General features: G+C 45.5%; 1 protein-coding gene across 1 annotated transcript; it reads right to left on the bottom strand.

Annotated features, from left to right (window-relative positions):
• Positions 1-682: 682 nt before the first annotated feature.
• PIWIL1 (piwi like RNA-mediated gene silencing 1) lies at positions 683-32,688 on the bottom strand. Its single transcript, XM_036094837.2, has 20 exons — positions 32,611-32,688; positions 32,009-32,120; positions 27,803-27,928; positions 27,084-27,298; positions 26,613-26,734; positions 26,394-26,474; positions 25,552-25,749; positions 25,011-25,122; positions 18,787-18,913; positions 18,487-18,604; positions 17,863-17,977; positions 16,585-16,772; positions 16,140-16,212; positions 14,555-14,755; positions 14,337-14,440; positions 13,368-13,438; positions 13,056-13,209; positions 4,352-4,477; positions 2,066-2,213; positions 683-1,919 (listed from the first exon to the last, which is right to left on the bottom strand). The coding sequence occupies exons 1-20, from the start codon at positions 32,686-32,688 to the stop codon at positions 1,803-1,805; spliced, it is 2,586 nt and encodes an 861-aa protein (XP_035950730.1). The 3' UTR covers positions 683-1,802.
• Between the last annotated feature and the right edge of the window lie 28,260 nt (positions 32,689-60,948).

Here is a 60,948-nt window from a genome sequence, read left to right as displayed (position 1 = left end):
GTGGGACGTGTCTAAGGGACGGTTCGGCTGCCATCTTCCCGAGAAGTTCTGATTCTGCGTCTGGCACAGGCCCAGAGCTCACGGTTACTACAAAGCAAACGGGGTGATGTTGAACAGATTCAATCTGGGAACGCCGCCTCAGAGGGAAGGAGCAAGTCAATCCATAACCCCTTTGGCTGAAACTAATTTGAGCAGGTTTTCTGTCCCTCACAGCCAAGCCTTTGACTTGAGTGAGGGTCTCTTGACTACTGCAACTTTTCCAGATTACATTTACCAATTCTTCATGGTTTTAAAGACATTAAAACCTTTACACTTTAAGAGCTAGTTAAAACCTGCTAGGAATGGCACTTCAAGGACTTAAAAGTTCCTGACTAACTCTACAAATCTGTACCTACAAAATACCCCAAGCCCATCTTCCACGGCTGCGGTAGACCTCCTCATACCCCTTCCTTCTCAGCGGGATAGCCCCGAGCAACTTCCGTCACGGCATCTGGTCTCTGGTACTCTTCTGTTCCTTTTCTTCTCGTGTTTACAGCCAAGTAGGTTAAGGAACCTGGGCTAATAGCCAACGGCAATGTTAACAAGTTATTAGCTTGAAGAACTAAAAGGAAAATAAAACGGTTTTCATTCATGTTAATGAGTCTAAGTCCAAGAAGCCTTTATTTGATAAGACCCAGTATAATGATGCTAAGATGAGAGGGGTTTATGTTGGAGCACTAATGTGCACACGCATCACATTTACAAGCAATGCTTAAAGAGGTTCTCAAAGTACAGTTTTACTCATTAACTGCAAGCCAGCTCTTTGCAAAATTTCCTGAAAATTCCTACAACTCTGTCCATGTAAATAAGTGCGATCATCAACATCCCGACAACTTACAAACTACGGTCTCCATTCTTGTCCTAAATGCCGCAGCAGGCAGCTCCGGACACTGAACTTCAAAAGTGAGGCCAATTTAGCTTTTATAAATGGAACTGTATCCTTGTGACAGAGTACGCTCTCCAGCATTTAAAAAAATGCATTAAATGGAAAGAAAATGCATACGTTTTCAGTAAAAACAAACTACACTGTTAGTGAATAAGGTGAGAATCCAATTTTATTTTATAACAAGTAGAAGGATGTCCCCGTTGCAAACAAAATAAATAGTAACATTAATATAGATTATTGGCCTCTTTTGTCAAAGAGTCTTAAAATGTTTCTTTGGACAGAAATTTAAAACTTTTCAACCATCTTCTTTTAACCCCCATACCACCTAGCCCCAAAATGAAATAAAAAAATTAGCCTACTTCTCCATAGTCTCCTACCATTCCCGTACCTTGTACAGGTTATTCAATGGCAGCTTTTTATCTTTAAAATAGATCAGATACCCAAATAAAACCCTACCTTACAGCTGCAGTGAGCTTCCCACTTTACGCCTTTCTCTCCTTTAAATTAAAAATATTTCAAAAAGAAGATGAATTAATGTAGGTTTACAAAGTAGGACTTGCTCACTCCTGAACGTACTTTCAAGTAAATTCTCACTTTTCAAATAGTTTATAATACAAAGTACCTTATCCATTTTTTTTCAAAACAAAAAATTCTCAATGTATTTGAGAAGCCAACAAGATAAAATATAAAATTTTAATTTTTACCTATAAGCCAGTCACAGCAGCAATGCTACAAACGAGACTCCAAATCTCCTAATTCCCTTCCCAAGTTTCATATCTAGAAAGATAAACAGCTAAAAAAAAATAAAAGCTTAAAAAAAACCCCGAAGCTATGAGGTCAAACGAAGGAACGGCTGCACATCGTCTCGTCCCGCGGGTCAGAGGTAGTAGAGACGGTTGGACAGGGACAGGTTGGGCTCCCTGTGGATGCTCTGGCCCACGAGGAAAGCCAGCTTGTGGGCGTACTGGCAAGGAGCAGGGACGCGGATGACGCCCTTGAGTGGAAGAAACACAGAGCTGTTACTCTCCTCCATCACTCCCCTCAGTATTCACTAGAAAAGCCTCTGAAAACAGAGCAACTCCTGTTCTGAAAAGCGAAGCTCACAGACGTGAGCCCAGGTCCCCAGGGAGACACACTTACTGGCCAGTTATAGTAGACGTGACACAGCTTGTACGTGAGCCTCTGAATGTGGTCTGGCTTCAGGCCACTGCTGTCGTAGATGACGTTATAGTGCGTGGGAGAAACACTGCCACTTCTCACTGCCTGGCTCACGATAAAAAAATCATACCTGGAATTCCAAGAGAAAAGCCACGTGGAAGGGACGCTTATCTGTCTGAAAGCGGAAGTTCACACGGGTCCCGTTTCTTACAGTGAAAAGATCCCGTATTCTAATGGAAGCTAACCTCTTCAGAATGAAATGTGCTTCCTTCAAGTCCAGAACACTTGCTGCTCATGGACAATTCTGGAATGCCTGTGTGACCGAGGTTTCAGAAACCACTACTCCTTAGATTTTAAATACATGTCACTGATGCCCTAGGGCATTCAATATGTGCTCGGGCTGCCAGTCACAGTGGTATCCTCGAGCCACGCACGGCTGGTGGCCTGCACCCCGTAGGGTACGCTGGGGTGCACAGAGGTCCTGGAGGGCAGCAGCAGCGGGGAAAATTAGAGCAGCTCTTGTTTCAGGCACGGTCGTTCCCAAGATATGCTTTTACCACAGAACCTTCCCCCTCTTGCTGTTCCCACTGTTACTTAACAAAAACATACTTCACTTTAATCATTAAGGATGCAAAGCAGGTTCTCAGAGGACTTGAGAACCTCCAGGACAGAAAGAGAACTAGTGCAGAACCCAAATGGTAAAGCAGACACAAACAGGACTGCAAACAGAGGAACAGGACATCCGTTTTTCCCACTGTCTGGGTAGCAGTGAACACACTGATCCAGAGATACGGTCACCTGACCTAATAAAGCTATAAGGAAATTACCCGTGCAACTTGCTAGGTTCACTGAAACTAGACAAATCAGAACACCACGGTTGATCTACAACAGATTAGTGTTTTAGAAGCAGAAGGGTTTCAGACACACGAAACCACTTGCCCTAAAACTGCAGAGAACTCACAACAGAGTCGGAGTCCGAGTCTCAGCTCCCGGCCCAAGCACACTGGCGTCCAGAGTGCCGGCAGCTAACGGGACCGCAGCCCTGGAGGGGAGCTTCTCCGGACGCAGGGAGAGCCTCGGCAGCTAAGTTCTAAAGAGCATCTGGTAAGAAGTAATGAAATGTCCCCACACTTCATAATTCAACTTGGGTTCTACCCAGTCCGTTTCCATCAGCTGTCTCCAGGTCAATGCGAGCCCTGAGCTGCAGTGAGCAGACCAGGAGGAGTGTTAGTAGGGAGCGCAGTGGGGTCACTCGGACCGGTTAGGTCCTGCAGGAAAGGACTCACTGCATTAGTATCTCAGCCACTCTGTCTCCCTCAGCCGATTTCCCCCCCGAGTAGAATCCTTCCGAAGCACTGCCGTAACTAACACCTGCCTGAGAAAAACACAGAAATCCCAGATAACGCATCTCAACATGGAAATTCCCATTCCCTGTTGCTAACACAACTGATTCAAGAGAACTAAAAATCTGTACTATCGTTTATCTACATAAAGTTAGCGTAGTGAAGCCTCATTCACCCAAGGTCTGTGCAGGAAGGGCGTTCCACATTAGTAGCTTTGCACCGAAGCCCGCACTTTACCGATTAAAGCCGCCTTTTTAAAAGCTCCATCACACTGAAAAAGAGGAATGGTCCTAACAGTGCACTCTCCTGAGGATGGCGTTAACCCAGACTGACCGATGAGCCGCCACGTGCACGATTTACAGCACCTTAGACCTCACACCATAGAAGAGTTTGCGAGGAGCCAGCAAGCTTCAGCACCTGACAGCTGCACCCCTGGGTGCTAACAACATCACCCCGTGGCCCCCCTGTGCCCGTGGATGTCCTAGCTAGCTGGCTTTCCTATGGCAAAATGTAGCTCCGAGTTACATAAAAAGTTTTGTTTACTCAGAAGCCACTTTTCTTATCTGCAATTGTGTTTCAAATGCAACTTTTTGACCTCTGGACGACAACAAAGCATTTCAGATCTAAAAATATTTACTAGGGAACAAGAATCTGAGGATAAGGTTACATGTTAAAAGCAACCTACAGCAGCAGTTCTTACCCTCTGTATGTATAATTAGTGCCACAGACAATAACCCTCTTCCCCCAAAGAACACTGCAGAGAAACCGGTTTACCATTTCAGACATGAACAAATCATAGGCTTTAGTAGTATCATGGGATCAAACTAATTGAAGACTTTAGTATTTATCAGAAAGAGAAGAAAGAATAAATGTGTTGAAGTTGATAAAGCAGAAAACAATCTTCATGTAACTGCACAGAACTTACCATTCTGGTCTGGTAACTTCTACGTCAATAACCGTCCCAGGAAGTGGGTTCTGAAGTCTTCCTCCAGACTGAGCAAAAAATCTGGCGTTCACTCGTTTCTTCACCACAATTACTGTTAGTCTTGGGCTTAAAGGTGATGATGATGATGAATGTAATGACACTGAGTCTGTCATGCTTCCAGGCACCCAAATCATTCAGACATTCACATTCCCATCCTCCATTTAAACAGAAACCCCTCTCCCTCTCGAGGCAGAGTATCTGTCCAAGTTGTGAAAGGACACGCCACAGCTTGTAAGGACCTAGACAAGGACCAGGAGTCACTGGGGGTGGAGTAAAGGACAGCATGTGACGTGGGGTCATGCAAATGTTCCGTCAACAGACAAGCACACTGCTGGCCCGGCACACGGAAATGGTACATTCAGCATGCTTCGAAGCACACAATTTGGAACACTCCTCAGTGGGCATTTTCTACTAGGTGAAAAATAAGATCTGGAGTCTAAAATTGCTGGTAGGGAAGCTCACTTCAGCAGTGTCAAAGTCTAACCCAGCACTACTGGTTCACAAGGTATCAGGGCTCCCTGTCTCCCTCCCGGGGCCTAGTCACCCCTCAGCTCACCAACATGCTGGCAAGGGACGCACCCTTTACATCCCCTCTGCACCCCACCGCCCAATGCCAGCCACTCTCCGGCTGGTTTCCCTATGCCCACATGAAGCTCCCTTCCCCCGAGCGTCCAGCACTGCACCAGAAGCCATCTGCTGGCCCCTAACATGCCTTCTGGCGCTCTGGAGGGCAGCCCTTCAAGTGGCAGCACATGTGGGCTGGAATACGTTTTCACACCTTTTCTACCATCTCTGAAAGGTCCATTTCAAATCCAGTTCTTGAGCACATAGCTGCTCCGGAGTACGGGGACTGGCACACGAAGGCGCTCGCGAACCGTGCTGGTGTAACGTATTGGACATTTGAGAGACAGAGGACCATTACCAATCCCTCCATTTCTCCTGTGCCCTTTTCCCAACCAGAACATTAGTTCTCACAGAGTAGAAATACACTTGATTCCAAACTGTGGGACACAGAGAGCTTTACACGCAATGGGATCTAGAAAGTCTGGCTTGGGAAGGTCGTTCACAGTATGCTATCTGGACAAATGGTCAAAAAGACCTTGAAGTGGGAACTTCCATTTAACAATCAATTTCATTTTGCTCCTTCATGATAGTCAAATAAGCAAATCCAAAAGGGATAAGGGGAGTGATTTTACGTAAACAGAGGGTATTTGTAGAAATATCACCATCTACCCATGGAAGTCTAGTGCTGCCCAGTTTACTGCGGCTCTGGATGTAATAAAGCCAGTCTCAAGAACCAAAAGACAAAGTGGATTTGAGTCTTCTGACATCACAAGAAACTTACCAAATGTCAGGACAGAAAGGTCATAAGTATGAAGTGACGTTTTGATTTGTTCTTATATCAAATATCCTAAATCAGCTAATCCATTATGCATTTTAATAAAAAGTTAACATCAACATTTCAATTAAAAAAATACTGTGGTTCTAAGAATAATTACAAATATTTACATCCAAACTGCATTTCTTCAAAGTGAGAAATCATTCTTGGATATTATTTTACTTTCTACACAACTTTAAGTTTTTTCTAGACAAGTCATCTACCATTTATTGAGTGCTTACTGGGTACTGTATGAAATAATGAGTAGCGCTGGGATGAACCTAGCTCTGCTCCTGGGACGCCCTCCACTTGATCACTAATCTCGGCGGTTACCAAGTACAGCACACTTCACAACGTGAAATCCACTTCCTGGGACAGCTGGTTATGCCTCCAACCATGCCACCACTTGAAAGCCCTTCCCTGCACCAATTTACCCGTTACTTCAATGGGAACCGGGCAGGTAGCCCCAGCAGGCACCCTAGGCTCAGGGCCACACACTGAGTGTGAACAGGGGCCCTGTTCAGATACTCACTAGGGCTATCATCTCCTCTGCGAGAGCAGTTTCTGCCCAGGCTTCTGGGAACCAAACCCAAAGGACTCAACAAAGCAGCAGAGATGTAGGCTCCACCATGGCCACAGGGTGCTTTCCCCATATCCTAAATATTCAGCTCAAGGCTGGAAGATGAATGGACACTATGACCTCTACTCCTCACTTTTTAAAAAAAATTTTTATTTAAAGATTTTTATTTATTTGAGAGAGAGTGCACACAAGTGGTGGGGAGGAGCAGAGGGAGGGAAGAGCAGTGGGAGAGGGAGAAGCAAACTCCCCGCTGAGCAGGGAGCCCGACGCGGGACTCCATCCCAGGACCCTGAGATCATGACCTGAGCTGAAGGCAGACGCTTAATGACTGAGCCACCCAGGCGCCCCTACTCTTTACTTCTCGAAAATTTCCTCTCCTCTAGGTGTGAGGAAAAGGCCACTGAGGCTGGACGATGCTGAGGCTGAAAGTGGTAAAGGAAGAGGAGACAAGCAAGCAGCCGCCGCACTGGACACTCCCTGCCCCTACTGCCAGGCCACAGCCTACAGGGACGGCACTTCCAACTCCGAGAAACACACCCAATAAGGTTTACAAAATTTCAGAGACCAAAAGAAAATTAATACCATTATTTTTTAAAGATTTTATTTATTTATTTGAGAGAGAGAATGAGATAGCATGAGAGGGGGGAGGGTCAGAGGGAGAAGCAGACTCCCTGCTGAGCAGGGAGTCCAATGCGGGACTCGATCCCGGGACTCCAGGACCATGACCTGAGCCGAAGGCAGTCGCTTAACCAACTGAGCCACCCAGGCGCCCCAATACCATTATTTTAGTGAGAAAATACAAGCATTAGGATTTTTAAAGATAGAGGGGCCCCTGGGTGGCTCAGTCGTTAAGCTTCTGCCTTCGGCTCAGGTCATGATCCCAGGGTCCTGGGATCGAGCCCCGCATCGGGCTCCCTGCTCCACGGGAAGCCTGCTTCTCCCTCTCCCACTCCCCCCTGCTTGTGTTCCCTTTCTCGCTGTGTCTCTGTCAAATAAATAAATAAAAATTTTTAAAGATAGTAAAGAGCATTAACTTTCATTTCCAAGACACTAGAAAATGCTTATTAGCATTTTAATCTGAAACACAATTACTTCAAAAGAGATTAAAAAAACATCCCTGACTTCTCTGAGGACTTACTGGCAAAATAAACTCATTTTAAGAAATGTGCAGAATCTCAAAACCAATAAAAAGAGGTCAAACACTTCACATATAATGGTGAAGCTTGCAAATCTCAGACAAAGAGAAAATGCTGAAAGCAGCTCAGGACAGGAAGTTGGTAACCTCCCAGGGTAGACACATTACACTGGCAGCAGACCTATCCACAGAGACCTGGCAGGCCAGAAAGGGCTGGCATGATATATACAGGGTACTAAACGAGAAAAATACGCAGCCAAGAATACTTTATCCAGCAAGGCTGTCATTCAGAATAGAAAGAGAGATAAAGAGCTTCCAGGGCAAACAGAAACTAAAGAATTTGTGATCACTAAACCAGCCCTGCGAGAAATATTAAAGGGGATCCTTTAAGCAAAGAGAGAGCCCCAAAATAACGAAGACCAGAAAGGAACAAAGACCATACACAAAAACAGGGACTTTACAGGTAATAGCAATGGCACTAAATTCCTGTCTTTCAATAGTTACTCTGAACGTAAATGGGCTAAATCAATGCCCCAACCAAAAGACACAGGGTTTCAGATTGGATAAAAAAGAAAGACCCATCAATATGCTGTCTGCAAGAGACTCATTTTAGACCCAAAGACACCTCCACATTGAAAGTGATGGGGTGGAGAACCAATTACCACGTTAATGGACATCAAAAGAAATCTTGGGTAGCAATCCTCATATCAGACAAATTAGATTTTAAACCAAAGACTGTAGTAAGGGATGAAGAGGGACACTATATCCTACTTAAAGGGTCTATCCAATAAGAAGATCTAACAATTACAAATACATATGCCCCCAACATGGGAGCAGCCAATTACATAAACCAATTCATAACCAAATTAAAGAAACACATTGACAATAATACAATAATAGGAGGGGACTTTAACACCCCACTCATGGCAATGGACAGATCATCTAAGCAGAAGATCAATAAGGAAACAAGGGCTCTGAATGACACACTGGACCAGATGGACTTCACAGATATATTCAGAGCATCCCATCCTAAAGCAACAGACTATGCATTCTTCTCGAATGCACATGAAACATTCTCCAGAGCAGATCACATACTTGGTCACAAATCAGGTCTCAACCAGTACCAAAACACTGGGGTTATTCCCTGCATGTTTTCAGATCACAATGCTTTGAAACTGGAACTCAATCACAAGAGGAAATTTGGAAGGAACTCAAATAGTTGAAGGTTAAAGAGCATCCTACTAAAGATGATTGGGTGAACACAGGAAATTAAAAAAGAATTAAAAAGATTCATGGAAACAAATGAGAATGAAAACACAACTGTCCAAAACCTTTGGGATGCAGCAAAGGTGGTCCTAAGAGGGAAGTATATAGCAATACAAGCGTTTCTCAAGAAAATAAAAAAAGTCTCAAATATACAACCTAACCTTACTCCTAAAGGAGCTGGAGAAAGAATAGCAAATAAATCCTAAACCAAGCAGGAGATGAGAAATAATAAAGATTAGAGCAGAAATTAATGAAATAAAAACCAGAAGAACAGTAGAATAGATCAACAAAACTAGGAGTTGGTTCTTTGAAAGAATTAATAAGATTGATTAACCCCTAGCCAGACTTATCAAAAATAAAAGAGAAAGGACCCAAATAAAATCATGAATGAAAGAGATCACAACCAACACCCAAAGAAATACAATTATAAGAACATATCATGAGCAACTATATGCCAACCAATTAGGCAACCTAGAAGAAATAGATGCATTCCTAGCAACATATAAACTATCAAAACTGAACCAGGAAGAAATAGAAAACCTGAACAGACCCATAACCAGCAAGGAAATTCAATCAGTAATCAAAAATCTCCCAACAAACAAGATCCCAGGGCCAGAGGGCTTCCCAGGGGAATTCTACCAAACATTTAAAGAAGAATTAATACCTATTCTTCCAAAGCAGTTTCAAAAAAATAGAAATGAAAGGAAAACTTCCAAATTCTTTCTATGAGGCTAGGACTACCTTGAGCCCAAAACCAGATAAAGATCCCACTGAAAAGGAGAATTACAGACCAATATCTCTGATGAACATGGATGCAAAAATTCTCATTAAGATATTAGCCAATAGGATCCAACAGGACATTAAAAGAATTATTCACCACGACCAAGTGGGATCTATTCCTGAGCTGCAAGGATGGTTCAATATCCACAAATCAATCAAATACACTACATAAATAAAAGAAAGGACAAGAACCGTATGATCCTCTCAATAGATGCAGAAAAAGCATCTGGCAAAGTACAACATTCTTTCTTGATTAAAACTGCACAGTGTAGGGACAGAAGGAACATACCTCAATATCATAAAAGCCATCTACAAAAAAGCACACAGTGAGTATCATTCTCAATGGGGGAAAGCTGAGAGCCTTCTTAACCTTCCCTTAACCCTTCCTTAACCTTCCCTTAAAATCAGGAACACAACAAAGATGTCCACTCTCACCACCATTGTTCAACATAGTACTAGAAGTCCTAGCCTCAGCAATCAGACAATAAAAAGAAATAAAAGGCATCTGAATCGGCAAAGAAGTCCTCAAACTCTCACTCTTCACAGATGACATGATACTCTATGTGGAAAACCCAAAAGACCCCATCCCAAAATTGCTGTAACTCACATAGGAATTCAGCATCAGGATATAAAATCAATGCACAGAAATCAGTTGCATTTCTATCCACTAACAATGAGACAGAAGAAAGAGAAATTAAAGAATTGATCCTGTTTACAACTGCACCAGAAACCATAAGATACCTAGGAATAAACCAAAGAGGCAAAGGATCTGTCCCCAGAAAACTATAGAACACTCATGAAATAAATTGAGGAAGACCCAAAGAAATGGAAAATTGTTCCATGCTCATGGAGTGGAAGAACAAATACTGTGAAGATGTCAATGCTACCTAGAGCAATCTACACATTCAATGCAATCCCTATCAAAATACCATCCACTTTTTTTTCAAAGAAATGGAACAAATAACTCTAAAATTTGTATGGAACCAGAAAAGACCCCGAATAGCCAGAGGAAGGTTGAAAAAGAAAACCTAAGCTGGTGGCATCACAATGCTGGACTTCAAGCTATATTTCAAAGCTGTCATCATCAAGACAGTATGGTACTGGCACAAAAACAGACACACAAATCAATGGAACAGAACAGAGAGCCCAGAAATGGACCCTCAACTCTATGGTCAACTAATCTTCCACAAAGCAGGAAAGAATGTCCAATGGAAAACAGTCTCTTCAATAAATGGTGTTGGGAAAATTGGGACAGCCACATGCAGAAGAATGAAACTGGGCCATTTCCTTACACCATACACAAAAATAGACTCAAAATGGATGAAAGACCTAAATGTGAGACAGGAATCCATCCAAATCCTAGAGGAGAACACAGGCAGCAACCTCTGAGACCTCGGCCACAGCAACTTCTGGCTAGATGTGTCTCCAAAGACAAGGGAAACAACAAAGGCAAAAATGAACTACTGGGACTTCATCAAGATAAAAAGCTTTTGCACAGCAAAGGAGTCTACAAAACTAAAAGGCAATTGACAGAATGGGAGAAGATATTTGCAAATGTCTTATCAGGTAAAGGGCTAGTATCCAAAATCTATAAAGAACTTATCAAACTCAACACCCAAAGAACAAATACTCCAGTCAAGAAATGGGCAGAAGCCATGAAGAGACATTTCTGCAAAGACGACATCCAAATGGCCAACAGACACATGAAGAAATGCTCAACATCACTCGGCATCAGGGAAATCCAAATCAAAACCACAATGAGATACCACCTTACACCACTCAGAATGGCTAAAATTCACCACTCAGAAAAAGACAGATGGTGGTGAGGATGCAGAGAAAGGGGAACCCTCTTACGTTCACTGTTGGTGGGAATGCAAGCTGGTGCAGCCACTCTGGAAAACAGTACGGAGGTTCCTCAAAAAGTTGAAAACAGAGCTACCCGATGACCCAGCAATTGCACTACTGGGTATTTATCCCAAAGATACAGATGTAGTGATCCGAAGGGGCACCTGCACCCCAATGTTCATAGCAGCAATGTCCACAACAGTCAAACTGTAGAAAGAGCCCAGATGTCCATGGACAGATGAATGAATAAAGATGATGTGGTATGTGTGTATATATATATACACACACACATATATATATACATATACATAATGGAATATCACTCAGCCATCAAAAAATGAAATCTTGCCATTTGCAAAGATGTGAATGGAAATAGAAGATACTACGCTAAGCAAAATAAGTCAATAAGAGAAAAACAATTATATGATTTTACTCATGGGGCATTTGAGAAGCAAAATACAGGAGCATGGGGGAAGGGAGGGAAAAATAAGAATCTGGCCACAGAAGACCTGGAAGTGCCCTCCAATTCAGCTAGAAATAAGAAGCAAGATCTTAATGCCTGCCCCACAGGTCAGTAAATCACCCTGAGCCCAAATATAGTCAGTCAATGGGTTTCAAAATAGCTCATTTCTACAACAATACCAAATGCTGGCTAAAAAGGTCTGACAATGATAACCAGTGTTGCAAAATATGCATGTGCTAGCACACAAACAGGCCTCTCGGATTTCCTGAGTATCCTTAAAAATCAGATTCACACATCTTTATGATGCATTAATAAGCTTTTTTTTAAAGATTTTTATTTAATTATTAGAGAGAGACAGCGGGAGAGGGAACACAAGCAGGGGGAGTGGGAGAGGGAGAAGCAGGCTTCCCGCCGAGCAGGGAGCCCGACGCGGGGCTCGATCCCAGGACCCTGGGATCATGACCTGAGCCGAAGGCAGATGCTTAACCGACTGAGCCACCCAGGCACCCCGCATTAATAAGCTCTTAATACAACAGTCCCTGATCTCAGCCTGCTCACAATCTGATAGAGCAGCAAAATGTAACTTACTGGAACAGCAGTCTGGAGTTGGTACGCACTGTCACTGCCCAATGGCACAGACGAGGAGGTCTGTAGGAAAGTGGAGGAGGACGGACCCCAGTACGGGTTTAGGGGCGCCAAGCACACCACCCTTGCATGTGCACACCGTCCAAAAGGAGAAGTAACAACATCTCCTAGGAGACTAAACACATGCCAACCATCTTACCTAGATCAAGTACCAGTCAAGTTCACAAAGAAATCAAATAGGTATTCATTATACCAAGAAATTGAGAAAGAGTAAATTAAGATGGCTTGGAATTTATTCTAATAACCAATTCCGTGGATGCCTATATAGGTACTAGAATTCTCAGATGCCCACATGTCAAGGCTTTAGGTGTGAAAGATGGCAGGCAGAGAATTAGCAGAAGTGTCTTCACGTGTCTTTCCACTCTTTGAAGGGAGGGACCCTCTACGTGACCATTCTGCATGTCCAGCCCCTCCCCCTTCCACACCCTCCAGCCTCGCTACACCCCTGAGGTTATTAGGCTCTCACTTACCTTTGCATTCGGGAACACTAATTTCAAAGATAAAAAGGTGTAATTTTATAAAGAGAAAATGCTTTACAGTTTGCATGCTTACTTGTAACCTCTACCAACGGATTTCAGGCAATCCAAAAACTGTGGTACTTCGTAGTTAACCAGTGTTTTCAGCTGACCATCTCCTACACCATCCCGATACACGATAATTCGACTAGGCATGTATTCATTGCAGCTATTCCAAGCCCTCAGAGCAGCTGAAAGCAAGCCAGAAAAGTTTTAAATCAATTAACACAGAATAAAAACGGTGTGTTGCTATCAAATTCTGCCCAGAATTTCAACAACATAACTTGAGGATAATTTCCTGAAGACCCCAGTTCAGAGACTAGGAACGGAAACACTATAGGAGACTAACCTTGCAAGCAGACTTTGAGCCCATCTACAAGCTCTTGTCCTCGATCTTGAAATACACAGCGAGAGAACCAGCTGTTCAGAGAGACAAGGACGAGGGTGAGAACGGTACTGTCTACAAGTTGTTCCTTCTGAAGCACTTCGCATTTATTTCCTCTCAGCAGCTTGTAATGTTTAACCCTTCTCAAGATACCTGCTAACATTTCCAATACTTTATGAAATCTAAACAGAACAAGACACTCATAACAGCACAAAAGCAGCTTTCTTTTATTATAAATCAATACTATAATTCCCTTGCTGAGGAAAAAATAAAATTTAAACTATAATACCCAGAGACAGCTCGTAGGCTTACACCTTAGTACACATAAGGAGCCCACTTCCTGCTCTGCTCTTTAGAAGACATTTATTACAGATTCCACGCTTGTGAAAGATGTAAGACCTAGAGAAACACACCCATTAGCAACATGCACATGCCAATATACCTTTAATTTCCATCCTTTCCTATTCTTGAAAATTCTCTTAGTTCTAAGAAAAGCACTGAAAAGTAATGATGTATGTTGAAACACAAGTGACTGGGTAAACTGAAGTGGATTTTCCAAAGTAAGGTTAACACAAAAACTTTAAAGTACATTTCAGCAGTCAAAAAAAATTATTAAAGAAGTTTCAGGGATGGTTGCATTTAATGAGATACACCCTCCCCCAAACAGAAATGGTCATAAAATAGCCTGAAATGCAATCTGACTACTATAGATTAAGGGCCAATGAATAAAGTCGAAAACAGCAGGGTAGCTAACTTCTTTTACTTCCCTAGTTTTCTTGCTTATCTAATATAAGAAGTCGACGGGTTGTAAAGAAAGAAGGAACACAACCCCAAACCTCGAGCCTTGCAGACCCCCAGAACACCGGCCCTGCACGCCCACCCGCTCCTGCCATGTCTAGCAGTTAGTGCACTTCCACCCGCCCCTGCACTCACCGGGTCATCCCTTCATTGATACTTGCAACAAATCCTGCAATTGACCTCCGTCCAGCTGTGGTATCGTGGTAACAGTCAATGCCAACTATCATCGCCAGCTTTAGCTTTAACAAAAATACTGTAGTTTTAGATACAACAGAATACCAGCAGTATTTAGAAAGCAAATCCATTTTTCTCAGACAATGAAAACTTTTATGTACCAGTTAAATCAAACTTACAGGCATATCAACCCTCCAGAGCTCCCCTCCCATCTTGCAATTCATCTGCAGGGCGATCTTGGTAGCAATGGCCATGACTGTCTGCTGCTTGCCAAGAGTCCGGGCCACCACACACTGACTCGGAGTAGGGCAATCTGTACACAAGTATTTTTTAATAGCATCGTATTTGTCTTTCCGATTACTCGACAACAGACAGACAACCTGAAACCAAAAGAATGTTCTCATTACAAAGAATCAGGAAGCTGATGAAGCTCAAGGAAGAGAACGGGAGGCAAGCCTGCCCACTGGGCATGAAGGTCAGACACGGTCCGTGCCGCAGAGCTGACAAGCAGCACGCCCACTGCTGGGGACTGCCCACTCCACTCACCCAGCGACAGAAGCCAATCAATGGAAAGAAACCATGTGAAGCTGATGACTCAAAACTGAGAATTTAGTTAAATATGCTCTAGTACCGCTTGGAATAACTTAGAGATAGGAAATAGGGCAAAACTAGTGATAACCTACAGGTGGACAAACAGAAGATCTTCTACCATGCTCATAGTTCTCATCTACTGACGACCCACCTAGGCTCGTGGCTTTTTCACTTTTAAAGCTCTGGCTTGAGACCCTGATCCCACTATGAAACTTCCCAGTCCATGGGACAGGTCTGGGGACCAGAGTGCCTCACCTAAACACACTCCTGCCGGACATGGGAAGATGTCAGTCAAAGAGCACAAACTTCCAGGTCTGAACTGAGGAGGCTCTGGGGATCTACTGCGCAGTCAACAATGCTGAGCTGTGCACTTGAGGGGGGCGCAAGCTAGATCTGAAATGTTCCGGGTACAAAACAAGTCAACCTGTAATTTATGTGAGCTGACGGGAGGAGGGAGCTGGCCCTGCTGTGATAATCACTCTGCCACATACACACGCAGCAAAGGATCCCACTGCACACCTTCAACTCCCAGTGCTGTGCGTCCATTAGATCTCAAACGCTGGAAATCAAACAATTCCTGCCCAATCCAAGTTTGTGTTTAGAGCTGACTCATTGCTGTGTTCTCCGATTTACACTCCCAGATTCTTCCCTCTTTTCTCTCGCCCCCAACAAAGCCACTTTGCCATCCCAGGTGTCATTACTGCAGACAATGTACTAGTGCGCTGCCTGCGGCGTTTAAGTAGGAGACGAAGGGCTGGAAAGCGAACAGATTAGTTGAAGCCAATTTACTTCTTAGCTTTAAAGCAACGCACATGTGTCGTTTATCATTCCATCTGTCTTGGCCACCTCCTTACTTACCCGGTAGTGCGTGTGCCGACCAACTACATACTAACTCCTACTTGTGCGCCTATTCCCCACGGAATTTCATGGAACTAAAGCCTTGGAATCCAAATACCTCTCAGATGGCTCTGTGCTCCCAGCCCTCCTTCACCAACTGCAGCCACACAACTGGGGCCAGCGTTAACAGCGCCACCTTACGGAGGTGAGGTCCGTATTTTCTGTGACCAGGTTGTGAACCGAATTACAGCATTTCAAACTCCAATTCTAAGATTTACAAATGCACTTTTTAAAACAAGTCATTCCAGGACAACTGCCCATGTATCAGTTACTTACTATCTGGGTATCTGATGTGACCTTCTGCTGTAAGACTCTCAAATAGGCTTCAGTTCGATCATCCACTTCAATCCTAGAATGGAAATTCATTATCCAACATTCAGAAAAAGTAATGAAAAATGTACCATGCATAAACAATTTCCCATAGATTATCACACACGAAACGCTTCTGTATAAAATAGAAAATAAAAACAAGAGTGGCCATGTAGGCAAAAGGTTGTTTCTAACGCAAACAGCAAAAGAAATAATCTGAGAAACAGTATTGCTTGTTTTCTCCCCATTCTCAGATACTAAAATACATTTCTACATCCCAATGACAGGGAACTGTATCAGATCTTTAAACAATCTAGTTAATGTGTTTAACATCTTTATCACTTTGGCGTTCCCACACCCTCCAAATGACTACTAATCAATTTTCAGAGTAGAAATGACTTGATAAACTTACATTATTGCTTTTTTCATTTGTATGCCCATGGCTGGTGTAACTTTAAATAGATTTTGTATCAATGAATTGGCTGCTTCATAATTTCTTCGAGTATAGATCAACAGCCAGTTATCTAGCGGCTTAACACTAATTAATGGTGCACCTCTTGTTTCTTTTGACCAATCTGCAAATTGTGGATTGTAATCAAACTAGAAGAAAGTTCAGAGACACTGTGAATTCCGCTGTATGTTCTCAGTGACAAAGCCAACAAGTCTGTAACAAGTCTACTGTGGCATTCTGACCCTTAGGGCACTACTCTTCCATTTGGACTCTAGGGACAGACAAAATGCCCCAGCGGGGGAGAAAGGTACAGAAGTGTGTCCGAGGATGATGGGACCCTGTCACAGCTGGTACACAAGTGCTTCTCACGCCAGGCCCTCCCCTCGGTGCTTCCTGCGCTCTCCTTCATCTTCTAAGTGACAAGGACAGGCGTTACGTCCCTTGTGATAAAGATACAAAACAAACACGGCTTGGAAAGTTAGGCAACTTGATGGAGGTGCTGGGTACTGAAAGCAAGCAAGGCAGGAAGCTAACCAGCTCGAAGCCCTGTGACGTGGTGCGGGTTCTCACAGAGGAAACCCCCAGTGCTTCTGCCGTGTCCTGCCCACCTCCCCCACACCCGCGGCACAGAGGTGTATACGCTGACCATTTCTACAGGAATAATAAACACAACTGCTGTTAGGACATTAAACTACATGGTTAGGCTGTTGTTCCTACAACACTTAGAAGGCAGAAGGGCAGTTTTCTATAAAAGGATTTTTAAAGTTCTGGCACTTGCAGTGCTGCCATTACACAAAAATATTTTTACAATCCTCGCTTCCCTTTTCTGAGAAGAAAACATAAAAGGCATCACAATATTTACTATATAACCCTACAAACAAATAGTCCAGGCAAAAATGAAGCCAAATAAATTGGAAGTTTTCTGATAAAAGATCACTTCAGCGGCAGATAAAATACCAACCCGATCACTTACAATTCTTCTATACCTTAATTTAAGTAATTCTGCTACGAGAAACAAATTAAGCCAGCCTTCAGTGAAGTCTCCCTGGTGCCTGTGAGGACCAAGCTACAAGGCTCCCCCATGCCCGCCTCCTTGCTCCCAGGAGTTGACAGAGTGGAGGTGGGAGGAGAGAAGAGAAGGTTAGGAACGCAGACTGCCATGTAACAGGGTTTTCCTGCTAAATTTACTGTGAACCAGACCCAAATCTGATGGGATTGACAACTGAAGAACTGCCTTACTGTTTTTCCACCTTGGTGAATCTTTTCTGCTTGCAAAATTCTTCCTGAGAAGGACAGTAAGTTGGAGTCAAAGCTCAAACCCCAGTCTCGAAGCTCCCTCTGAACATTATCATCTCTGTAAATTTAACATATTTACGTACCACTCAACATAAGCAAACACAGCAAAAACAGACACACGCAAACAGAGATCCACGCCAACCTATGATACATTTTCCTGTTTCTCTCAGGACTGAAATCCCAGAGAGAATGCCAAGAAAACAGGCTCTCCATTTCTCCCTCATCGTGTCTCTGTGTCTCTTCAGGATGGACTTTAACTTATAATTCTGATGCCCAAACTACCTTCCCTTCAAAGTAAACCCCTCTATGTTAAAGAGAGAAAATAAATTTGTCCAAACCATTTCACCTTCTGCTTTATTGCCTTTTGCTAATAGAACTAGAAAAGGCCACGGGCTACAGAGTTTAACTTTAATATTCCCTGACAAAGAGCAGGCTCACCTAGAAACACAAAGAACCCACCCCAAATACTGCAAATACAAAAGAAAAACAAAATGACTCTCACTCCCCCAACCCACAGAAAATAATACAAAACTGGATCCATGCCCCAGTGGGATGCAGAGGACTTACTTATGAATATAATCAATGAGTCTTCCCACTTCACGCTGCCTTTGTTCTGGAGTCAGTCTTGTATGAACAGCTAAGTCTTTCATCACATTAAAATCATTACGCATCTTATCAGTTAGACCTTCAAATAAAATGTTGAAAGGTGTATCACTAGACAAACAAGGATCACGTCTCAGTTATTTGGAGTGCAAACTGGTGAAGAGTGAGGGAAAGTGCAAGGAGAGGAAGCAGCAGGAAGGGCTTTTCCAGGGGCTGGTGGGGCTCCTAGGAGAGACAGGGAAGGCAGCCCCACCGCAGCAGTACCTGTAAGATAGCAGAGTTCTGGAATGAGCATCGCAGGGCCTGGCAAGGTGCCACCAGGGCCTCGCCTTCTCTTTGGTTGACTGACCAGAACAGGTTGCTTCAAGTCGGTGATTTCTTGGTTGTATTGCTAGTTAAGAAAAGAAGATATCACTGTTCATGTAAATGTCTTTAGTAATAGATCAGTGGACCAAGAAAAAGGGATTTTTTTTAAATTGAGAATTGATGCCAATAGCAAAGCTGGTATCAGTATCCAAGTAAAGCTTCAAAAGTGCATCTTTAATCCTACTAGAATAGCTTGTGATTTATAGGTGTTACTGAGTACCTCATCTTTCTTCCTAAAAACTTAGAGCCTCACTGTCCTTGACCATCTAAATTCTGAATTTTAGTCACAGTTCAGTGATTTTTTGGTTTAGAAACAGAAGCCTGTGTATCTCTGGGTCCTTATGACAGAATTCCTCCAAAACCACTAGTTATTACAGTGAGAAGTGGTGTAGGAAACAAGCCCTGAAATAACAATACATGAGGTGAAGGAAGAGGTTTGCATGCCAGAGAACATTTTTAATTAGGAAAAGTTTTTACAGAAGATAGAAGGTGAATTTCAATTCAGTAGTCTTTTTATTTAAAAGATTTGATGAACCATGAGGGACTCTGGACTCCGGGAAACAAACTGAGGGTTACAGAAAGGAGGGGTGGGGGGTGGGGCAGCTGGGTGATGGGCATTAAAGATGATGTGATGAGCACTGGGTGTTACATGCAACTAATGAATCACTGAACGCTACGTCAAAAACTAATGATGTACTATATGCATATACAATATATGATAAAAAAAAAACAAAAATCAACAACAAAGAGATTTTATTTGAGAGCGAGCAAGCACGAGAGGGGGACGGTCAGAGGGAGATGCAGACTCCCTGCTGAGCGGGCAGCCCGACTTGGGGCTTGATCCCAGGACCCTGAGATCATGACCTGAGACGCTTAACTGATTGAGCCACCCAGGCACCCCTCAATTCAATAGTCTTAAGATTCCCCACATGCAATCACTAAGGTAAGTTTTCACAACTGGTAAAAAAAACCAAAAAACAAAACTGCTGACTTTGGTGAGTTCACATATGCATGAGATGGCTTGCGGGCCTCAGGCCTCCAGCCCTGGAACCAGGACAGGCTTCCTTGTGTCATCTCCGTTAGTTTCTGGCCCAATGTTCTCGAGACCCTCTTTCCCAGCATCTCCCGTATGCTCTCTTTTCACTTTCAAAGAAGAAGGTGTATCACCAGATACAGCACACAAGGGCTGAGCACTGTGACGGCCGTTCACCAGCAGAGAAGTACTTCCTGTCCTTATTCCCGTCCTATGCCAAGGTCCAGGCCACCTACCCTCAGGAACTAAGAGACCGTGAATTCTAGTCTGTTCTGACCTTGTCCTATACTGAACTCTTTACCAACCATTCAGGGAAAAAGCTCATTTTCCTATTTTGGGTAAGGAAATTTCAAGAACCCTCTTATCTGACAGCTGCTCCATGTGCCTACACTACGTATTTCATCACACCATCTTCTTTATCGGGGTCCACCCACTGAATGCCCCCTCCCTTGCATGTCACTTACTGGGTGCACATGCGAGCAGAAGTGTGGGAGTGGAGTTAGATGCATTCCTACGTCCACTCTATCTCACCAATGGGCCTTCAGTGCGTGGGTTCCTTGTTATACAACTTAGGGATCCCCTTCCTACATTCTTAGGGCCCAAACAAAAGCCTGTCAGTTCTTTTAACATCTTCCCCTACATCTAAAAACCTAGTACTTTCACTTGCATTTAACATTACTGTCAAACCTTTTCTTTTAAAAACTGACCATGATCCTCCCTTTCAAAGGCCCTTCTCTCTCCCACTCTGAGTGCTTCTTAAAATAGGATTTTTAATGCAGAACATCCAAGCCATCACTCATCAGGAAAACTGTATCTCTACTAGGAAGTCCCAAGAAAGCTGTGATTCTTTGAAACATTTCAACCTCACCCCATTCTGACTGACTCTATCTACTAAAGACGCCCAGTCAGCCCTGGCTCTGAGAGAAGTCTTCTGAAATCATCTGATCTGAGACTAAGCCTAAGAACATGAGTCAGGTGCACACAGTGTCCCAGGCAGGAGGAGCCTGGGCTCAGAGGAGGTGGCCAGGGCAAGCAAGGAGGCAGGCGAGCACCAACACGCAGGCAGGTGCTACGTCACTCAGGGTCTCACTGGACACACACCAGTGCACGTCTGTACTGTGGGTAGAAGAAAAACATCAGAACTGTAGGAGTTTGAAAGTGGATCAGAAAGCAGGAGAAATGCAAACTGAGACCAGCTGAATGGGCACAGGGTCCGCCCAGAAGAGGGCGGCCACTCAGAGGAGGAGGAGGATGGAGGCATTTCAGATAGCGGGGCCTCCAGCGTCGCTGCAGGGTGAGAAGAGGCATGCAGGCCTGAGGCTTTAACTACCTGTTATGCATGTGTTCACTCACTCAGACACCAGAGTGCCTTCCAAGGCACCAGGGGGACATAAACCACAAAACCCCTGACCCTGTGGAAGTTACAGTCTCTGCGCTGATCAAGAGCGCTGCACACGGGCCAGGTCACGGGCCCGAACTCATTCAGCGTTGGTCACGTGGAAGGGGTCTTTGAGATGTGCACTTACTGAGAACAAGTAAGCTTAGACATGTCTGGGCTAGAGCTAGAAATCTGAGAACCGTGAACATAGCACAGACGAGCCTGGAGATCACCTAACAAGTTACTGTGGAGTAACTGGGGGTTCCAGGCAGAACCTTGAGGTGTGTCAACCAGTAGAAGCCGCTTAGACAGCAGTAAGCTGGCGCGTAAGACTCACTGCTAGTCAGAGAAGGAGAATGTCCCCTGGCCTGGCTTCAGGTGGAAGCCAAACTTTCCACGGGTGTCTCCTTTGCAATTGCTGTTGATATATACCGACACTTCCTGTCCCGACAGTGATTAGGAAACTACAGAAAAATGCTCATTTCTCACAGTAACTCTCACACCCAGAAGGAATCTAGGTTAAACATGGCTGGGGTCCTCAAGGAGTTAAGAGGGTGAAAACAGTGGTAGGGAAATCAGGCTGAGATGGCCCCTGGCCTGTTTTCATTTTGCCCAAAAGAAGAGCAGCTCTCAATGCGGCTTCTCAGAGAGTCATTTCCCTCCAGAGTGCCGTCTGACCTTTTCGTTCATAGCAGAGCAGCTGAAGCTCAGGCAACAGTACACGGTACAAAGACATTTCGAGGCCACCAGTCTGATGTGTAATTCTGACATAAGACACAAACATGTAACAGCTTCTTTATCCAGCTTTTTAGAAATAGGAAATGTACTGAAAGTGGGGAAAAATGAGATAAATCTTAGCACTTAAAAGACAAGCATTAAGATTTTAACTGATTCATGTTTTAGAAATACTCCTTCTGCACTTGTAACTGAGCATATCAAATGGAATGCAACTTTCTAAGGATACGTGGCCGGACCTGCTTATCCCTGAACAACAACGTTAGTGTGTGTTCTGATGTAAACACTGTACTTTCTTTTAGTTGGCAGTAGGTCTTTCTTGCTATTTGCCTCTGCTGTTTTTTCAAGGATTACCACACCAACAGCTAGAATCATCTGTATGAAACTAAGGTTAGAAAATCACACAATAAAATGATCTAGCTTATATGAAACAAGGTGAATTTGTCAATATGTAGAACAAAAGTTGAATTAACCCACACACTAACAATGAAGCAGCAGAAAGAGAAATCAAGGACTCCATCCCATTTACTATTGCACCAAAACCCGTAAGATACCTAGGAATAAACCTAACCAAAGGGGTAAAAGATCTATACTCTGAAAAGTATAGAAACTCATGAAAGAAACTGAGGAAGACACAAAGAAATGGAAAATTCTTCCATGCTCATGGAGTGGAAGAACAAATATTGTTAAAATGTCTATATTACCCAGAGCAATCTATGCATTCAAAGCAATTCCTATCAAAATACCATTAATATTTTAAACACAGCTGGAACAAATAATCCTAAAATTTGTATGGAACCAGAAAAGACCCCGAAGAGCCACAGGAATGTTGAAAAAGAAAACCAAAGCCGGTGGCATCACAATGCTGGACCTCAAGCTCTATTACAAGGCTCTGATCATCAACAACATAGTACTGGCACAAAAACAGACACGCAGATCAATGGAACAGAATAGAGAGGCCAGAAATGGACCCTCAACTCTATGGTCAACTAATCTTCAACAAAGCAGGAAAGAATAGCTGATGGAAAAGGGACAGTCTCTTCAATAAATGGTGCTGGGAAAATTGGGACAGCCACATGCAGAAGAATGAAACTGGGCCATTTCCTTACACCACACACAAAAATAAATTCAAAATGGATGAAAGATCTCAATGTGAGATAGGAATCCATCCAAATCCTTGAGAACAGAGACAGCAACCTCTGTGACCTCGGCCGCAGCAACTTCTGGCTAGACACGTCTCCAAAGGCAAGGGAAACAGCAAAGGCAAAAAAATGAACTACTGGGACTTCATCAAGATAAAAAGCTTTTGCACAGCAAAGGAAACAGTCAACAAAACTAAAAGGCAATTGACAGAATGGGAGAAGATATTTGCAAATGTCTTATCAGGTAAAGGGCTAGTATCCAAAATCTATAAAGAACTTGTCAAACTCAACACCCAAAGAACAAATACTCCAGTCAAGAAATGGGCAGAAGCCATGAACAGACATTTCTGCAAAGAAGACATCCAAATGGCCAACAGACGCATGAAAAAGTGCTCAACATCACTCGGCATCAGGGAAATCCAAATCAAAACCTCAATGAGATACCACCTCACACCAGTCAGAATGGCTAAAATTAACAAGTCAGGAAATGACAGATGGTGGTGAGGATGCAGAGAAAGGGGAACCCTCTTACATTCACTGTTGGTGGGAATGCGAGCTGGTGCAGCCACTCTGGAAACAGTATGGAGGCTCCTCAAAAAATAATAGAACTACCTGATGACCCAGCAATTGCACTACTGGGTATTTACCCCAAAGATACAAATGTAGGGATCCCAAGGTGCACCTGCACCCTAATGTTTGTAGCAGTAATGTCCACAATAGCCAAACTGTGGAAAGAGCCCAGATGTCCATCGACAGATGAATGGATAAAGATATGGTTCATATATACAATGGAATATTACCTCAACCATCAAAAAATGAAATCTTGCCATTTGCAACGACATGAATAGAACTAGAGGGTATCATGCTAAGTGAAATAAGTCAGTCAGAGAAAGACAAATACCATATGGTTTCACTCATACGTGAAATTTAAGAAACAAAACAGATGAACATAGAGGGCAAGAAGGAAAATTTTAAAATAAGATGAAATCAGAGAGGAAGACAAACCATAAGAGGCTCTCTTAACTACAGGAAACAAACTGAAGGTTGTTAGAAGGGAGGCAGGTGGGGAGATGGGTGATTAGGTGAGGGGCATTAAGGAGGGCACGTGATGTAATGAGCACTGGGTGTTATACGCAACTGATGAATCACTAAATTCTACCCTCGAAACTAATAATACAGTACGTGTTAACTAAATTGAATTCAAATAAAAAATAAAAACAGAGTTGACCCATATGCAGATGTAGCAGAACGGATACTGAGGATGCAGCCATCTTTAACCCCCACCCCTAGGTGAAGTTAAAGAAGCGTTCACTACAGAATACGGGTCAGCACAGTAAACTTGTACTGTTCATGACCAATGACCGTTTGTCCTCCACAAGCTTAAAATCAAATACAAGCTTTCGGGGCGCCTGGGTGGCTCAGTCAGTTAAGCGGCTGCCTTCAGCTCAGGTCATGGTCCCAGGGTCCTGGGATCGAGCCCCGCATCAGGCTCCCTGCTCGGCAGGAACCCTGCTTCTCCCTCTCCCACCCCCCTGCTTGTGTTCCCTCTCTTGCTGTGTCTCTGTCAGATAAATAAATAAAAAAAAATAAAAAAAAATAAAATAAAATCAAATACAAGCTTTCATTCTACTGGGAAAAAGGAAACAGGACCAAGCACTCCTCATGTGATAATGAGCTAAACTATGCTATGATTGCCTTAATAAATACATTTATATACAGTTTCCAAAGCAAGTTGTTCCTTGTGTACAAGAAAATCCTACTGAAAATAGTTCACATTTTTCCTAAGGCCTAAATACTTCACATGAAAAAGATAAAGTCAACACGACCTTCTTACCTTCCTGTAGTACTCTAAGAAACTGACTTCAGAACCATCTGCTTTCTTAAAGGTACTCTTTGGATTCTGGTCCCAGTCAATATCATCTACTCTGTAGGTCTTATTGTTGTATCTGTGGAACGGTTGAGATTTATTAGTATTTGATTGGAATGGTAGAAAGGGTATTAAGAGGAGGCTAGATGGAGATAGTATGTAGTCTCTAAAAAATAAACTTCCAGATCACTTAGTAATGTATGACGTCACGGGAATAGAAAGGGAAAATTTCTTAAAGACCATGCTAGGTGGGCGGGGAAGTGAATAAAGAACTACTAGAAAATAAAACAAAGACTAAAAAGAAGTCATTAGATCTTTGTCCTTTTCAAAGGAGCATTCTCCCCCTGACAACTTGCGTCTTGAGAAAGGTCACAAACACCCTTTCCCCGTTTTCATGCTATTTCCACTCCTCCACCGTAAACCCTACTTTCTAACAGGATGGAATAGAAAGGTACAGGATCTTAAGACTTGCAAAATGATTATTTCGTATTTTAAAAAGCAGTCTTACTTGGTAAGAACAATTAGACCTATTAGTTCTTTAGAAACTTGTTCTTGAAATTTCTGTTCTTCTGTTTGATGATATAAGTTGAACATGAAATCTAACACGGTTTCACTGCGAAGGACTTTATGACTGACGTCAGTGCAAAGCATGATGTTGTTCTCGTATTGAAGAATAGAGGTGGTGAAGCCAGGCCAGATCACCAACCTGTCAAACAGAATGAGAGCTATGAAGTGACCCCTATGAATGACACTAACATGTTCTGTGTATATCAAGTTGTGTTATTCTCCTTTATTAACTAGGTCTAAAGTACAAAAGTTTTCGAATTGAGTAAATTTAGTTATTTCTAGGTTTTACATGGGTCCAGATAAAGACCCCTCTTTTTAAGATCCTCAACAATGAACATTATTTTATAGTATAATAATTTAAGTTCCACTTGGAATACACTAACTTTATTCAACGATTTTTTATGTTGGTAAGACTTGAAAAAGTTGCCAGTCTAACTGAAAGCATCTGTAGTTATTATAATAAACCTAAAAACTGTGTGTGCTGCACTTGGATACACTATAGGAACTTCTGAAACAATCATTAGCTCATAAATTTTGTTCCCCAAGAGCAAATACAAACTTAGTGTTGGACAACTCTTCACGCTTCCCTAGTGACAGATGAACAGCATGTGATTTTTTTTAAATCCAAGTATTCTAGGATGTCTCCTTTAAGTTAAATGTTTACTTAATATGATTGGTACCATTAATAGCCACAGTAATAAATTTGATTATTTCAAATTAGAGCATCGCTTTCAAAGTCTGTGATTATGCCTAAGGAACAGAAAGCTTCCACTTCATACAAACCTATGATTTGGAATATCAATGGGGTCACTTGGGTTATAGTAATTCCGTCCGATTTGCTGTAAATTCATGATCTTCAAGAGCCTAGAAATTGAAAGGTCAGAAGAGAGGAGTAAATACTGGTAAGTATATCTAATGCACAGGGACTCACCACACCGCTCTTTCAATTCTTCTCTACGTTTTCAATTTTCTTAGTAAAATGTTAAGAAAACACTAACATACCTCCTGAAAATAATATTATAGAACTGCAAACAAGTTGGTGATGTAGGTGGGAGTTCATTTGTTAAGGTGATTGTTATCCTCACATGCTCTCCATTTCGGGTCTGACTAAACACTTCAGTAACCTGAGCCAGAGGAGTGGAAAACCAAACTTTCAATTGTTAAAAGAAACTAATAATCCCAATTACATAATTCCTGCTAGTAAGTCAGCAATGAAAAAGTATGGGAAAGTTTTAAATTAAAAAAAGAATGACTATGAGAAGAGTGTTTACGGGCCCATATATTTGTCATCAAGTTGTTCAGGTAGATTTGAAAATGAAACAATAATACCAAAGTCCCCTCTGGGTTCATTATACACACTATAAGACAGAAGACCACTGGAGTTTCTCTAAAAGCTACCCTACATTGTGGCAGTTCTGCTCTAAAGTGGAAATCCTTCATCACCCTCTCCCCAACCCAACATTTTAAAATAACCTTGTGCTGTAGTCTTTTAGGTAAAAATAGTATTGTTCCATCAAAAGCATGACACCTTCCAATTAAATCTTCATGTTGAAAAAGAAGAGCTGAGCGGAGTCTTCTGGCTTCCATCAGCGGGTTATAGTCAATGTGATACTGATATAAGGCCCACTGGGGACGGGACGTCAATCGAAAATGGTTAGTGCTCAGCCTTACTATAATACCTGAAGAACCTGTAAAAGCGAGTCACGTTTCATTAACACAGTAACGAGTTTATTCTTCCCTGAAATCTTTCCTACCATGACAAGGCAGACACAGTTCTGTAAACAAAAGGCTAGGAATAGCATATGACACTGAAGTTCTCAGATATCTGACTTTGAGGACGACTATCCTATCCAGGTAAGTTGCTACAAGCATTTGTTTAGGAATAAATCCTCCTTAGACCAAGTAATTTACAACAGAACCAACCAAATCTCTCTATGGCAAAAAGTTTTAAAAGAAAAAAGTTATGTAACATTTAGTAAAACATTTCAGTGCAGCTGAAGACACTAATAACCTATTTCATCAAAGCCGAGAGAGAGGGAAATGGAAAAGCCATGCAGGATCCTGACCAAATGTGCCTTTTCTACCTACTACTGCATCATACCAGTAAATATGTAAAGTAAAGGGCTTCAATTCAGTGTCCTGTGTACTGGAATAGTAATCCCAGGAAACTGCATTCTTCATAATTAACCCACCTGTTTTTGATTCTTTAACATGGTCAAGGTTCTGTCTTGTATTCACACCAAGATCATGAAAGTCTCTACGACGACCTCCTCTCTCTGCTAACGATAACTCCTGAAATCCAGCAGATATCTGGAGCTCTTAAAAAAAAAATGATACCCTATGTCACATGAAACATGAAATAAAGAATGATGAAATTAATTCCCAAAGTACATGAAACCCGAAAGCTACAGAGGTGCTACGGAGAACGTACAGGAATTCCATCAGAACGTTTTATGTATCTGCTGGCCAAACAGAGGACCTCAGCTAGGACTTCTGGGAAGCCTCCTTGCCACTGCCCCAGCCAAACTCGGTTGCTCCCCTGTAAGACATACATCCCCGTAAAGAACTAAGACAACTGGGCCCGGGATTCAAGAACTCAGGAGCACGCCTGTTGACTGGGAAATCATTACTCTGTACTGTTAAGTTCTGATGACAACCTAAGAGCCTAAACAGCAGTGTTTTTCATGGTTTTATGACGCACTTATAGCTGTAGCAACTGTTGGTTCATAGGTTTTAATGTGTAAATGTCTAGAGTGTCATTTCCTCACTAATTCCCTTAAGAACAGATGGGATCGTCCTGTGCGTACCCATGGCCACCATACACATGGCCTAGTGGGATAGGTTAGATAGCAGTTCATGTGGTTTCAAAAGCTGGTTATAATTTCCAAAATTATTAAATCCTTCAATTTGTACAACACACGAAGTATCTCCTGTCAACAGTATGATGTGGGCCAAAGAATGAATGTGGGTTTTGTTGTCTGGTGTTACAATTGTAGCTTTCAGTTAACGGAGACCATACCTCAAGTACCAGAGACTTTAGTGGACTTCCCAATCTCTCAGTCTTCTTTTTAAAAATAGGTTTTTTTTAGAGTCATGTACCTAATGGACTAGATAGAATTCCACCTTCCCTGCAGGTAAGGACGGCCTAAGAGATTTACCAGAAGTTACTGGATCACCCTCTGGGAAAGTGCCTTGAGAGGGAGTCAGTAGCCAGCGTTTATGTCCTCTGGACCCCTTGCCCTGCCAATCTTGCCTGGAATCTGGATGTGATCACCAAACCTAAGTCTTAATGACAGAAGTCGGGACAAAAGAACAAAACGACTGAAAAGCCCAGTTTTCTTCTAACCACAAATGCCAGGACTAGCCCCGAATTGCCAACTTCTGGACTTCTTCGTTAGAGAAGGAACAGCGGCTTGAACAAAATATTGGTTCCTGATATATTCTGGAAGCAAGTTATTCTAACGTGAGCTTCACCTTCCTTACCTGAAAGATTGATGAACTTCACGGGCATGTAAGTCTTACATGAAAATGTAATTTATAAAGCCCTTTAAAGGTGTTGCTAAATATGTTGGTTCTTGTACCTCAGGATATTCAGAGGCTCTATTTAAAAGTCCTTTAAATATTAGAGCTGTTCTGTTTCCCTTGAGTTTTTTATCCCAGAGACTTTCAATTTAAAGTAGCCTTGGCCGGGCGCCTGGGTGGCTCAGTCGTTAAGCGTCTGCCTTTGGCTCAGGTCATGATCCCAGGGTCCTGGGATTGAGTCCCACATCGGGCTCCCTGCTCAGCTGGGAGTCTGCTTCTCCCTCTCCCACTCCCCCTGCTCGTGTTCCCTCTTTCGCTGTGTCTCTCTCTGTCAAAAAAATAAGTAAAATCTTTAAAAAAAAAAAAAAATAAAATAAAGTAGCCTTGGCCTTGGGTGATTATACTAACACAAGTCAGGCATACTGAATCCAAGCTGGTAACAATAACAGGTGAAAGAGGCTTTTTTCCTGAAAAATTTGAATTTATCTTAAAATTCAGTTCTGGATATAAAAACCTGACTGTAAGTTTCTGAATATAAACAATGATGAAGTCTGTTTCCCTCTACATACAACACAACTTTTATATTTAGCCAAAGTTTGCGTGTCAATCTGTAAAGAGGACAGGTTTCAGAATGAATAAAATTGGAAAGCTTGCTAATTATAAGGATACCTCACTTTATTGTGCTTCACAGATACTGCAGTTTTTACAACTGAAAATTTGTGGCAACCCTGTGGTAAACAAGTCTACTGGTGCCATTTTTCCAACATTTGCTTATTTCATTTGTGTTACATTTTGGTAATTCTCACACCATTTCAAACTTTTTCATTATTATATTTGTTATGGTGATCTGTGATCAGTAATTCCAACTTGCTGAAAACTCAAATAATGGTTAGCATTTCTTAGCAACACATACATTGTTTAGACATAACGTTACTGCACACTTAATAGAGTATGGTATGGTGTCAACTTTTATATACCCTGGGAAACTAAACAATTCATTTGACTCGCTTTATGATTTTGCTTTATTGCACTGGTTTGGAACCAACCTGCAGTATCTCCCAGGTGTGCCTAGAATTTCCCTTCCCATGTAGCTGCTGGAGTGATTAAAAACACAAATCAGATGTTGCTACTGCTGTTTACGAGCCCTCCACGTATCCATGCCCCATTTAAAGAATGAAAATCACGGTCCTAAGCGAGGTCTCATTTACAATAAATCTGTTAAACTTGTCTATTTCTAAAATTTAGTAGATACTTGAACATTTATGACAAATACTTCTCAGATATAATCCTTACAACAGCAGTGAAAACTTGTGAAATAGGGCCTTGCATTTGTTATTCCAAGTATTATTTATTCCTCATAGTGACCGTTACGTATAAAGTTAGATACTAGCTTTTTAGAGATGAGAGTTTAGAGTTTCATAGAAACTCAGGTATTAAGATTAGAGGAGAAACTGAGTAAAATCCTATACATTTAAAGAGATGAATGCCCATGATTGAATTCTCATCAGACATCTTGAAAAATAACACATCTTGTTTGAAAAAAAAAGTAACAAATAATTGGATACATAAACAAAAGACCCTCTAGCCCTAATTGACTCTTCAAAAGCAGCACTAGTAACTGATGTTCTTCCGCAAACTTGTCTATACAAAAGCATATACAATCACGTGTATTCATTAAAGATACGCAGCTAATGCTGCTCTACCACTTGGTTCGTATGACGGGGCGCAGCCGGCGCAGGGGCGCTCTACGGATGCAGGACAGCGGGTGTGACTCCTACTGCTCAGGTGTTTGCAGGGTGGGCACCGAGCAGAACAGTCTGCACCCTCCCAGTCTGACGGCTGCATTCCCATGAGGGGACCTACTAGTGAATGGTACCATCGCAGCTGCTACGTGGGACAAGATGCCATCCAAAAGCTGGTACACCCCTACAAGCCCACAGGGAGCAGCGTCAGTTTTCCAACTGTCAGCGTTTGTAAAATGGCAAAAAATAAAATGGTGCAGCACAAACAGCAACAGCCTTCACCTCCCTTGTCCACTCTCCCCCCGGCTGCTGGACATGGTGGGTGGGTTTCCCAAGAGTGCTCTGTGTGCAGAGAGACTGGCCCGCTGTCATTTCAGGAAGTTTCCAGGGTGCCCAGCAGTGGTCACAGCACAGCTTACACCGCCCTAAGACCTTAGATTCATCCTCTACTGTTCACGGACGCCACCGGCTGTGATGAAACACCTGAGGAGGTGGGAACGTAGCGCAAGGAGTAAAGCAGCTCTGTCTCCTCGCTATCCGGCCGCCTCCACACTAGTTTCCCACGCCCGTCCTTACATTAATTCCCCATGTGCACAGGGGTGTTTCCTGTACCAAAACCAAACGTAACTGTAGAAAAATCTTACATCAAGCACCCAAATACTTCATGTTTATAACAAAGTACAGAAAAAACACAATTTTTGGAATCAGAACTGGTGTTCTGACCTCACCAGCGGTCCTAATTTTGGCCTCGGTTTTTGCACTCAAGAAACAGGGCGAGCCGGTACAACACAAAGGAAACCAAAGTTACAAATGTTAAAGACAATTCAGCTTGTGACGAAATCACTAAAGAGGCCAAAACAGTGTTCTCAAATGACTAATGAATAAGCCCACGTATGCTTAGTTTAGAACTTAATCGCTGAGAGCGAACACAGGACTCTGGCAAGAACATCCTCTCTCACTTCCAAGGAGAAAAGACATCCTGTGGCTCTTTCCTTAAGTACAGGCTGCGCAGCCGAGAGAGGGCCTGCTCTTCCTGAAGGACTGCCGGGACCCCTTATAGCGACTCTGGACCCCGGCTACCGTCTCCCATCTACTCCTGCACTCGCACATGACGTCTTTTTACTCCCCCTTCACCTTGGGACTTGGCTGTTGCTCCTACTGCTCCTCTCTGTCGTCCACGGCCAATTAATTCCCCTTCTGCTGCCGGGTGCTGAGGCCTGGGCTGGACGTAGCCAGGCTGCTGACTCTACGGCGACAGATGCAAACAAACAGCATGCTTTTCATGTCAAAAGGTCACAGGTCAGAGGAGACAGTCTTCAACAAGTCTAAGACATTCAAACAGAACTGACCTACGTTGGTAACCAAGTATCGTATTCCTATAAAGAAGTTTCTTCAAGAAGGGTCACTAACTGGGAGATGGGCATGAAGGAGGGCATGTGATGTGATGTGATGAGCACTGCGTGTGATACACAACTGATCAATCACTGAACTCTACCTCTGAAACTAATACTACACTATATGTTAATTGAATGTCAGTAAAATTTAAAAAAAAGAAGAGTCACTAAAGAACCAGCTCTTCGGATGCTCAGGAAATAAAACAGGATCATCCTTGTTCGGCTCCTATGTCCTTCACAGGACAGTTTTTAAACTTATCTTCAACAGCCTAAGCTGACAAAGACGTAGCAGGTTTGTGTTTTTCGGGTACACGTTGTGTAGGTGAAAGGGAGAGCACTTACCACAGCGGCCCCCACGTGCTGCACCGTCTCCTGCCCCCGGGCCCGTCCTCTGGCTCTGGCTCTGGCTCGCCCAGTCATTCTTCTTCCTCGAGGGGAAACAGTTGTAAACACAACACAACACACACAACTACGTTTGACGGTTTCTACAATGTTCCCTTTAGATGCATTGAAGATTCCACAGCAAGCTCCTGAATCAGCACCTATTTTCCTAGCCTCTCCTAACAGAGTGGAAGGCAATGCCCCTGCCTTCAACAAACACGAGTCCTTACTGTGCACTGGGCGGTGTGCTGGGTGGCAGGGCTAAAGTGCAAGACTTGTTTTAATATAGACTTCCATTTTTCGTCGAATTACTATCTCAACCAGACTTTGGGAAAACTGTTAAGAGACGTCGGAGGGCCGGTGACTAGCTCTTTCACACGTGGGTATGTATCTATGAAGCTGGGCCCGTGTTGCTTGTTTGAGGTCAGGCCCATTTCCCTAACTCTTCCACGTGCCCACCGCACCCTCCTGAGTCCTCCCACAGCGCCACGTGCAGCTTACACACACCCAAACCTCTCTCTTCTACAGCACATCATTTACGTCCCACAGTTTCATTCTTGGTGAGCGGCACGACCATCCGCTGTGCCTCTAAAGAAAAAGGACGGAGTCCTTGCTCTCCCAATGCCTCCTCTGTTGCTCGTACTCCTTTGGACCGCACAGCGCTCGCCATCTCAACACCACAGTGTAAGTGGCTGGGAGCCAGGGCCCATGTTAGGATCAGAGAGACCACCATGCATAAAGTGGATGCACCCCCAGCCCCACCAGAGCAGAAAGCCTTGTCGTCAGGTCACGCAGGGTGGGGACCTCAGAGCTAGTCTGCCCGAACGCGACTCCTTCACAGCAGGGACATAACCTGAGATTCACGTCTTTGTTTGTGAAATGGAGTTTTAATAACCTACCACGCAGGTCCAGCATGTGGTTCAAGTGAGAACACACATGGCGGGCTTATAAAGTGCTTGGCGCAGTGAGCATTCAACACATCTTAGCCCTAGTGGGAAAGGCGATAAAATTGTACCTACACGTTTTTATAAGTTTAATGAAGGAAATAAGCAGGATGTTCTCACAGAAAAGCAAGCAGGAACTAATCTACCTACTGAAGTCGGCCTCCTGCGAAGCCATCCCTTAAACAGATGCAAGAGATCAGGAAGCGGCAGGCACATGGTACCAGGCTTCCAGAAAAAAGCGAAGTGTGGAGAGTGCGGCTCGCCTGTGGAGCTGAAAGATGCCCTGCGTGGCTGCAGCGCACTAAGGAAGGAGAGCTGGTGCGTCAGAACGCGCAGGGCCTTGCAGGCAGCAGGAGGGAGCGCGGAGTCCACCTTCACTGCCATGAGAGACCACTGAAGGTTCTAAATACCGAGAGGCAGCCTGCGACATCATTTACATTTAAGATCACTTTAAGTCAGGTTTTCATCTTTTCTCAGTTTTCACAGCTTCTAAAATTCTTTGTTCGATGAGGGCCTTCCTAGAGACAAATCTAACGACGTTCTCCAATAGTGAGAGACCTCGCTGACTTCCTATCACGTTCTACAGGATTAGAAGCAAATGCCTGGACTCACCGAATCACAAACCCCTTCACAATCTGACTCTGACTCCGCAACTTCCAGAGTAGGTTCAGCATGTGATCTGCTGAAGTGCCAGCATTTTAGAACTAATTTTTAACGCCATTTTGAGTTGTGTGCATTTACGCCGCCGTATGAGGACGACAGCCACACACACCTCGCTGGCACACGGGACCTGCTGGCGAACACGCTCGGGTCTCCTCCTGACGGTGCGCAGAACGAGACTGCTCTCCTTCCACACACGGGCCACAGAGGCTCGCGGCCCACCCTGCCCCGGGGGACAGCCTTTGCTAACGTGCCCCTCTCCCCCTGCGTTACAGCAGCTCCCGCACACCTGCACACCAGGCTGCTAGTCGTGGTTTGGCCCCCGCACCCGGCACGGGGCAGCCCCGCAGTAACGGGAGGTTTGGGTTGTTCTCTAGGCAGTGATAAGCTGAGCTGCCACCTCCAGTGTTTTACGGCGCAGCTCTCCAAACGGGATCTCTCTCCAGCAACACCTGGAACCTGTTGGCAACACCAGTTAGACAGAGGCGGCCCCCACTCCCGGCCCAGCGGGTCCACAGGTCATCTCAGCTGGCCTCCAGGTGGTTCTCACATCACCCAAGACACCCCTAACCACACGCAGGCGGGGTACGCCGGCCCGAGCGGAGCGCTGTCCGGTACAGCTGGGGGTCCCGGCCGTGTCCCTCCAACCGCGGGATACCGCCGATGGGCGACAAATTCCACGGTCACCCTCAAGTAAGGCTCCGAGGTGGTGCCTACCATCGTCCCAGCGAGAAACAGCACCGTTCAAACTGCTGTCCACCGGGAGCCACGCCGCCGGCACCCGCCCCCGCACCCCGGAGGCCACAGCCCCCCCCCGACACTGTCGGGAATGCCCTCTGACCCAGGCAGTGCCCACCAATGCCCCGACCCTTAGCACTGTCCAAGAATGACCTCACCCCCACCCCAGACAGTGCTCCCCAAACCGGGAGCGGCCCCCCAACCCTTGTACGGTCCAGGAATGACCTCACCCCCAGCCCAGACAGTGCTCCCCAAACCGGGAGCGGCCCCCCAACCCTTGTACGGTCCAGGAATGACCTCACCCCCAGCCCAGACAGTGCTCCCCAACCCGGGAGCGGCCCCCCAACCCTTGTACGGTCCAGGAATGACCTCACCCCCAGCCCAGACAGTGCTCCCCAAACCGGGAGCGGCCCCCCAACCCTTGTACGGTCCAGGCGTGCCCCCTGACCCAGGCAGCGCCCGGGCATGCCCCCTGACCAGACAGTAAGCCCCAAGCCCCAGCAACGTCCCAGACGCTCCCCGACCTTGGGAGGGGCCCCCGCCCCCCGCACTGCCAGGGTACGCCCCCCACCGCCCGCGGCGCCCCTCCAACGGCACGCCACCCCCAAGCCCACGCACCCCGGTCCCCCGGGCGCCCCGCCTCACCAGGCCCACAGCTGCAGCCGCAGGGAAGTCCGCGCACCGGGCCGCCGCAACCCTGAATCCCCGAGTCCCCTCAGCACGCCGCCGCCCTAACAGCCGCCGCGCCGCCAACCGTCACCCCACGCAGGATCCCTCCGCGCCGGGACTTCGCGCCCCGACGCCCAACCCAGCGAGCCGCGCTCCTCCGGCCCTCGGAGCCGCGCCGCTCGCCGTCACTTCTCCGTCAGCCGCGGCTCCCTCCCACGCGTGGGCCGTCGCGGGCGCGGACGCCGGCGGAAGGAGCGCGGCGTTCCTTTCCTAGGCGGAAGGACAGCTGCGCCCGGCGGCGAACTCGGCGGCACGTGACAGCCGGCTAACGGCGCGGCGAGGACGTGCGCGCGCTGCGCCCTGATTGGCCGGCACGCGCATGGCCGTTGGGGAGGGGGTGGGGACGGGGCGGGGCCGGCTGAGCCCCGCCCACGCCCCGCCCAGGCCTCGTGCAGTGCCCTGCGGCCGGCGCCGGCCTCGTTCCCAGCCCCGGAGCAGCGCAGTGCAGGGCCTGGGTCAGCTGTGAGAGTGGGAGCGGGTGCGGAACAGCGGACTGAACCTTGGGCGGCCCCTTCGAATGAGAAGCTATTTAGCTCGTCAAACAGAGAAATGAGATTGGAATTTTGCCCCCAAGTAAATAAAGTGCATCCGGAGCCGGAGCGGCGGAGGGGTGCGCACCTGCCCATTTAAGTGCGCACCGACGGTGTGCGGGGTGCACGCGCCTGGACGTGCACGGCAGCGGTCGGCCGCCTTCCTCGCCTGCGTCGTCACCTGGGGGGCCGGTTAGAGCACGGACGGCTCCGCCCTCCCCGAGGGATTCTGATTCGGCAGGTTCAGCTGGCCCGTCGGCTAATCACCATCTCTTGACAGTTTGCTGGTGATGCTGCCCCAGCTGCTCCCGGTCCACCTCGATACGAGGGCATTAGATGCCTTCAATCGGAGTTTGTTCCGTCGTTGGGCAAACCCAACACAATTAAAACTATCGTAAACATCGTAAAATAGGACGACAGTTATTCGTCAGGCTGGGAAATGGGACTCCTTATGTAGCTAGTTACGTCCAGTAATAATTCAATAGTTTCTTAAGGATGGAGTGTAGGGGGTTAGTGGCGATAGTTATCTAGAGGGGCTTGTCTTAGAGCCGCATTTGAACAGCAGACATTATATTTTATTAATACTGAAGCGTGTATTTAGGGGGCTTGGGGTTGGACGGGGCGCAAGGTTTCCCAAGCCATCTCCCCAAGTCTGCGGTCTCCTCTGGGGGTCGAAGGGAACAGGCTGGATTTCAGGGTTTACCGCACTCACTTGATTGTAAAATCCCAGAAGGGGGAACTTCTGAAAAACACATTCCCAGGTAATCCTGATTCAAGAAGTTTGGGATGGGAGCAAAGAATTTTAAGAAGAGTCACCAGGTGCTTTTTATGCCTAGAGAATTTTGAGAAATTTAAGACAAGATCTGTGATCTTGACATCAGACACACTTAAAGAAAGGATTTACGTGAAAGGGGAGACGCCCAATTAGGTTTTTTGGGGAGTGGCTTCACTTTTTAAAAAATGCACCATTTGGAATGATACAATACAAACCTTCACTTTTCTAGGAGGGATTTAAGATGTTGGTGAGAAAGATGTTCTGTGATCTTGCCAGCAGATGGAGCAATAAAACAAGAAATAAGTCTTCAGCTTCAACTGGGTGCGGGGGAGAGAAATACCAGGAATGCACCTTACAGGGAAGAGGTAACCCGTTTGCCTGTTTCTCTTCTCTGCGCGCCTCAACTCCTTGGAACCGCTAAAGGCACGCCACCCCTGAGCATCTGGGTGGGTGCGTTGTCTGAAATGGGTGGTTTCTAAAGACATAGGAAGTTGTGGTACAGCAAGAGAGAGGCAAGCCCCTCGTTCTTCTGATGGTGCAAACAGTACACCTCATAAAGCTCACCAAAAATTTCAAAAGAAAAGCTGCGGAGAGAAATCGGGGAAACATTTTTTTAAGGTCTCTATTTCGACAGCATGACGTCATGGTGCCAGTTACTGGATACAACTATGCGCCTAATGCTGGAAACTGAAAAGTGCGTGGATGTCGATTCTCCTTCCAGGAGCTTGGTCAAGAGCGGGGGTGGGGGAAGGAGGGCATCCGTCACCGAGAGGGAGCAGAGCACGACGAGGGACCTGGGTGCTGGGAGGGAGGTCACTTGGCAGAATGCTGCTGCAGTCTGAAAGGGTGAATGGGATTTGCAGGGAACCCTGTGGTCCAAGCAGGCGGGGGTGCTCAGGAAACAGCCGGCGATTTGGTACAGAAGGAGTGATGCGCACGTGCAGAGGAGGGTCAGGTGACGACACTGGAGGGGCAGACCAGGTTCTAGACGATGAATGACAATAAACACTGAATATCCCGGCTGTTGAATACACCCTGCTAGGTGCTGGGAATAAGACACACTCTGTCCTCCTGATGATGCCAAGCCCCGGGGCCCCCAGACGGAATGTGTGTCACAGTGAGGCCAGTCACGGACCAGGGGGAGAGCAGGGACTGTGGCAACAGGCCCATAAACACCATACCTGAGCTGGTCAGAGACTTCCGGGTCCTAGCCAGACCTTACTAAGAGGGTATGAGGGCTCAGATTTGCTGGCTCTCATGTTATTTTATCATTGCTGTTTGCTTTGATTCCTTGAGGGGAGTTCATGTAACATAAAATGAGCCATTTTACAGTGAACAGTTGAGTGGTACTTAGTACATCCACAGTGTTGTGCAAACACCACTTCTCTCTAGTTCCAGAACATTTCCATCAGCCCAAACCCCACTCCTATTAAGCTGTCAGTCCCTGCTCCCTCCTCCCTGCCAGCCCCAGGACACCGCAAACCTTCTTTCTGTCTCTATGGATTTATCTACTTTATTCATGCCATATGAACACACTCATACCATATGTGGTCCTTTGTGGCTTTCTGGCTTCTTTCACTGAGTATCATGTTTTCAAGGTCCGTCCTTGAACGCTGTAGCATGGATCAGTCCATTCCTTTTTATGGCTGAATAATATGCCCCTGTGTGGATAGACTGCATCTGTTTATCCATTTACCCGTTGAAGGATGGGTCTAATGTCTTTAAAGGGAAGCAGGGATCCTGGACACCTGTGGACTCATGGTCAGCCCGTGGCCACTGGGTTTGTGGCCACATCACGCCCTCATGTCCAAATCCAGTGGACACCTTTTGGACCTACCTGTCTTCTCTGTACCATTGAGAGTGATGCTTGCTCCTTTTACCCCAACAATAGCGCATCCTGCCTTCCATGACCGGGGTGTTCGTCCTCCTGCGTATGATTCATAGGTGTGCCTTTTTCTGCCCATGTCCTAAATGTCCATGGCAGCAGTTTCAAAGTATGGTCCCCAGTCCAGCAGCATCCACGTCACCTAGAATCTGCAGGCAACTCTTGGGTCCCACCCCAGGACTGTTGTTGAATCGGGACCTCAGGGGGAAGGCCAGAAGCCTGTGTCTAAGCAGCCTGCTGGTTGGTCCTGATTCACCAGGTAGTGTGAGATCCATGGAGTTTACCCGCTGAGCAAGGGGCTGAGCTTAGCACCCACTCAGTCTTGGGATGGCCCAGTCCTTACCATGACCTGAGATGGCCTCTTTAGCGCGACGGCCCTGACGTCTGTGTGTAGCTCCTGAGCCCCATTCCGGTACATTCTAGTAGGGGTTCCCCTGTCCTCAGTTGCTTTGCCAGTAGTCTCGTAAGCAGAAGGTACAAGACAGCGGTGGGAAGTTTGGGAAGAGCTTCTACTCGTAGCGAGCTTTTTCTAAAAGTAAGAGAAGAAATTAAGCTTCAGTGATATTTGAGGTTTAGGTGTTGCTGGTGCCCTCCCGTGGCTCCTGTGTCTGTCAGTGAGGTGTCCGTGGGCAGGGCTCGACCGCCGTCCCGTGTCCTGCCTGTGGTCAGAGCACTGGGACCTCTTGCGGTTTGCGTGTGGCCTGCAGGGAGTGGCTCGGGTTATGGAATCCAACTCCCTCTGAACCAACCCTCTCAAAGTGGAGAAGCTTCTGGAACAGATTCCTGCAACAGAACCATGGCAGAAAAACAACAAAAAATGCAAACAGAACCAAACAGCAAGACCGTGTTAAAACCAATGCTTGCGCTTATGATGTAAGCGTTGTGTGGTCCTACATGCTGAATCCCTTCCGTAGGAAGGAAGATCCTTTCTCAAATAAGAATTTTGTCTTTCAAGTTTTCATTTTAAAGATGAAATTTGATAAAATAAATAATTTTTAATTTATAATATAATATAGGAATATATAATAATATATAATAATATATAAATATAATTAATATGGGTCATAAAAATAAATAAGGAATTAAAATATAAAATAATCTATAAATAATAAAATACATAAAATAATAATTTTATAAAATAAAATAATATAAAATAATAATTTTATAAAATAAAATAATATAAAATAATTTTATAAAATAAAGATAATTTTATAATAAATTTTATAAAATTTCATTTCATTTCGAATATGAAATTTTTACTTGAGATCTTTGTTTTGGAGCCTATTTATCATGTGCATAATAGGGCGCAGTATCTTGTAAATATATATCATGGTATATAATAAATAAGCATAAATGTCTTGGGTGCACATGCTCCAAACACTTACTGTGACGGCGCACGCTGGACCTTGGCTGCAGTCCGCCTTCTGCCAGGAGCACAGCCTGCCCTCTGCGGCCGGTCCAGCCCTGTGTCCAGGGCACTCCCACGGCTCGGCTCAGACGGCGCCCCTCCAGGAAGTTTTCCTTCCGAGTTTTTCCTCTCTTGGAGGGCCCTCGTCTCTGGGCCTGCGGCTCATGTCCTGTGTGTGTCCTAGGAGTGCCCGTGCATGCTCATTGGTAGTGAGCCCTTCCCCACCGGTTCCTTGGTGTTCAGGAAGCTCCCTGAGGACAGGACCCCGTCTCCCCCAGCTGGGCGTGCGACTCGGGAAATGCTGCTGAATAAATGAGCAGAGCTGCCCGTGTTCAGTTTTACATAAAGCCGGCGTGTGGTGAGCACACGGCCGTTTCTACTAGCACGTGCCTCCCCACTGTCAGGCGAGGGTGAGGGTTCCTGCCGTGGACCTGCGGGTGTCTCCTTCCCCTTCAAGTCCTGTGTCCTGTGCTCCGAACTTTTTTTTCTTTTGCTAATAGCTGCAGGTGTTTGGGGGTTTTGCTGTGTTGTTTTGTTTTGCAGTTGCAATAGTGACCAGCTGTGTTTCTCCCAAATTAAGTGGCACACGATTTCCTGGTGCCTGAGTCCCCCACGGCCATTTCCAACCTTCCCCACTGTCATAATTCAGCATTTTGGTGGGTGTCGACCCCCTCCCCCAAATGACTCAGGGTTCTGAACTCTTAGCGATGGCCCCCAAACCTTTGCCGGAGAGTGCTTTATTTCAGACCTTGGCATGTGAGATAATTCTGGCCGAAGACACACGAGAGGATGTTGGCCAGGGTCAGGGGAAAAAAAAGAGAAAGAAAAAAGAAAAAAGAGGGCTTAACAAAGAGATGGTGCTTCCTGCCTCTGGACTTTGAAGTAGATGAGGTTCAGAGCTGCTGTCGCCGTCCTGCGACTGTGAGCAGAACCACTCAAGATTGTCTTCACGGATTAACCCAGTTGAACCTGGGCTGTCTGTAATTGCAGCCCACGACACCCTAAGCAACGAAGTAGCTCTTCCCACCCCTGTGTGTGGGGCGGTACCTCCACAGGAACTCGGGAAATGAGGATTCCTGGCTCCAAGGCTGAGCAATGAGCCCACAGAATTGAACTCAGACTGTGCACTGCAAGAATCTCGAGTTTTAGAAGGCTCTCTGGCTGATTCTGCGTCAATAGATCAAGATCAAACTTTGAGAAACACTGATAAGTTATGTTTCAAAATCAGTCTTGAAGCAGAAATTAAATTTAAAATTTAGTCGAGGGCACCAGTTTTGACAAATATGCAGCTGATCTTGGGTAACTCTTTTGAGGTAAACAAGTATCCTAACCTAAGTGTTCTTGTGTTCTTCCAAGATTCATTAATATCTCTTTGGAACAAAGTTATTTTTTATGTTGGTAAAAACTGTCACAGAGTTTCAGCATCTTTAGCACATGGAGGAGATATAGGAGACAGGACTTTGAAAAATATCTTTCGGAAATAGGTTCATATTTTGCAATGACAATAATGCAATCACATATAATTAAATTTGTTGTTAGAAATTTCAATTTCTCCCTGTATTTGATGACATAGTCTGGATTTCTAAATAGTGTAAGATCCATCTCTTTCAGAAACCGTTGAGCTTATCAACTGACCATCAGCAGAGGTAGAAATGATTTGGGTGGGCCATTACGGGGCAACCCGATCTGTATTATTAATTATTCATGTCTTTAAAATTTCATCCAGTATTACCTCAATTCTTTACATTCAAAAAGCAAAAATGAAACACTTGCAATATTGTTTGCTTCAAAATTATAATAACATGTAGGGCTCTGTGACATGGAAATGCACACAATAAGGATTTTTTTTCTCCGTTGATCAGAAAGACGATAGCAAATCATACTGAAAAGATAACTTTGAGACAATACGTGTCGTACGGTCAGCAGAACTTTGAGACAATACGTGTCGTACGGTGAGCAGAGCTTGGACTTTAGCAGTAGACAGACCTCGGATTGAGTGTACGAGATCAGTAGTTCTCAACCTTTGGAAATCTGGAAGCTGTGGGCCTGGTTTTAGAAACACCCATGACTGTGCATGCAACTTTCCATACATTATTAGAATGTTCTGGAACCTAGTGACTTCCTGGTGCTAGACCCTGGCTGTGGACTAGACTGGCCACACTGGGTATTTTGGTAGCCTAAGCACCCAGCCTAAACCAGCGACACTGTTAGCATTTCTATTTCCAGGAGAGGGTGGGGAGGCACAGAGTGGCCGGAGCCTGGGGCACTTGTCTGGAAGCCCGTCTGCAAGGCAAGCACACTGCATACTTATTTAGGCTGGCTTAAGGGGGCTGATGGCTTACAGATATTTATGGTTAGAGTCCCCAAAGCCACCACCACTTGTTGCCACTGTGCCTCACAAAAATAGTGGCTCAGTGACTGTCTATTGAGTAAATGAGGGAACACACAAGTATGGGGGGTGATCCTGAGCAAGCCACAGCTCCCGACACCCAGTGTCTCACAGGTACAATGGAATCAGTAATCCCGACCTCACAGGAGCGTTGTGAGCATCAAACAAGATAATACCCATGAAACGCCTAAACTATTCCCACCATATAGTAGGTGCACAATAAATCTTAGTGTCGTGCTGAGACAGGCGAGCTGTAAACCTGAGTTATGGGAAGAGTAAGTTACAGCGACTTTGGTTTTACATACTTTAATGAACATAAAACCTTATTCATTTAGTAAGTGGTGATGCATGGGGATATTTTGCTATGTTGAGTTTTGTTCATGAGAATCAGGGCTAATGCAACCTTAATTGGGTCGAAGTTTATCTTTGTACTGGAAGGAGGGCTTTAGCTACTAATCAGTTGTGCCAACGCAACTTCAGAGACAGGTCTAACCGATGTACGAGAGAAAACCATTCTCAAACCAATGGCCTATTGCATTGCATACGACCTGCTAATAGTACATAACCTTTATTATTATTTGCAAACTCACCATTACCTTGTTGCCATGAGCATTTAAAATTAATCAAATTGCTTTTTTAAAAAAGCATTCCAAAATTCTTCACACACCCCCACCCCAATCAAACCAGTTGCTTTTCTGGTTAATTCTGATTAGTAACATGTTATGTTTTCTTAAATAGTCAACACAAATAATGAAATTATTGAAAGTTTTGGAAATAGAGGGAAAAGCTCAACTATCATCTCAGGAAACCAATAATACCTTTAACAGTTTCAAGTCTTCTCCTGCAGGCTTTCCCCTACATTTTTATACATTTCCAGTTGTAGCCTATGCATCCAATTTAAACCCTACCCTTCCTCTTATTATGTGATAACTATGTTACATAAATTTCAAATTACCATTTTAATGACTTAGGCTATTAAGTGGATTTATCGTAAGTTGAAAATGGTCTCTTCTTGATTGGATTTTTTTATTGATTCTTAATTCTCAACATTATAAACAGTGCTCTACCCCACATGTAGCTTTTTCTCTCTTTTGGAAATATCTTTAGGATGAATTCCCTAAAGCATGATATTATCTCCCAGGGAAATGTTCATTTTTATGGCCCTTTGCATATTATAAAATTGCTTTTCAAAAAGCCTCGACTGGGCTACTTCCCATTGCCACTAGCTACCTAGATGTGTTACTGCCGCCCTCTCCAGTGTTGGGTATTATCATTTAGCAAAAGTCTAGGCTCTACATTCAGAAACTATAAAATCACATGGATGGGCATAGAATCAGATCTGAACAAATGGAAGGCCATATCCGGTCCTTGGATGGGAAGACAACAATTTAAAATGTCATTTCTTCTAAATTAATGCAGAAATTAAAAGCTATTCCAATAAAATCTTGTCTCGGGGAGAGTTTAAAAATTGTCCTAATATTTATAAGGGAGAATGGAATAGTTAACCATAAAAAAGGAAAATGCAAGCCAGTAGATTTTTTTTTTTTTACCAAGTATGACGACTTGATTCAAAACAATATGGTATTGACATCAGAATAGACAAATAGACCAGTGAAGAATAATAGGGAGATAAGAGAGACATCCCAGTATAAATGGGAATTTGATATAGCAAAGGTGATTTTTTTCAATTCAGTGGGGGGAAAAGATAGATTTTTTGAAATAAACGGGTGGCACAACCAACATGGTGTCTAGAGGAAAATCACGTAGCATTTCCAGCTTAAACTAGACACAACACAAAATAAAATTCTTAATGAGATACAGATGTATATGCACAAAGTAGACAGAAACATTCAAGAACAGTTGGGAGACAGTAACTTCCAGCCTGGAATTGAAGAGATCTGTGTAACTTTAGAAAACCCAGAAACTGTAATAGAAAGATGAAAAGATTTAAGAATCTAAAAATTTTTATGGCCAAGGGTACCATAAATAGAGCACATGAACAAAGAATATTTTGGAGCCATTACCTGTAATACCAATGACAGATAAGGGGTTCATATCTATAATATATGAATAGCTCCTGTAATCCATAGAACAGCAAGAAAATGATATGAATAGGCATTTCAGAAAGGAGCGTTACAAAATGCCCACAAGATGTTAAGCCTCTCAAGTAGTAAAATGCAAGAGACTGTAATATCAGGGTGTAAAAAAAAGATACCCGTGGGGCAGAAAGAGGCTGCAAGTCAAAGACTGCTGATCAGAATAACACCAGACCATTTAGTACCAACACGGAAAGCTAGACACTGCGTCGTGCTCCTTCGTGGATGCACTGAAAACATGATGCTGAATGGAAGAAGCCAGACACCGAGGACCTCATACTCTATGACTCTGTTCACACGAAATGTCCTGAACAGGAAAATCTACAGAGACAGAAATTAGATTAGCTACTGCCTGCACTGTCATGGTTGAGGTGTAACGGGGAGTGACTACTGGTGTACAGGGTTCCTTTGGGGGCGGTGAAGAAAATGTTCTAAAAAAGGAGACGATGTAAAGAAATGCTTAGCACGGAGGCTGTGTTAAACTCTCACTGAAGGACAGCCCCGACCGTCGTGATACCCCCCCACCCCACTGCCCCAGTAAGCTCCAGGGAAAGTCCCAATGTGATTGGCCATGTGAGGAACTTCCATGTTAACTTGGGACAAATTGCCATCTCTGTAAAGATTCATTCTTGCATCCGAAAGAACGGCAGGCCACCCCAACTGGACTATGACTTCAGCTCATGTGGGTCATACACGTTTGGGACACAGCACCGCTCACATGCGCTTCCTGCAGCTTGGTCAACCATAAACCACGCTCCACGTCCAACATCGCCGTGATCGTCACACACAGCTTCTGCATGTTTGCGGTGCGTCGGACACAATCATTCATTCAGCCCTCACCACACTCCTGAAGCAAGCCCTGTTGTTATCCCTGCTTTACCGATGGAGAAACAGGCGGGAGCGGCCAGGAATTGGTTGGAGGACACGTTTTGGCCATTGGAGATTGTGGGTCCAGGTCTCTCTGAGCCTGAAGTGCACGCTCTTAAGTGCCCAGCGGTTCATCCTCCTAAGTGCAAAGAGCCTGCTTGGGTGTTCGTATGTATCCACTTATATAAATACACACATATTTCAATGCTCAGCAAAGGAGGGCCTTACAACCATGTTGACCCAGTTCTCGATGTATAGCTGATGGACATTATATTCTCCATGAGTTTACTAATACAAGGAAATGATATTGTTAGATTTATTTAAAGTGATGTGCTCATATGCTCCTTGCCCTCCCAACACAAATGGCTGGATTCGGGGTTTGGTACAGTTATTTTTATTTTTTTAGGGGGGTAGGGGCAGAGGGAGAGGGAGAATCTTAAGCAGCCTCCACATTGAGTGCAGAGCCCGACACGGGGCTCGATCCTGAGATCACAACCTGAGCAGAAATCAAGAGTCGGAAGCTGGTGACTGAGCCACCCAGGCACCCCTTGGATTTGGTACAGTTTAAAAACACACTATTGATGTGTATGATACCATAATGCAGAAGATACGTCACTGGTTGGAAATGGAAGCTATTAACATATACAAAATACAGTAGTTTTGTAGATATATATCTGGTTTTTTATCAAACTTACATACCCTGTCCCTATCAGGATCTTACAGCATTTCCCAAATCTGGCTTTCATCCACCCTCCTTGTTGTGTTTCTCTTGCTCACCAGGTTCACTTCTTCCCTAAGCCAATCCCCTTCTTGTTGCTCGAGGAGACTTGATATATTAAATTAGGGAAGTGAATTCGTAAACACTAAGTTGGTAATGGCTGAGAACTAGCTGATCATTCTGTTCAAATTTGACTTGTATTCATTCACCCTGTGGATAACTGAGTGTGGGTCAGCCTCTTGCTGAACATCATAAAGAACAGGGGTGCTAGACGTCCAGTGGCGGGAGAATGTCTGAATAAATTATGGGGTGGATAGTAGTCATCTATAGGGTTGTTGAGAAATTATGTGCTGGTTTATGTTTATTGACAAAAGGCACAGCATTCGCTGTCACTGGTTAAAGCTGGTTCCAAGCTAGCCCGTGGCGCGCGACACCTCTCTGGTGTCCCCCTCCTCCCCGTCCTGCCTCCTCCCTGCCCTCCCCTTCCCGTTTCCCTGCCTGTATCTCTGTCTGTTTCTCTCCACGTATTCTGGACTGTATCTTCTGTGTGCAGGTGCATAGGAGTGTGTGTGTGTGTGTGTGTGTGTGTGCATGCACACGTGAGTGCACGTGCACTGCATGTGAGTCTACGGATCTAGAAGGATAGATAGATGGAGAGAGGCAGTATTCACCATTCTTATTTCTACTTTATGCGTCTTTTCCCAATCATTGGAGTTTTGTGGACGCATATTCCTTTTAATAGATAAAAACAATACTTAAAAAAAATCAGGCAATGTATGCAATTGACCATAGCCCTAGTGGATGAAAGGTTTCCATTGTGTTTTGGTTTTCATTGCAAAGGCCAGGAACCAATATCACCAAATCAAAATGTCGGTGACCTTTGAAAGGATGACATTTAACATGTCGGGACTGAGCTCACGAAGAGGTGATGGAACTTTTCAACCATAATTTTTATTGCTTCAGTATCAATATAGATGAATATTTCATCAAAACAGAGCACAGTTATGCAAGGCATGCTCTCTCCTGATTAGCACTGAACTTACCCTGGGCGCTTTCCCTGCAGCGGAGAGTTTGATTATAGAGCAGCCAGCTGAGCTGTCCTGTGGGTCAGGGGTTAAAGCTACAGAAACGTGATTTGAGAATCATCTGAGCTCAGCTTTGTCGGAAAGATAAACAGAAGGATTATCAAAGCCTTGTCATGATATTAGTTAAATGCCCTGCCGTGGGGGTGGGGGGAGAAGGGAGGGCTACCTAGTCTAACCAAAACAAAGCCTGTGAACAGCACTATCACTTTCACGACATCGTGAGGATTTTGAATGCCACTCACTGCCCACTTCTCGAAGTTACACTTACAGATATGAATCACTTTTAGTTGGAATTGTTCAAGGTTGTCTTCTCCTGGTCCCTCCCCAATCCATTACGTGCTGTAAATTAAACTAAATGTCTGTGACTGTTGTTCTTCGTAGGTCTTTCATTTCTCATGGCGCTGGAGCAAACAGTTACAGCTCCAAGTAAGTGGGGGGAGAGGGGCGGCCCTGCCTTTGCGGGGAGCGGGGCTGCCCCCCCCCCGCATACCCAGCAAGCCGCTTTTACTTTGGTGTTATGCTCATGTGGGGTGACGTTGAGGAAGACTAACCCCCCACCTCTCGCCAGGCCATCCGCCATCTGCATGATGTGAACACATTTTGCGGGACGTGGCTGGTTCTAAAGAGACCAGAGTCAGTGTGTCGAGGGGGATGATAGGAGGAACTCAGCAGCTTGGAATTTAGGTACACCTGCTGATGATCAGAGACAAAGCAGCTTTGAAGCTGAAAGTTCTAGAAAAGCTCATGAGATGCCATTTCATATAAAATTTCCCCCAAAGAAGTCCACGTTTCAACATGCCCCATCCTACACGAAGAACAGCGGCCGGGGGTTATTCGGGAGGTATGGCTTTGCGATTTGCCTTCTCATAGTCTGTGTGTGGATGTGTGCATGTGTGCACGTGGGGTGTGTGTGCGTGGATGGTGTATGAGTGTGTGCGTGGTGTATGTGTGCGTGTGTGTGTGTGTGTGTGTGTGTGTGGTGTGTGTGAGCATGCGCTGTGCGCGTGTGTGTTTTCTTTTGCATAGCTCGCATCCTTTCCCACCACCCACAGTTGCTGCAATAAGTCACTTCCCTTACATGTCATCTCTAAATGGAAACCGAACAAAGAAAACAGGACAAAAGAAATCAGGGAATTTTCCAAGGGCACATTTGATGTACAAGTATAAACAGGAAAGAGATGCCTGGGGAGACCGGAACTGCTCGGTAGACAGCTGTTAACGCATGTCGTCGGAGAATTTGTAAAGGAAGAAACTACAGGAAAGGAGAGGGTTCGAGAAGACTCCACCTTCTCTTGTGCTATTTTAAGTTGCATTCACACTAGCAGAATCAAGCACGTGTCTGGTTTATTCCGCGTTACCGTGGGAGTTGGCCCAGAGACACAGGGATGGACTCCTGAACGAGTCCCAGCACCTCCACTCTGTACCGCACTGAGGCCAGCCGGAGGCCTGGGCGGTCCCCACACTGCCCAGGGTCAGGGTGCTGGTAATTCGGGGTTACCAGTGTCCTCAGACGCTGCCCTGTCAAGCCTCATCGGACACAGCCTGGTCCCATTTAACAAAACCTAGAACATACACTGCATTAGACTTGCATCGGCTGTCAGTAGTTATGGATAAAAACCTTAATCCTGTTACTCATTTGATTTTTATGGGGAGACCACAGGCTCTCAGCTGTCGTGTTAAATATGTTCCAGAAAAAATTGAGCAAGAAACAAACATTTCTGGTGCAATCCAACAGAATGAAATGGGAGGGGAATAAGGAAAAGGACAGGAGAGACTTCTGGTGACCTCTTGGACCTGAACTTCTGCTTCGCTCAGTAGACACGGCTGGCCTGGCCGTCTTTGCTCTCCCAAACACGGGGTTTAACTCGCTTGGGGATGCAGAGCCAAAGGGCATTTTCTGCGTTCTGAGAGGCTGCGACTGTTCGTCTTTCTCTCCTCCGTGGATCTTCTTGGGGACCGTTTACTCTATAATGACAATACTGTTAGCAGCAACATATGGAGTAGGGAGCAATGTCTACACGACACGATGTAAGAAGCAGCATCCCCGCGCATGTTGCTAAACACCTGACCTTCCCGTCTCATTCATTCCCAGAATCATCCCTCGACGTGGAGGTTCCTGTACCTACATCACGGACGGGAACGTGGAGAGCCCAAACTGGTACCCGGCTTGCTCAAGGCCACGGGGCAGGAAGCTATGAGCCATGATTCAAACACACACGCACAGACCCACGTTTTACGCACGGTCTGCACTGATCATGAAGTGTGGTTTCGGGACCCGCAGGCTTTCCTGGGCTTCCCTCCTTGACAACATCATCTTAAGGTCCAGTAAAAACTAAGCTGATGCTGAAGAAGACCAATGAATAAAAAAATAATGGGTAACTCTGGAACACAGCGCGCCAAATTAAGACAAAAGTGAATTTGACTATGAAAACCAACGTTAGGCACTCCTGGTATGGAATAGAGTTTTCAAGTTAAATTGTTGACAAGAAGGAGATTCAGTGGCGCTTCAGTCCTAAGTGATTTTACCTGACCTACAGCACGAAGGCGAGCTATGACATTAAGTTATGTATTCGTCAAGTGTCAGATTGTCAGTGACTTAACCTTGTTAATGCTGCAGAACTTTGTTCCAGTCAGCTACGTTCTTCTCTTCCCCCCCGCTCTTTTTTTGTTGTTCAGAGGCAGTTACTGGCCTGGAGCCCTTCTCATAAAGAGCAGGAAGGACCCGAAACCACAGGCAGGATTAAAGGGCTGATCTAAACCTTAGATCTCAGCTTTAAAGTTGTAATGTACAGTGAATTTGGTTACATGGAAAAGGAAACAGTAATTGTTGAAGTATGTTTTCTTAAGCTACAGAGTAATTTTTCAAATGCTTGCCTTTAATCCACAGACAGGCTTGCTTTTGAGAAAATATCGTCTTGCTGCTCAGGATCAATCTGAGCATCTGAAACGCTGGATCTCGGAGCTACATTCTGTCATTTTTCAAAAAATAAAAAAGATGACTGGAATCCTAGGATAAGGTTTGAAAAGTTGCTTTTTCTGGCTACCGTAATTCTGGTGCTTTGGAATGGCTCAATGCTTCATGCTTCTGACTTAATATTTGAGACAGTGCCCTGTTTTTTCCTTTTTTTTTGTTAAAGGCACCTGTGAGTTCACTGTGACCAGACTAGGAGCCTATCTAATCATACCTGGGTAGGAAGGTTGGGGATGGAGAGAGCAGGGTCTGTTTGTCAGTAATCAAGGCAGCTCTTCCCCCACCCCACCCTCCAAGTTCACCACTCACATCAGAGGAACGTGGGTTTCAGGACCCCGGGTGCACCATTTGAATTCTATCTTTGCTGCTTCCCAGATCTGAGCCCTCGTGTGGTTTGCTCCACATTCGAAGCCTCAGCTTGTTGTTAGGAGTCTGAGAAACCTAAAACAATCTTTCTGTGTGAAGTGCCTGACAGAGGACGTGTGCCTGGTATGAGCACAGCCCTGCTGGTCCTGCGTGTCTCAAGCGGGATCTGCAGGACTCGTGAGTTTCTGCAGAGATGAAATGCAAAGCCTCTTTAGGGCAGAACTCCCACACCATCAGCCGGTGATGGTTTACACCCAATGCGAAACAGACTGCTGCTTTTGTAAAATAGGACAGAAACAAACGCCCAGAAAAGTGAAAAATGAGAAAAAAACAAAGACAAACAAAATACAAGCTCAGTTTTAAAAAATTAGCTTTGACGAACAGCACCGTCAGATTGCAATGGTGCCCACTCCTAATTTCTGTGCTCATTTCTCTCCAGCAGACTTTGGGTGGTGCTTTGTTATGCAGCCCCAGGAAATTCACATGAGGGAATTATTATTATTCTCTTGTACAAATCAGGAAACAGGCACAGAGAGGTTGTGTGACTTGCTTTTGGTCACACAGCAACTGGTGGAGATTGAATTTATGTTCAGGCAGTTGGAATTCACTATTGAGCCCTAAGGACACTAGCGTAGGATGGTGGCTCAGAGCATGGGGTCTGGGGCCAAGGTTTGAATCACAACACCTACCATGAATTTTCCAGGGGCAGAGACTGGAGGCTGAGACATTGGTTGGGAATCTATAATAACAAGGGCCACAGGGATTGGGAAGGATAGGTGGGAGAGAGGAGTTCAACTTTCCAAAAGTTGACAATTCCTTAGTTTATACACATAGGAAAAGATGAAATCCTTCCCAGTTTGTTTTACAAACCAGTCTAATCCTGGTTCCCCAAACCTAACAGTTCAAGAAAGAAAATAGAGATTATTTTCTTTAAAATTAAAGATCTCTAAATCCTAAACAAAACACTAGAAAATCAAATTCAGTACTATGCTGAAAGATAATGCACCATGGCCAATTAAGGCTTATTTTGATAATGCAAGGATAGCTCTTTACTCAGAAACTTAACGATACAATTCACGTGACATGGATAAAGAAGGAAAACTACTGGATCAGCTTGACAAATGCTAGGCAGGCATTTGAACACAAAGAAACTGGGAGGAGAAAGACACAGCCAGACACGATGATGAGCATCATCTGGTCAGCTCCTTCCCTGACAGTGAAAAACAGGGACATTCACATGAAGATCAGAATCAAAGACTTAAAAACTCACTACTTGTATTTGATCCCGTTTTAGCTGATGCAAGAAGGCAAGAAATAGAAATAGGAGGTATAAACAGCAAAGGGAAGGTACTAGGATAAAGCACGTATAAGAAGAAACCCTAAAACTTTGCGTCTGGCTGCCTCGATTGATGGGGAAGAAACTATACTCCTGGACAAGAATACTGAATGTTGCAAAGGCTTCATTTTCTCTAACTCGATTCCAGTGGTCTGAATTCGGTGACAAGATAAAAATGATTCTCACCTACACAGAGAAGGGTAAACACGCAGTCGAAGCGTGCCGGGTAGCAGTCGATGCCCTGCTTTAGCTGTGCACCCAGAGCACACGGCGCGTCAGCAGCCCCGAGCCCCGGCCCAGCCTGGCAATCACCTCCTGCGGGCTCTGGGCGCGGACACCGTGGGCAGCAGGCTCCTGCCTGTGCTGGTGCCCCCGTCTCTGCACGCCAGGCAGCTGGCCGCCGGCTGGGGCTCCCCCTGCCTCGCTCAGCAGGGGCTTCCCGCCGTGGCAGTGAGTGGGCACGGCTCTGGCTCGGGCACACCAGCAACTTCTCTGCCACCCGGAAGGTAGACCTGCTCCTCCCCCATGACGTCTGAGCCCAGGCTGGGGAGAGCCCTCCCCGGCGGGGCTTCCTTGTCCCTCATCTCCCAGCTAGGGGTACCTTCTGTTTTACACTTAATCTTTTATCATCATCATCAAAGGATTCTTCATATTAAACTTTCCATGTTTAAATCACTGTGCAGTTTCTGTCTCCAGGTTGGACCGAGACTGACACAAAGGTATATTTTGAGAAGGAATGATAAGGAAGGGCTCATGCCGCAAATTAAATATATTTTTATAGTAATTAAGTCAGAGGGGGCTGGCAGGGAAAGGATCAGACAGGATTCAAACTCAAGGACGGGACCAAAGAAGAAGAAAGATAGCATTTCAAATCAGAGGTGAAGGGTGGATTACTTAATAATTTGTCTGGGGTCAATTACATAACCATCTAGAACAAAATTAAATAATTTAAACCCATAATTTATAACTTTCTTTAAAGACATTTTAGGTGGCTTAAATATTCAAATGTAAAACGAAGAAACACCAGAACCCAATTTTACATGGATGTATTTATGTTTCCACAGTAAAGAATCCTTTTCCACAGATAAAAAAGGCAGACCCCTTACATGATCTTAAGGAAAAAATTGATATACAAGACCATATCAAGATTTAAACTTTTCCACAAAATTAAAGAATTTCAAAAGCAAATGTAAAATGCAAACAACAAACAATGGAAAATATATTTGATTAAGGTTTAAAATTTTGACTATATAAAGGCTTCTTATTAATCGATAAAGTATAGCGAGTATAGCGGATGTGCCCAATGGAAAAATGGGTGAAGAACAGATATTCACACAAATGTTTAACAATATTAAAAAGTCACAATAAACCTCACCAGCAATCACAGACGCAAACACAAAGGATTTCATTTTATGCTTATCACATGATAGCCCACTGGTGTGAATCTACATTAGCACGATCTTTCCGGAGGATATTTTTGCAGTATATACCAAACTTTAAAATATGCAAAACCTTTGACATATGTATCCTTCTATGAGAAGTTTGGCTTAAGGAAATCATCAAAGAAAAGCTCCAAGACTTAATAGGCAAAGATATGTATTACAGTACTACTTATAATATTAAAAACCTGCAAACAAGTTAAATGCCCAAAGATAGGTGATTGGCCAAACAAGATAAAAGGCATTGAACGAAAATCTGTGCAATAATTATCGGTAAAATCACAAAAGGATCCTTAATGGCATGTGAAAATGTTCACAGTATATTTTAAATGAAAAAAAAAAAAGGCACATAAGAGCAACCTGCATACATATGATCATTGTTTATCCAATTATTTTAGGGAGTTGTATGGCCAGCACCATATTGTCAGCACAGAAGAAAGGAGGCTCCTTTCTGAAGTCCTTGTTCTTGTCTGTGTCTTATTGAAGTAAGCCTTTGGGGGGAATGGGGCGGGAGTGTCCCTCGGTCTGCCGATGCAGCCGCTAATCCTCTGGACTTACTTCCATGGGGGGGGTTATAAATAGAAGACCTCTCCCTTTAGAAGTGAGTCTGGCCTCCCCATTGGGTGTGCTCTTCTCTCTGGTAGCCAGGCCTTGCCCCCAGATCATAGGACACCTTCCCTTTTCTGGTCCCCAAGACTGTGGCAGAAAGTAGCAGCAAATGGGACAGTCTGCGGGACTGGTCTCTCGGAGGGGTGTTATCCAATGGGACACGGCCAGTGCATGGTGCTGGGAGGCTAGCACACGGGTTGGAAGGATTTCAGAGACGGTGGGAATAGAGTGGAATGTGCGCTGATGTAACCAAATACCTGTCCCTCAGGACTCCCGTGTTTTAGGGTTGGTCTCAGTCAGGAAGTGTTTGTAGAGTGCTGAGCTGAGCCACCCAGCACATCCACGTGTTGCTATTTTGTAGATAAAGTGAAAAAAGTCACCCATCCCAGGAAGGATTGTCTACAGTTTGTACTGAGAAAAATAAGTAAATGATCATCTTTGTATCAGTCAAGATTCCAGCAGGAGAAAGAATTCATTCAGATGGTTCACTGCAAGGTATTTTAAGGAAGGGACTCCTTGGGAAGGTGGGCAGGGTTAAGGGAAGCAGTGCTAGGGGTGGGGGCACCGGGCAAGCCACAGTAAGGGGTGTCCCACGGGGGCCTGAGCACTGGAGCCTTTGGGTGGGCAGGGACGCAGCCACCGCTGAACCTGGGGCTGCTCCACGAGAGGGGCAGGAGGAAATGCTCCACCCGTCTCTCCTGCCGGCTGGTTTCTCCTGTGCCCCCCCTGACTGCAGCCAGCTCAAAGGCAGCCAGCAAGGGGGACCTGGGTGATGCTTCCCAGCCGATCACCTGCTGTCCCTTCCTCCCCCCCAAATTCATGTTCACACACAATCTCAGAATGTGACCTTATTTGGAAAAGAGTCTTTGCAGATGTAATTAGTTAAGGATCTTGAGATAAAATCATCAGGGATTTAGGGGGGCCTTAAATCCAGTGACGGGTGTCCTTAGAAGAAGGGAGGACACAGAGCGAGCGACACCCAGAGGAAAGGGCCATGGAAGGCAGAGGCAGAAACTGGAGCACAGTGGCCGTGAGCCAAGGGACAGCAGGGACTAAGGAGGGCCACCAGCAGTTCTCCTCGAGCCTTCAGAGGTCACGTGGCCCTGCCCACACCTCGATTTCAGACATCCGGCCTCCTGAGCCGCAAAAGAAAACTGAAAACATATATCCATTTAAAAGCTTGTACCAAAGAGCCAAAAAAATGGAAACAACCCAAATGTTCATTTACAGACCAACGAGAAAGCAAAATGTGGTACATCTATGAAATGGATTATTATTCAGCGGGAAATCAGCCGGACTCGCGGCACTGACACTTGCTACAATTGGACGAACTTGAAAACACTGCACCGGATGGAAGCAGCCAGCCGCCGAAGCCCACGGCGAAACCCACGACGGACTGGACGAGACCCCGTGCGTGAGACGTCTTGACGGGCAAGTGTGCAGAGACAGGAAGCAGGCTGATGCATCTCGGCCTGGGGCGGATGGCAGGGCCAACGGCTGCCAACGGGCATGTGGATTCTTTCCACACTGATGAAAAGGTCCTAAAATTAACAGGGACGCTGCTCAACTATGTGCGTATTCGAAACCCCACTGAATCACAGACTCGGAAAGGGTCAATTTGATTGCACGTGCATGCTAGCTCAATAACTTTAAAAAACTCCAGACCCTTAAAAAGATGTATTTTCTTGTGGTCTTGCCAAGATCTTTGTGAAGAATGTACATTTTAATAAAGCCATTTGGAAGTCTTGAAATTTCCCATGAGAATCAACCCATATTGCTGTCACTTTACCCTACAATTTATGTTCTTCTAAGTTGGGTCACTTGTGTTTACTTTCTGGTGGGGTGTCCTCAGCAGGAGAGAAGGGGTCTCCTTTGTGGCCCTATGCTCAATTTTCTTCACGCTACATTTGTAGAAACATACCCAATTCTTTCAAAGTGAAGGCTACTGTCACACTGGTGTTTTCCGTCCTCATTTAAATATGTTCTAGTATCTCAACTTTTTAAAAAAAATCATTTCTCAGCAATGAAATAAAGTATTTTTTGTTTGTAAACATCAAAGGCTCTTTTTAAAACATTTTATGCTCCTCACATACTATAAATCTTTTTTAATACCTCTGGTTTAGAATTAATCAAGCAGTGTAATATGATCTATAACACCATATCACATAATGAGGATTTGATCTCTGGGGCTCTGTAGAAAGGGATAGAATATTTGTCACCATAGATAGCTATTTATCAAAGGAATATAAATTAAAAATAAAAACTCTCCATGCTCCATAAATGCATGACTCATTTATGAGTGGAAAGAAATCTCCATGATAGGATTTTTTTTTTTTTCTTCAAGGCTAGAATATTTAAAGCTGCATTTCGTAATGGAGTTTCGTTTGCAAGGGTATTTAAATGTGAAAATATCTGTGGGTGGTTTTAGGCTAAAAAATGTCATATATTTCTAAAGCCTCGACTTTGGATTTTATTCGGCACCCTGATGTACGTTTTCAAGTACATCTCAAATTCAATCATGCAGTAGTCACACAACTGTCCTTTCAGTGGTGGTAAAGTAACAATTGTAATGACAGGGACAACCTTTGGGAAGTGCTCAGTGCCCCACGGATGGTGACACCCATTTCTCATCTCTGCGTTCAGCGTCCGCTTTGCCCTCGAAGGCATATAGACTCTCCGGGGCCGGGCAGCAGGTGCGACAGAGCTGTCACGGCCGCCTGCCCGGGCTCAAGCTCCGTCCCAGCTGTTCATCCTTCACTACGTCACTGACGTCTGTACGTTGTCAGCACCGCATGTGTGGGGTTTGGCGGTGGTAGACATGTTATCCAAAAACCACACTGCAATTTGGTTCTGGGAAGTGGGCCGACACAAAGGCAAATATTTGTCTTAAGAGATATGACTCCAATTCCACATTTTTCTTCCAAGGTGACATCCAAGTGCTTCAGGGGATCCAGGAAAAGAAGACACCCACGAACAGATGAGGCTAAGATACAAGCAGGATTAGCCACCACAGGCCAAGCAGGACAGCTAACGGCAGGGGGGACGGCCAAGTCTCTCTGAAGAGATGAAAGACCTTTCACAGCCAAGAGGCATGATACAACCATTTCATGTGTCCCATGAGATTATCATTACGATATTCTGTCATACTTTATCTGGCAGGGACTTCTCTTTCTTAGTTGCTACCTAACAAACCAGCTTCAAGCATCACTGGGTGAAAATATCAACCATTTACTTTGCGTTACAACAAGAAGTCAAGAGAGAGGGTAGCCAGACGGATGCAGCAACTTTATGAATTTACCGGTACCTGAGCTTTCTTCCATCTTCCTGCTCCACCATCCGTAGGGAGTGACTTTGATCTCCACGGCCACCTCATGGTTGCAAGACAGCTGCCGCTGCCCCAGACTTGCATCTGTCCCAGGCAGGAAGAAGAAAGACGATCCCAGACAGGAGCTAGAGTTAAAACTGAGCATTCAGGGCAGTATCAGTCTCTATGATCTTCTGAAAAACATTTTTTTAAAGGGTGCTTAGCATCTTTAGGAGGGGCATAACAGGTAGATGACTAGTAGGTGCTTAATGCCAGGTTGCAAGGAACTGTTTAGATCATCAGGCAACGGTAGGGCTCTGTTTAGTCGGGGAACGGAGAAGGAAGTCTGGCTGTTTGTACTGGTAGCGGGCAAACACGAGCCGTCACAAACAGAAATAGCCTCTGGTCTTTCCGCAGCGGCCGCGGTCCTGGACGGCACGAGCAGACTCCCCTCTCAGGTCCCCGCGCTGCCTGAAGTTCTCTGCCCCCGGACGTCAGCACGGCGGCTCATTCTCTCACTTCCTGCAGATCTCTGCTTGTGCCTGTTATCGGGCCATCCCCGCTCAGCCGCACACCCGCCCTTCCACGCTCTGCCTCAATGCCGGGCCCGGACTCTGCCACGGGACTGTCCTCGGCCGGCTGCTTCAGACAGCGGAGGGGAGGGGTGAGTGCAGGAGAGGCTGCGGGGAGAAAGAAGAGGTTGCTCCTCCCTGCTCGCTGGCGGTCGCTGCCGGAATCCCCCGGGGGGCTCCTCACCCCAGCTGCAGCAGGTGCTTCCAGCCGCCGACGTCCTCGAGCACCCCAGAAGCAGGCCTGGTGTACCAGCAGCAGGTCCCCCCTGCGAGTGCCTGAGGTGCTTGCACCAATGGACCGGCACCGTTCTCCTGAGATTCCGGTCCTGGCAACCCTGACGTGGTCCCCTGCTCCCCCCGGCCTAGGATGGCGGTGGCTTGTGCAGTTACCATCGCTGGGGCACGCCCTGCTCCCTTCGGCTCTTGCCAGCCCTCCACCAGCTGTGTTACCCATTTCCCGGGTTGAACCCCGCCCGTTGAAACGCCCGCTGTGGCCGTGACTGAGCTAGGCTGACACCTGCCCAAGGGACACCTGCGCAGAGGGGCCTCCGCACCGGCCCCTTCGGAAGTAACACGGTCTGAGGCGCTCCCCCCTCAGCTGCACTTTCCACCACACTCCCCTCACTCCCCTGTGCTTCTGGGCAAGCACCAGAGGGGGGGGGCCTCCTTTCATCCGTTGGCGGCTCCATCCCCAGCCCTTGGCACATGGTGGGAGTCTATAAACGCACCCTGAATGAGGCCACCTGCTCAGGTGCCCGGGAGGGAACGGGGGTCTCCAACAGCCAGAGTGCTCTGCGCACACCCTGGACAAGAGCCCGTCTGCGCCCTGAGCTGCCTCGCCCGCGGCCACCCCCAGTGCCACCAAGCCATGGAATCCCCTCAGTATCGCGCATGGCCCCACTGATGTGCTTCTTATTCGTGATCAGAAAAAATAATGATAAATGTTCTCAGTCAGCTCGGCTGCCGTAACGGAACGCCCTAAACTGGTGGCACAGACGACAGACGGCTACTTCTCACAGTTCTGGACGCGGGAAGGCCGAGACCGGGGTGCCCGCATGGTTGGGTTCTGGGGAGAGCTCCCTTCCTGGCTGGCCCATGGCTGGCTTCTGGCGATGTTTTCACATGGTGGAGAGAGAGAGCGAGAGAGCACGAGAGAGCGCGAGCGGGAGCGATCAGGCGAGTGCTCTGCACTTTCTGGAGTGTCCCTTCTTCAAAGGGCACTAATCCCACCATGAGGACCCCATCCTCATGACCTCATCTAAATCTAATTACCTCCCAAAGTCCCCATCAATAAATATCATCATGTTGGGGGTTAGGGCTTCAACATATAAATGTGGGGAGGGGACATATATCAACCCATAGCAGATTCTCTCTTTCTCTTCCTCTCTTTAGTGATTCTGTTGAATGGTACATTCAATTTTCCTTCACATTTTTTTTCTTTAGTTGTTGGGTTGATTCTATTGGGTGCCTTAATCTCTTCCAGAAAGAATGCATCTCAGATCAAATGACATTTCCCTGCAGATTCAATTAGTTATGAAGCTAGTGTGGAGTCTGACAGACGAGGCGATGCACCAGCTGTCCCCACCCACATTCCCGATCACCGTGCAGAGTAGATTTTGAAGTCCCTTAAAAGCTACATCACAAGGACATAAATTCTCTAGTTCCCATGTATCGCCTCTTTAGAAAACGGAATCCTTATTAATTGTTCTCTTCGCTTTTCTTGATGTAAAAGGATTTTTCTTTTTAACACTATCGGCAGAGCGTCCAGATGCGTGTTGAGTAGTGGCGTGCACAACTCAGCATCTACCTGAGCAGGCTCGTTGGGAATGATGAGCGTGTGGTCCCTTCGGCCGGCCGGCCACGGGCCAGGATCCCCGAGGTTCAGGGACACGGACACTGCCCTCTGGGCACTTACAGTCAGCCACGTTCTGCGCTGGGAGCGGCAGAAAGACACTCTGGCTGACTGAAGCAGAAAAAGGATTTACTACTAGGACGCTGGCAAGCCCACAGAGACGGAAGTAGGACGGCGGCCGCCAGGGCTTGGAGGCGTGGAGCGTGGGGTTCCTGCGTGACGCGCACAGGGTTCTGCGGGAGCTGGGTGGACAGCTGCACAGCAGCGTGAATGCACTTAATGCCCCGGAGTGGTTAGGATGGTAGAGTACATGCTATGTGTATTTTACCACACTATTTAGAGAAGTGTATGGGACAGGAAAGAGAATTTCTAGGACAGCCGGAGCATCGGGCTTGGAGGCACGTGTGCAGGAGGGTAAGGCAGGCTCCGCTGTGGGGCTGGTGCCCTCACGAGGCTGCGACGCTGAGTCCCGTCCCCGCCTGTCCAGGTGGACTCCACCCACCCCCCCTTCTCCGCAGCACGAGCGGCAGACTGCATACCTCCTGTGGATGCCTCCGGTTGTCGGAGCCCGGGCCATCTGCCTGCAAGTAGCTTCAGCAGAGCCTGGGGACGCGCGTCTCCGCCCTCGTCAGCCTCTGTACCAGGAGGTGAGCAACGGGGCCCAGACTAGGGGGTTCCTCAGACTGCAGAAGAGGGGATGGTGGCGATCATCACGCTCCTCACCAATGTTTCCACCTGCCGGTCTGGGGGCGCAGGCAGCGTGCACCTGGACGGGCAAGCTCCCCGTCACTTCCCACCGTCCTGCTTTCAGGCGGGTGAAGACAGAATCCCGTGAAGCCGGGCACATCACTGTAGCTGGAGGAGCTTCCCTCTGCTTCTCCCCCCACTCAAACTCTCTGCCTCAAATAAATACTTAAATAAAATCTAATAAAATAAGGAGAGGCAGCATGGGGCAGGGCTCACGACCTTGAATCCTGGAACCAGGCCTGGGGTTCAAGCCCTGCTCTGCCGCGCATCAGCCACGTG

The sequence above is a fragment of the Halichoerus grypus genome, chromosome 13, assembly GCF_964656455.1.
Source record: "Halichoerus grypus chromosome 13, mHalGry1.hap1.1, whole genome shotgun sequence".
NCBI lineage: Eukaryota > Metazoa > Chordata > Mammalia > Carnivora > Phocidae > Halichoerus > Halichoerus grypus.
Note: the sequence above shows the minus strand (reverse complement) of the source record. Positions and strands in the feature narration are given on the sequence as shown.

What these genes read in the sequence shown, in the direction of transcription:
- PIWIL1 (XM_036094837.2), bottom strand. Translation starts at nt 32,688, where the DNA reads ATGACTGGGCGAGCCAGAGCCAGAGCCAGAGGACGGGCCCGGGGGCAG. An exon ending in ATTGATATTCCAAATCATAG is followed by an intron (nt 25,750 to 26,393) that starts GTTTGTATGAAG and finishes TCTGTTTGACAG; the next exon opens with GTTGGTGATCTGGCCTGGCT. An exon ending in GAAGTTACCAGACCAGAATG is followed by an intron (nt 2,214 to 4,351) that starts GTAAGTTCTGTG and finishes TTGGAATTCCAG; the next exon opens with GTATGATTTTTTTATCGTGA.